The sequence below is a fragment of the Nicotiana tomentosiformis genome, chromosome 8, assembly GCF_000390325.3.
Source record: "Nicotiana tomentosiformis chromosome 8, ASM39032v3, whole genome shotgun sequence".
In the NCBI taxonomy this organism is placed as follows: domain Eukaryota; kingdom Viridiplantae; phylum Streptophyta; class Magnoliopsida; order Solanales; family Solanaceae; genus Nicotiana; species Nicotiana tomentosiformis.
In genome coordinates, this window is record NC_090819.1 from 121,876,508 (window position 1) to 121,948,596 (window position 72,089).

At 35.3% G+C, this 72,089-nt stretch overlaps 5 protein-coding genes across 7 annotated transcripts; 1 reads left to right on the top strand and 4 right to left on the bottom strand.

The window, feature by feature from the left end:
- Positions 1-11,083: 11,083 nt before the first annotated feature.
- On the top strand, positions 11,084-18,568 carry LOC104100089 (peroxisome biogenesis protein 19-1-like). Its single transcript, XM_009607258.4, has 5 exons — positions 11,084-11,294; positions 11,712-11,760; positions 11,865-12,156; positions 17,366-17,682; positions 18,389-18,568. The coding sequence occupies exons 1-5, from the start codon at positions 11,252-11,254 to the stop codon at positions 18,432-18,434; spliced, it is 747 nt and encodes a 248-aa protein (XP_009605553.1). The 5' UTR covers positions 11,084-11,251; the 3' UTR covers positions 18,435-18,568.
- Positions 18,569-18,755: 187 nt separating this feature from the next.
- LOC104100090 (probable pectinesterase 68) lies at positions 18,756-23,598 on the bottom strand. Its single transcript, XM_009607259.4, has 5 exons — positions 23,190-23,598; positions 22,184-22,373; positions 21,287-21,493; positions 19,281-19,519; positions 18,756-19,120 (listed from the first exon to the last, which is right to left on the bottom strand). The coding sequence occupies exons 1-5, from the start codon at positions 23,471-23,473 to the stop codon at positions 18,964-18,966; spliced, it is 1,077 nt and encodes a 358-aa protein (XP_009605554.1). The 5' UTR covers positions 23,474-23,598; the 3' UTR covers positions 18,756-18,963.
- A 13,350-nt stretch (positions 23,599-36,948) lies between these two features.
- On the bottom strand, positions 36,949-37,332 carry LOC117280375 (uncharacterized). The gene has a single exon (XM_033660092.1). It carries the CDS (start codon positions 37,330-37,332, stop codon positions 36,949-36,951), a length of 384 nt encoding a protein of 127 aa, XP_033515983.1.
- A 2,678-nt stretch (positions 37,333-40,010) lies between these two features.
- LOC104111524 (vesicle-associated protein 1-1-like) lies at positions 40,011-48,215 on the bottom strand. Its single transcript, XM_070184104.1, has 5 exons — positions 48,201-48,215; positions 47,329-47,398; positions 45,633-45,729; positions 42,424-42,544; positions 40,011-40,157 (listed from the first exon to the last, which is right to left on the bottom strand). The coding sequence occupies exons 1-5, from the start codon at positions 48,213-48,215 to the stop codon at positions 40,011-40,013; spliced, it is 450 nt and encodes a 149-aa protein (XP_070040205.1).
- A 70-nt stretch (positions 48,216-48,285) lies between these two features.
- LOC104111523 (phosphatidylinositol/phosphatidylcholine transfer protein SFH11) lies at positions 48,286-54,068 on the bottom strand. Of its 3 annotated transcripts, none has more exons than XM_009621235.4 (12): positions 53,930-54,068; positions 51,993-52,375; positions 51,773-51,872; positions 51,277-51,543; positions 49,854-49,931; positions 49,451-49,552; positions 49,288-49,337; positions 49,077-49,185; positions 48,919-48,999; positions 48,688-48,822; positions 48,581-48,613; positions 48,286-48,504 (listed from the first exon to the last, which is right to left on the bottom strand). In XM_009621235.4, exons 2-12 carry the CDS (start codon positions 52,358-52,360, stop codon positions 48,433-48,435), a joined length of 1,395 nt encoding a protein of 464 aa, XP_009619530.1. In that variant the 5' UTR covers positions 52,361-52,375; positions 53,930-54,068; the 3' UTR covers positions 48,286-48,432. The 3 variants fall into 3 exon arrangements, with proteins under 3 accessions (XP_009619530.1, XP_009619529.1, XP_009619531.1); XM_009621234.4 differs by having other exon boundaries at positions 48,581-48,622; XM_009621236.4 differs by having other exon boundaries at positions 48,581-48,635.
- Positions 54,069-72,089: the final 18,021 nt, after the last annotated feature.

Sequence of the window (72,089 nt, forward strand, 5' to 3'; positions counted from 1 at the left end):
GACATCACCATTCTCTACCATCCCAGGAAGGCCAATGTGGTGGCCGATGCCTTGAGTCGCAAGGCGGAGAGTTTGGCCATTTTAGCATATCTACCAGTAGAAGAGAGGCCTTTAGCCTTGTATGTTCACGCCTTGGCCAACCAGTTTCTTATAGTTATATTTATAGTATGTAATTATTTTGGCAGATTCGAGCCGATTAGAGTTGGAAAGTCGAGGGAAAGGCATTCTTATTGATTGATTGAGCGAGATTTGAGGTAAGTGACTTGTCTAACCTTGTGTGGGGGAAACTCCCATTAGGATTTGGTATTGTTATGGTATTTGCCATACGTGAAGGCCGTGTACGCGAGCTGACGAGTGAGTACTCAGGTTAAATGTTAAAAATCTGGTTCTTGCTAAGTAGTTTCATTTTCAATTCCTTAACTGAGTTACTCTAGCATGTGTAGTCATCATGTTTAGCCTAATATCGCATATCTACGTGTTTTAACTCTTACTTGCAATTTGTGCAACATGCTTAGTTGAATTACCTACTTCCTTGATTTTGTATTCAGTTTTTAACTCTAGGATTCCTTCTTGTAATTTCATTGTTCCATAGGTTATGAGTTGTATATTTACTTTTGGGACTACTAGGTGGTACTTCGGGAGCACCCCTGTTGCATATTTACTTTTGGGACTACGAGGTGGTACCTCGAGAGCGCCCCTGTTGCATATTTACTTTTAGGACTATGAGGCGGTACCTCGGGAGCGCCTCTGTTGTGTATTTACTTTGGGACTATGATGTGGTACCTCGGGAGCGCCCCTGTTGTTTACCTCTATTTGTTGTGTTGTTGTTGTTTCTTAACCTGTAAGAATCTTGTTTTTCCTCACGTGTTGTAGTTGTCTTCTTGAATCCCGTGTTGTTATCTTTTCTGGGAATTCTCATTATTCACTTCTCAGTCATTTCATTATATTATTATATCATCTGCCTTATTTTTTATTATTTCCAGTAGGGCCCTGACCTGACCTCGTCACTACTTGTAATGACCCGACTAGTCGTTTTGAGATCTAGCTCGTTGTTCGGCAGTTTGAGACCTTGAGTAGCTTCACTTCAGGTATTATGACTTGTACGTGTAGTCCGAATTAAATTTTGGAAAGTTCGGAGTTGATTTGGAAAGAAAATTATAATTTCAGAAGCTTTAAGTTGAAAGAATTGGCTAAGGTTTGACTTTTGAGTAAAAGATCTTGGAATCGGGATTTTAATATTCCGATGGGTTTTTATGATGATTTCAAACTTGGGCGTATATTCGGGTTGAGTATCGGATCACCCGGGAGAATTTCGGCGCATATTATGAAAGGTTGGCAATTTAAAGATTTAAGAATTTCCTAAGTTTGGTTTGAAGTGGGCTTTGGTGTTATCGATGTTCGCTTGGGATTTTGAGCCTTGGAATGGGTTCGTATTTTGATTTATGACTTGTATGCAAAGTTTGGCATCATTCCGGAATGTTTTGGTATGGTTCGGGCGGGTTCGTCAAAGTTTGAAATTTGAAAGCTTAAAAAAGGATTTCGATTGTCGATTCATAGTTTTGATGTTGTTTGGCATGATTTGAGGCCTCGACTAAGTTCGTAATATGTTTTGGGACGCGTTGGTATGTTTGGTCAAGGTCATAGAGGTCTCGGGTGGATTCCGGATGGTTAACGGATCGAATTTTGGACTTAAGGTAAAGCTGGAGATTTCTGGTTGCTGGTGCAACTGCTTCCGCAGAAGCAAGGCAGTGAACCGTAGAAGCAACTGGAGACGATCTGGGTAGAGGTCGTAGGTGCAAAGAAATTCCTGCACCTGCGTGATCAGAGATGCGACCGATGGAGCACAGAAGCGGAGGTTGGCCAAGAAGGCCTGGGTCACAGAAGCGGACATGCTCGCGCAGGTGCGTGAGCACAGAAGTGCTGGAGGCCCGCAGAACCGGAGGCACACATGCACAACAGGCACCATAGATACGGCCGAAGACCTGGCCTAGGTTCTCGCAGGTACGAGATTGAAGCCGTAGAAGCGACCAGGGGACCGTAGATACGAAAATGTCACTCGGCAGAGTTGTTTTAAGAACGGGATTTGCCTCTTCTTCTTTCATTTTTCACTTGGGTTGGCCGAATTTGGGGAGCCATTTTGAGGGGATTTTCATCAAGCAACACAAGGTAAGTGATTCCCATCTATTACAAGTTAAATACATGGTTTATATATGGATTTAAACATGAAAATTAGTAGAAATTTGAGATTTTGGTAGAAACCTAGAATTTGGTAATTTTGGATTTTGACCACGAAATTGGACGTGGAATTGGGAATAAATCATATATTTGAGTTCGTAGTGTTAAGGGTAAATTTATCTTCGAACATTTTTGGAATCCGGGCACGTGGGCCCGAGGGTAGATTTTATTGACTTTTCCAGCGAAGTTGGAAATTGTTATGAATTGATTTATTATAAGTATTAGAGTACATTTTTATTGGTTTGCATTTTGTTTGACTAGTTTTGGAGAGACGGACATCGGTTTGAGGTGTATGAGTGGCGTTGGAGTCGGTTATGGAACTTTGGAGCGAGGTAAGTCTCCTGTCTAACTCTGTGAGGGGGAAACTACCCCTAGGTGATGTATTTGATATGTGCTACTTGTTGCGGGGGCTACGCACGCATGAGGTGATGAGAGTCCGTACATAGCTAAATTTATGTTATTGTCTGGGTAGAACTATACTATTTGAGTTGTCCCTCGTCTATTAAATTCCTTTATTTGACATTACGACTTGAGGCTAGACTTGCGTAGAGTGATAGGCTTTCTATTGTAGAGGTTTGACAGGCGCGGAATAATTTTACTCCTCTTACGAATTTCTCCCCCGCTATGCGTTTTCATCAAAATATTTTCCTTAAAGTTCATAACTCGCACGTTTATTCGTGAATGGGGTCAAGGACCCGTTAAATCTTCTTATTCTAATGGGATCGGGCCATTTGCCTTAGCAGTATAACATATACATCTATGGTTCGTGTCGTTCGATCCTCGGCAGTGTGCACATTATGATGGGATCATGCCGTTCGCCTCGGCAGGATTGAGGAGGTAACTGCTTAGTGAGAGCTTGAGTTTACCGTTCAGAGGAGGATTGTACCTCGGATTTATATACCGTTTATCTTCTCTGCCCCATATTTATTTACTTCTTACTATACTTGTCTTATTGGACCACTAGTAAGTGTCGATGTCGACCCCTCGTACTACTTCTCTGGGGTTAGGATAGATACTTACTGGGTACACGTTAATTTACGTACTCATGCTAGAGTTGCTACACTTATTGTGCAGGTATATATATGTTTCTGGTGGTGTTCTAGGCACAGAAGCACGGCATTTGCGGGGACTTTACGGTGAGTTGCATTCCATGTTACGATTCACAACATATAGAGTCTCCATCAGAGTTATTTATATTCTCCTGTCTAACTTGTATTCCAGACATACGTTGTATTTTATTATATTTCCTAGTTAATGCTCATGCACTTGTGACACTAGATTTTGGGGGTTCCTACTGCTTGTTTGTTACTATGGTTCACGTAATATTATCAGTTTACCCTATAAATCCTATTTTATACTATTTAATTAATGGAGATTATGATTTAGAAAGTAATAAAATGAGTAATTAAGTTGATCAATCACTGTTGGCTTGCCTGACGGCGGCGCTAGGTGCCATCACAACCTTTAGTGGGTTTTGGGTCGTGACAGCTTGGCATCAGAGTGTTAGGTTCACTTAGGTCTCACGAGTCATGAGCAAGTCTAGTAGAGTCTTGCGGATCGGTACAGAGACGGCTGTACTTATCTTCGAGAGGCTACATAGTTGTTAGGAGCACTTCCCTTCTTGATTTCTCATCGTGCGATTTGATTCCTTTGAGGCTTATGCCTTTATTTCCTTCCTACTCAATCTTATGCGACATGAAGCGCTTGGTATCAGTTGGGCATTGAGGAGTTGTAATAGTACTGCAGATGTGGTGCAAGATGTTTTTCTCTGCGTATTCGAGCAAGTTATTATCGTCGTCTTGTGGAAGGGGGTTATGTCGTTCCATGCCCTGTATCCGTATTGCCTGTGGTTTCGAGGCTATGCACAGATTGCTATGATGTTCATGCGTTGTTATCGCATGATGTCAGTATAATGGTATGGTGCTTGTTTATGTGTCGAGGCGGTGGATGACTTGAAAGGAGGATTTCTCAGTGCATGATTTAGAGGTTCAACATTTAACTCCAGCAGAGTAAAGGCAATCGGACTATGGATATTCAGGCTTTGATTGATGGAGTAACGAGACTTGAGATTTTCGAGCGTGGTGTGATTTTTATTGTGATGCGGTGTCGTCGTCATTGTTTGGACGTATTAAGGTTCGCCAATGTTATGGTCTTCTTTGATTTGCCCTCAGGGCAGGGTGTGGTGAAATAATGTCTAAGAAGCGATTATCAGAAATGGTGGTGTGTATCGGTTTCAGAATCGAATCAGTGTTTCAAATGCTGATGACTCGAGAGAGACGATCTTCGAAGAGGCTTAGAGTTGGTAGCAATTTATTAGTCCAGGTGTTGTAGAGATGAATTTTGATTTGATGCAATCTTTGGGTAGCAAAGGATGAGGAAGGACATGGTGGGAGGTGTCTCGCGGAGGTTGAATTACTAGCAGGCCAAGTATGAAAAATGGAGGTCGAGAAGTTGCTTAAAGGAGATGGTTTGACCGAAGTGGGAATGGCAGAGTAGCATATGGATATGTGGTAGGATAGCCATGTACCTTGAGGAAAATTAGAGCGATTTGGGAGGTATGGTAGAAAGTGACTAGGTCCACGGATTATATTTGGAATGATGGTTACTGTACGGAGAATGATTGAATATGGCAGAAAGGAGTTTGCTTGAAATGAAGAGGGGCGTGAAGATATGATTATCGTTTCAGATGCAACATGACTTTGAGTTTGGAAGGTATTATTGGACTTTTAGTTGATGTCAATGGGGAAGGAACGGACTTGTACAGCTGGTGGACGAGCATGGGCTCAGGAGGGTTTATTGAACTCGTGGTAGTTGTACCCGGTGCAGCGTCGTTAGAAGATATTGGCATGGAATACCATAGGTGGGTTATCTTATGTGAACAGGTTAGCGGTTGCGTGATTTTGATGAGGTTTCTACGAATAGTTCTAATTACTACCCAACAGAAGGTCGAGTATGCGATCATGGCCGATAATTCGGAATGTTTCATGAAAAGCTTAACAAAAGACTTCGAGAAATTTGGCGGGTTAACAGTGCGAGATCATGGTAATTGAGAAGGAGGAATCATGGTGGGCTCTACATTAAGTGATGGTAGCATAAAGCTACATGGGGGAGCCTACCGTCTACGATTGGATCGCGTGGTTGTCTGCTTGTGCGATTTCTGGTTATCGATGCATTGGTGGATTATTTATGACTAAGAAAAGAAAATATTAGGGGTAATTCGATCAAGGAACTTGATGAATGTGTGCTATATGCCTTATCGATTCAGGTGCAGGTTTTTGGAAGACTCAGAGTTTATGTTTCTTGTGGATGTAATGTACAAGGAAAGGAATTCAGTCGGTTGCTTGTTTGATAGAGTGTTTATGTGCTAGTAGAGTGATGGAGTTTGTTTATATTCGGGACCGAGTCAGAGTAGGTGACTCTCAACAACGGTCCTAGTGGGTTCAAGAATTAAAGTGCAGTGCTTAAGGATTTCGGGTCTGTTATGTGGTTAAGGATCGAGTTTTCGCAGAGGATTACGAACGGGACTTGGAATGTTCTATGTTATCATCGGGTATGCGATGTAGTATTGGAGGAAAGGAAGAAGTAGCTTCGGATTCGCGGAAGGTCTTACAGAATGGGTGTACTAGTTGGAGATTCTATTGTGTGCATAAAGAGAGTATGGGATGTTTTATGAGTATTGAGACGATGTGGTTTTGTGATGCGGGTCACTCAGGATGAGTGCAGATTTGGTTCGTTACATTTTTGAATGGAGCTATTATTATTTCTATGGCAAGTCGAGAGAAAATTGGAAGAAGTTGGGTCGGTTAGTAATAGTTGAATCGGCATGATTGTGGCAATGATTATTTCCTTCGGCGTGTGAAGTTATACATATGGTTTGTGGTTGCACGTGCGGGCTTGACAACCACCATACCTTGATTGATTTGGGAGGTATTTGATTCAAATAGCCTTGTTGTGTAAATGGATTCCGGAAGAGTCATGACGGTTTATACCACGACTTGAGGTTTGTATTTTCTGCGGTTTAGGAATTTAGTTGTGTGTTGCAATGGTCCTTCCAAAGTAAATTAAGTGAAATGAATCTAACTAATGAAGTGTTTGTTCTACTAGTAGTTCAGGGGTTATGATGAATTCTTGCACTCTCGTGTAGCGGCATGATAGGTGCAGTAAGTGGTATGGGAATTTGAAGTTGAGGATCAAGGTTGCGGTTCGGTGTTGATAAGAATGTCGCGAGCTCGGATGAGCATGAAGGAGTTCAGATGTTCAGAGTAAGCTGGCATTTTCTTTAGTGTCACCTGAGAATAGTGTCCTGTGTAGGAGGCTTTGTGCATTGATTTGCGGACTCTTGGTTGGCTTTACAGAATTAGTATGGTTGGTGGTGTGGAGGTGCACACTTTGCTACATGGTGAGGAAGGTCGTGGGAGCGTATCTCACGGGAACATTGTATAAGTGTGACATATTATTCACTTTATTGTTAAAGATTGAAAACAAGCATGGAGAATATGGTACTATCGTTAATGTGATAGTTATGCCTGAAAGGCGCTCTATCCTTAGGTTGTGAAATGTGGGAGTTGTTCTGGGTTGAGACGGTTTGGCTATTCGCACATGTGTTGAGGTCTCGTGTAGCTTGTGGCGTTATATGAGCAGGATGGCTCTCGAGATGCAGGTCATTTATCACACCTTAGTTGTGCTTGGGTTTTGTGGCGTATTGTGCTATCCGTCTCCCCAGAGTTGTATTTTTTCACTTGGCGTGCTTGTGGACGATATTCGGTATTTCGTAGGCATAAGCATTTTGGCTTGATGGGTATGTCCTTATTTATTGTTATTTGTTGATCGGCTGGTATGCCGCCACGGGTACGTTGTTTGGATCAGGTTACACGCCGTAACGGTACCATGTTTGGACCGGGTTGCACGCCACAACGGTATCATATGTGGATCGGGTTGCACGCCACAACAATGAGATGATGAGTACGGTTCCCTATATCTATTCTTGTGTATTTTGTTTCTAATTATTTGAGAAGGGTTCATAGCGTCTATTCGACCGTCTTATTCGTTACGCGACGTTCGAGTTTGTAGCTTGCTGGCGCATTGTTGGCGTCATATGAGATTCTTGGCAGTATTTGAGATGACTTATTGCCTGAGAAGCTTGTACTGGGTGAGACGAGGTTATTGGACTTGGGATTAGTGCGATCAGAGTTATGTAAGGTATATTAAAGAGCAAATATCGTTATTCAGTTCAAAATGAGGTAACGGTCCTTGTCAGGAGGACAGACTCCATGACTTGTTGATTTGGTAGGTGGTTATTAGTTTCTACACATATCCTCTGTCGTGTTAGTATTACGATAGTTGGAACAGGTCTTATATGTGTTATGAGGTGTATCGTGGGCACCAAGTTCGTGGAATTGCAGTTATTATTGTCGGAGGATGTTATTATGGGCAACCGACTTATGTGGTGCACGATGTGATTTCATCATAGGTGCATGATCATGTTTGGGCACAGTGTGTAGTGATTGATACAGTGTTCGTATGTTTGGATCAGGTTTTGTAGAGAAATTCAGAGGTTGGAATTTGGTTCTAAGGCTTTCTGACCAAAATAAAAGGGGGGATCTTCAGTCTGGCTCGAGCTAATGTGCTCAACTGGGTTGTATTGGCACGGGTAGGTGCACGAGGTTTTAAACAGTGATTTTGGACAACTCCGAAACAGTTCTTGGCACGTTCGAGGACAAACATATGTTTAAGTGGGGGAGAATGTAACGACCCGGTCGGTCATTTTGAGCTCTAGCGCATCGTTCGGCGTTTTGAGACCATGAGTAGCTTCACTTCAGGTATTATGACTTGTACGTGTGGTCGGAATTGAATTTCGGGAAGTTCAGAGTTGATTTGGAAAGAAATTTCTAATTTCGGAAGCTTTAAGTTGAAAGAATTAACTAAGGTTTGACTTTTGAGTAAAATACCTCAGAATCAGTATTTGAAGGTTCCGATAGGTTCGTATGATGATTTCGGATTTGGGCTTATGTTCGGATTGAGTATCGGATCATCCGGGAGCATTTCGGCGGCTTATTATGGAAGGTTGACAACTTGAAGATTTAAGAATTTTCTAAGTTTGGTTTGAAGTGGGTTTTGGTGTTATCGATGTCCGCTTGGAATTTCGAGCCTTGGAATAGGTTCGTATTGTGATTTATGACTTGTACGCAAAGTTTGGCGTAATTCCGGAATGTTTTGATATGGTTCGGGCGTGTTCGTCGAATTTTGAAATTTGAAAGCTTAAAGAAGGATTTCGATCGTCGATTCATAGTTTCGATGTTGTTTGGCGTGATTTGAGGCCTCGACTAAGTTCGTAATGTATTTTGGGATGCGTTAGTATGTTTGGTCAAATCCCAGGGGCCTCGGGTAGATTCCGGATGGTTAACAGATCGGATTTTGGACTTAAGATAAAGCTGGAGATTTTTGGTTGCTGGTGCAACCGCTTCTGCGGAAGCTTCATCATAGAAGCGACCTTGCAGAAGCGAGGCAGTGAACCGCATAAGCGGCTGGAGACGATCTGGGCAGAGGCTGTGGGTGCAAAGAAATTCCCGCACCTGCATGATCGCAGATGCGACCGATGGAGCGCAGAAGCAGAGGTTGGCCAAGAAAGCATGGGCCGCAGAAACGGACATGGTCGCGCAGGTGCGCTAGCGCAGAAGCGCTGGAGGCCCGCAGAACCGGAGGCGCAGGTGCACAACAGGCACCGTAGATGCGGCCGGCGACCTGGCCTTGGTTCTCGCAGGTGCGAGATTGAAGCCGCAGAAGCGACTAGGGGACCGCAAATGCGAAAATATCACTGGGCAGAGTTGTTTTAAGAACGGGATTTGGCTCTTCTTCTTTCATTTTTCACTTGGGTTGGCCGAATTTGGAGAGCCATTTTGAGGGGATTTTCATCAAGCAACACAAGGTAAGTGATTTCCACCTTTTACAAGTTAAATACATGGTTTATATATGGATTTAAATATGAAAATTAGTAAAAATTTGGAGTTTTGGTAGAAAACCTAGAATTTGGTATTTTTGAATTTTCACCACGAAATTGGACGTGGAATTGGGAATAAATCATATATTTGAGTTCGTAGTATTATGGGTAAAGTTTATCTTCGAAATTTTTTGAAATCCGGGCACGTAGGCCCGAGGGTGGATTTTATTGACTTTTCGAGCGAAGTTGGGAATTGTAATGAATTGATTTATTATGAGTATTAGAGTATATTTTTATTGGTTTGCACATTGTTTGACTAGTTTTGGAGAGACGGGCATCGGTTTGAGGTGTTTGAGTGGCGTTGGAGCCGGTTATGGAACTTCGGAGTGAGGTAAGTCTCCTGTCTAACTCTGTGAGGGGAAACTACCCCTAGGTGATGTATTTCATATGTGCTACTTGTTGCGGGGGCTACGTATGCACAAGGTGACGAGAGTCCGTACGTAGCTAAACTCATGTTATTGTCCGGATAGACGTAAGTTCACACCATGCTATAACTGTACTATTTGAGTTGTCCCCCGCCTATTAAATTCCTTTATTTTACATTACGACTTGAGGCTAGACTTACGTAGAGTGATAGACTTGCTATTGTAGAGATTTGACATACTTCATGATTAGCCGCGGAATAATTGTACTCCTCTTACGAATTTCTCCCGCGCTATGCGTTTTCATCTAAAAGTTTTCCTTAAATTTCATAACTCGCACGTTTATTCGTGAATGGGGTCAAGGACCCATTAAAGCTTCTTATTCAAATGGGATTGGGCCGTTCGCCTCGGTAGTATAATAGATACATCTATGGTTCATGTCGTTTGACCCTAAAATTGCCAAGTGACTTCTTTTTAGTTTGACACTTGGCTTAATCACAATGCATACTACCCTCCTTTTAATATAATATAGATATATACTATATAATTTATATAAATAATTAGTATAAAGAAAAATGTTACAATATATTTTTTTGTTACTTGATTGAGGTTATTTTATACCAATAAATTTATAAATTATGATAATTTTCTTCTCTCATTAATTAGTATATTTGCTTCACTCTTTAATTTTAATTTATTCTTTTTTATATATAAATTAAGTTATATATATCGACAACATAATGAATTTCTTTTATAATGTTCTCTGAAATTGCACGAACACAAAAACATCCATGCAATGTTTTCTTTTGGTGTAATTCGACATATTATATTAGGTCATTTATAATTTATTTTAGATATTCATCAATAAGTGTTACTTAATAGAATGAACTACAATTATCATTTAAATTGATTAGAATGAGTAAATATTTTTGTCACCGTCAATACTAAAAAATTAAGCTACTACGTTATGTACGTTTATTTCTTTTTCTTGTTTGTGATGATAGCCAATTCAAAATTTTCGCTTTGAGTTTTGGACCTCAACATGTGATAGTCCATAACTTTATTTTTTGTGCTCTTCTTCCTATTTTTTTTTAAAAAAATTTGCTTTTTTGTCTTAAATGATTAATTTGTTATTTAAAAAGCAAATTTTGTTGTTTGTGTAAATATTTTATAAAATAAATTTAAGAGTCCCTTAATATGATTTTGCCTTAGACCACGAGATCCGTTGAGCCGCTCCTCAGTATAGGTCCAGTAATTTCTTTGCTTGAAAAATAATCGTATAAAATCACTGGTATGATTGAATCTGGAAAGGTACAAAACATCAGCAATATTTTGGGATACAATATAAATTGTGTTAAAAATGAAAAAAAAAAAACAAAAACAAAAAGAGTGAAAAAATTTGCCTTTACGTACTTTCTTGTAAAACCCGATAAAAAGGTTTGTTTACCTTTACCAAACAAACTTTGTCTCGGGAAGTAAAACTCAAGGTCGGCTGTTAAGACCAAACGGCGCCGTACAATTTTCTTTGAACCCAAACCTGCTATATTCTTCCTATCCCTTTCCCATCTTCTATGTCAAAAGGATTCACAAAGATAGGATTTTTATTGATATTTTCGTGGAATAGACTAAAACCAACAACATATACTATACTTCATCCATGGCTACTGACCACTCTGACGATTTAGACCAACTCCTTGACAGTAAGAATCTTCACCCTTTTCCTCATTTATCTATATATATATATATATATATATATATATATATATATATATATATATATATATATATATATATTACATGCCTTAGAACTGCATTTAACTGAATTGAATTAGGTTATTCAAAGTTACCCTTTTCCCCATTTGTAAATAGGTATCTGTCTTCGACTGTTTTTTTGGTTATATATTGAGTTAGATTAATCAAAGTTACCCTTTTTCTTAATTATATACTTTAGAACTACATATAACTGAATTGAATTGGGTTGTTTAAATTTACCCTTTTCCCCATTTGTAAATAGGTATCTTTCTTTAACTGTTGTTTTGGTCATATACATCAGATATATATGTAATTGAATTGGATTATTCAAAGTCGCCCTTTTCTTAATTTTCATTTTTTTTCAGGTGCTTTGGATGATTTTCAGAGCCTCAATCTAGCTTCTGGTTCTCAAAGGTTTCTACTTTCTCTTGTGGCATTATTTATCTTTACTTGTGTTTTAAGCTAATGGGGTTGAATTTTGAGCTGTGAATTTAAAAGGGTTGCTTTTTTTATTGTAGAAGTGGGGATGGGGAGGACAAGAAAGATAGTTCTTTTATGCCTGGTAAGGTTCAAGGCTTAGGGATGACGTTGCCCGATAGGAATGCTAAGACAAAGGGGAAGCAAAATTCTTCCGGTGAGTCGAAAGACTCGCACGTAGCTGAAGCTCTTGATAAGCTTAGGGAGCAGACGAGAGAGGCTGTTAAAGGATTGGAATCAGTGGCCGGGCCGAGACCTGGTGTAGATAACTTGGGGAATGATGCAATGATGGAGGAGTGGGTGAAGCAGTTTGAGGAGCTTTCTGGGTCTCAGGTATATTATCTTTATGTTTTTTCAGTTCTAATGGTGTTCGGTTCTTCGCTTTTAGTTCTTTTTGTGAATTGCTGAACATGGGAGCTGCAAAAATATACATCTCTTTATGAAGATCCATAATTGAATGCAACATAGTTAGACTGTTAGAGAAATAATTTTGCCTTATTTTCATTGTCCTTCTTGTTGGGGATAATCAGCTTCTTTTTCCTACCAAATTGATTGCTTTGGTGCATCAAAGTCTCGTGCAGTGGGTTAATATGACTTATCATTTTTATCATGTGGTGTTAAACAACAGTCACTCTTTGACGACTCATCGGGTGAATTCTTAAAAGCCTTTATAACCGAATTCCTTTTGCTCTAAGATCTCTGTGCTTTGGTGGATTGACATTGATCTGTTATCTTGTTTTAAATTAATTGCAATTTTGTCTGTTGAGCTTTAGTTTTGGACGGATGGTTTATGTCATCTAGTTGCTTCCTGCTATTAAAAGTGCCAACGGAGACGCTTATGAATTGAGGTTAAGGAGTATCTGGATGCTTCACACAGCATTCTGACACATTCTTCTCATAGTTCAAGTTCTGAGAATATTGGAATGTTAATAACAGTAATCTCTTAGTAATAAATTGTGTGGATACATTTGGACATATTCGAATAGACTGAATGGGAGAGATAAAGGCGGAGAAGACATTATCTACTACAATGTGGAGTAGCATGCTTCTATGAGTAAAGTGTTTGAAGGTTTCTTTAGGTTTTAATACGGCGACATTGGTGTTTGAAAAGTGACGTGTTGCCGAAGAGACTGAATTGACAGCTGGGAACTCTTGGGAGATCAATTTTCCTTGCAACAAGTACTAAGACAAGGCTAATCTGGATTACACCGGAACCTTTTAAGTCATAGAAAATATTTCTTAATATTCGAGTGTAGTAATCCTTTAGTTTATGACTGCAATAGCTAACCGACGGTCAAAATTTAGGTCTCTCCTTACATTCCTTGAAAAATGATTCTCAGTGTGGGGCCAAAGATAATTTCTAGTAACTTTTTTACTCATGGTGTATGTTTCATGTGTGCAAGTTTATGTTTCTAAAGCATGCCTGTAATGGCGGATTTTCATCTCGTTCTGATGTTTTCATCCCTGCTCTAGTCTATTCTCTGCACTCTTTTTGCTTCACAGGGATCCTAGAGACTTTGATTACTTGTTACATAAAATTAAGCAGATAGATTAATTCCATCATTGGAATTTGTGATGAAAATTAAATGTATATGAAAGGAATTATCTTAAGCTTGATTTTTCTGGAGTTACTATAATATGTTGGGGATCGTAAACCATTTCTTGATCCATATGTTGCAAAAGGGTGAATGGGAGACAAACAAATTGTAGAGCCTGAAAAATGTAAACAGGTCCTCTTTCCAACAAAATAAAGAGTTTGCTCCTTACTGTAGAGCATCTCTTCGTGTTTTGAAGACATCCAGTGATGTTTCCCATACCCTAATCACGTTAAGAGTTAAAGCTAACTTGGGAAAATACATGGAAACATGAGAAGTTTTTTATTTTTATTATTATTTATTTATTTATTTTTGTATGCAATTCTGGATTAAGTAGTACGATCAAGAAGCTGCATAGTAGGGTCGATGTATTTTTCTCTAGCAGCAATGAATGGTGTTCACAGCTTTGGATTTGGATTTGAATGATGTAATGAACCCAATTTCTCAACACAAACACAAACTTGTATATTATACTTACTGAATGGAATTACATTAGAAGCAAGAAATACTAACGGAATTAAAGGGGAATGGAAGCATAACCAGAAGGGGATGAGAAGCCAGAGATACAGAGATAGAAAGGGGGCTAGAAGACAGACTCGGAGAAAGGGGAAAGGAACTTCAAAATATAATCGTCTCCTTTATTTTACTAATCTACTGCTATTTAAACATTCTTTAACCCGGGTCCCACACATAACTTGCTAAATTTCCCAATACGTCCTCCAAGATGTTATTTCCATTCATAACAATACCCTCATCCTCAATAAGAACCTTGTCCTCAAGGTTCAAGTAGAGCAACATTGATATCATAGCGGTGATTATGCCAAGACTTGAACGTGGATCAGGTGTTACATCAACGAGAAATGGGTCTGAAAAACGGCTATCAAACAGATCCCATGAGAGTAATGTTGCAAAGAACAATGTTGGAATATGCAACACCTTTGAGTCAACTATTAGATATAGAGCAGCAGTTGGGATCTCACAGACTGACTCATGAAAAACCATATTGAACTTAGCCCCATCTAGTCTGGCAACACACTGTGCCATCACCCATCCATTGACAACATGACATAATCTCTTCAAAGCCTCCTGGAAAGCATGGTCTCTTAGGATAATGGAAACTAAAACAAGGCCAGAAACAATATTTTTAGCAACTGTAGCTCTTTTGTCTAGACACCAATATTTACAAGCATGAAGGTAGAGTCTAGAAAGGTGCCTGGCAGGCGTATGCAGTTGGTAGACAGAACTTTCATGCTCAGATACCACTAAGTAAAGAACAATTTCAAGGGCAACAGCTTTTCTCAACTCCGTCTTAAGTTTGTCAAGCCTTGAATCCATTTCTCCAATCTTTTGCTCTAAACCTGCTTTATCTTCACACTCGCAGGTTTTCACGGTGTTGATTATTTCATCATCGCTACCAACAAAATAGCGACTTCCACCAAGTGCATCCCCATTCCTTCTGTTGTAATTCAAGTAAAATTGATCGTTTGATGCCTTGTACCACCATTCATCTTTAGCACATATACCATCCCGACTGTTGTTTATAAACAATTCAGAACAAAAACTACCAACCTCGAGTATTTGCCATGTGTCGACCCAATTGTAGACACGTATTCCAAAATCACAGTAAAGCCACATAATACTGTTATCTGTACCATCACTTCTCTTAGTTGCTCTAAAAACTCTAGTAAGTTGTGGCATATTCGTGCCAAATGTAAGTTGCAAGAGAACACTAAAGGGAGCAATAACAACAACATCAAATAGATCCCCTGCTTTTGTCTTGTGTTCACCTAAGAAAAGGTTAGCAACCTTGTGAGGACAGTCTGATATAACTACGTGGAAGTCATTGAGCTCAACTATTGTCTGTTTGTTAATTGTCAGTATAGGTTCATTGCTCATATTCCATGTACCAATTCTTGCAAACCTTGTGTCGGCCTTTTGAAATTTCTGATCGAACAACTTCAGCACCTCATCTACTAAAACTTCGGCGCCTTTTTCTGTTATAACATTAAGCACACACTTCGCTAAAGTATCTTTGTCATAGTATCGCAACATAATTTCAGCAAGCAATGCAAATAACAAAACAAGAAGGTTTTGTCTCCCGGGTAATATCGTCGCTCCTGGTTCCAACTCCGTCAAGTCGGATGAAGGATCTTTTTCAGAATTATAATAAGGATGAAAAGCTGGAGATGTAACTGCCAGTATCAAATTAAATTGCAAAATGTAGGAATGTAAATACCATTTCTGTCTGGGATCCCATACTTTAGTCGTAGAGTTAGAAAATGCAAATGAGCAAAACTTGCCAGCAAATCCCAACAGTAGTAGTGCATGCATGTACTCGGTATGACCGGTTAGACTCAAGGTCTTAAAATTTACGCCAAGAATAGTAGAAGGTCCACCAAGGTTCACAATGAGTAGATCCGCTCCGGGGTCGAATGGGAATCGAGTCACGTAATCCTTAACTAGTAACAATTGATTGAAAGTTGAAACCAGTTTACCACCAGGATCCAATACGTACTTAAATGTTGTCCTGGTGCCAGCAAGTTGAAGGCTAATCACTGAGCCTGTTTCATTCCATCGAGAGATTTTGTCGAACACTTGGCCATTGCTGAGTTTTGGACCTAGCATCTCTGGATGAGTAACACCATTGGGTACGGGAATTGTGTTGCTGTCCGTCTCGATTAAGTGTTCTAGCTCGAACAAAATAGAAACACTCTGTCCATGAGCCACTGCCAAGGGAATAGCAGAAAAGGCATTTGCACATTCCTGCCTTGATTTAGCTTCACAATCGAGAGCCTCTGTTGCATCTACAAAGTCTGTATGCTTATTCGAGGATTCAAAATCTGGTTCTTCATCAACCATAGGGGAAATATAGATTTCTGAAATATCATCATGTGCTACTGCAGTCGTGGTCGACTGGGGACTTTCATCAAACACCTTGTCTTCGTCGATGGCGGACTTGTCTCCATGAGACAGTCGAGCATCAGAAGCATGGAGTTCAAGGGCTTGTAGATAAGGAATTGAACTCATTGTGGAAGGAAAATGAATGTTGGGACTTGCTGTTGTAAGTGTTTCGTCGAACACTTGTTGTGTGTCTGATTTTACAGATGCAAAATTATGCAAGTTGGAATTATGGCTCGGAGCAGCAAAGGAAGATACATGTGCTTCTGTCGGAATCGAGATAGGATAACCAACACAGTCCCCACGAGCCGGTGCAATAACGGCTGGACGCCAAACCGGATCTACAATGTCTCGCTTCCGAAAATGCATGGTTAACTTCTCTGTGAAATGCTTCCAATCCCAAAATTGATTGTTCCGATATAGCCAATCGAACCAAGCCCATGCATCGCCATCAAGGTAGAGGTAAGCGAGAAATAACCGGTCCTTCTCAGAGAAGCCACGAAGATGAAGTAGCGTTCAGCCCGAAAAATCCAATCCTCTGGGTTACCCCCGCTGAATCGATCTAAAATCACCATTGGCACTGGAGTACGAACGATGAAAGCACCAATGTAATGAAACCCAATTTCTCAACACAAACACAAACTTGTATATTATACTTACCGAATGGAATTACATTGGAAGCAAGAAATACTAACGGAATTAAAGGGGAATGGAAGCATAACCATAAGGGGATGAGAAGCCAGAGATACAGAGATAGAAAGGGGGCGAGAAGACAGACTCAGAGAAAGGGAAAAGGAACTTCACAATATAATCGTCTCCTTTATTTTACTAACCTACTGCTATTTAAACATTCTCTAACCCGGGTCCCACACATAACTTGCTAAATTTCCCAATACGTCCTCCAAGATGTTATTTCCATTCATAACAAATGATAAAGAAGTTACTGATGCTTTATTCTCCTTTGTGTGTTTTAATTATGCATCATGTTTATCCTGTAGCTTTTTACTTGCTTGAAATGGATATATGATTATTTTGTTCCTCTGATTCAGGACATGGAGTCGATAGTAGAGACCATGATGCAGCAGCTTTTGTCAAAGGAAATTCTTCATGAACCAATGAAAGAAATTGAAGAAAGATATCCTAAATGGTTGGAGGACAACAAAGCTAAGTTGAGCACTGAAGATTATGAACGTTACAGACACCAGTATGAACTTATAAGAGATCTGAACAAAGTTTACGAGACTGAACCTAGCAACTTCAACAAAATTGTAGAGCTTATGCAGAAAATGCAAGAATGTGGCCAACCGCCAAATGATATTGTTCATGAGCTTGCTCCAGACTTTGATATATCATCTCTTGGACAGCTGTAAGTACTCTAATATTTTCTTGTTCATATTGAGTTAACTGCATACTGATAACTAAGTGGTTGTTATAGTTTGTAGTTATCGTATCCTTTTTCCTAATTTCCTCTGTGGAGAGCTAGTTTGCCAAGGTTTTTGACCTATACATGGTTTGCACTAAAAAGTTTGGGTTGTGGTTTAAATTCAACTCAACTACGCTCAACATCAAACTAGTTAGAGTCGGCTTATGAACCCTTAGTAGACATTCTGTTCTATTACAGCTCAGAGGAGTTCATAGTTTGACTAAGTTTACGCTGGTCATCGACGTATCACAACCCTCTCTTCCTTTATTCGGGTGCGATTTAGAAGTGCGAAAGTATCTTTCCTAGACTATTTTGGGGTTTGCTTATTGTTTACATAATTAAAGTTTTAGCTTTTGATAGTGATCTCACTAAGTTGAAGTTTCATACCTTCGATTATTTTTTACAAGTGGACACAGATCAAGGTTAGCATTATAGTTGTAAAATTTGAAGCGCGGCTTACATGTATTAAGATCTTTTCAGTACGGAAAAAAAAAAAGGAAATACAAAACCCATCATACGCATGATCTCTACCATCAGTGTTTGAAGATAGATTGCGAGAAGTGTTTGATGTTTCGTAATACCTCATTAGACAATGCTATTATTCTGTATCCTTTTGGTATATTTAGCTATCTTTCCTGTTGTTTTGCAGATCCCCAGAGATGTTGGAGGGCCAACAGAACTGCTGTGTTATGTGAAAACTGAAATGTACCAGTCCGAATGTCCTGCTTGTTTTGTTTGTCATAGTTTGCATAAAACATCATTTATTTTGCCCCGGATTCTATTTGTAATCTTATTGCTCTTAATATTTCCTTTTCTTTTTTGGTGTTCACATAGGAGTCCTGTTAGGCCACAAAATGGTTGCAATTCTTATTCTTAAAACGGTGGAATAAGAACAACACAGATACGGCCAGCCAGTGCTTTAAGTTTAAAACAGTAATAGATGATGATAAAAGCTAAGTGTTGCCACCGGAGTCACAAAAGACTATCTAAATTGATTCACTCGACAGTTGCATCGATGATTTTCACTTGTTAATATATAGAGTTCAATAATCATATTTTGTGTTGATACAAAAAATGGGATTCCCACATTCATACGAGAAAACATAAGTAAACAAAGGTACAAAGAGATCACTATCGTTTCCTTTATAACTTATTTCTAATATAAACAAAATGAATGGAATGGAATTAAAGAATTGATTAAATGGCAACAGATGCAAAAAATGTTTAAGCGTCAGAGGGAGCAATCCAGTGGCGTCCGTTGACAAAGCTCTTGGCTAGAAATGGGTGGGCAGTGTCGTAATCCAGCTCACGGGCCCATGATACTCCCATCACTGCTGCTGCTCCTGGCCCCCAGCATTTGTACACTCCAAAAAATGCAGTCCTGGAATTTGTCATACCAGTTTAGGATTTAACTGAATATTCGAAGCCTAAAAAAGAGCAAAAATACAATAACAACTGATTTAACTAAAAATACCAGCGGATATATAATATTTATGTATAATCGTGTTCTATCAATGTATAATCTATGTCTCTCGTCTTACTTGTTCTTGTTGCTGACGTGGTCCCAGTCATCCCAGCCACCATGGGCTACAACGTCATCGAAGTAGGTGTAAGAATAGACAATTCTGGAGTATTGGCCCATAGCACGGCCCACGTAAAGTGGGCCGGACCCTGTAACCCTGCACCCTATGAATGCAAATCCAGACTTCTCGTCGGAGGATCTTCTATCTTGGGCTGCTATGGACCCAAATCTTGTGGCTATTGAATGTAGCTCGCAGTCCTGCCCCAACAAAAGCAATATATTACAACGACAACGACGACGACAGTAAAATCTCATTAGTGGCGTCTGGGTAGTATAGCATGTACGCAGACCTAACCCCTACCCAAGGGAATAGAGAAGTTATTTCCAAAAGACCCTCGCCTTAAGAAGACAAATAAGCAATATATTACACTTTTCCTAATTTTATTTGGACAGTTATTAATAATTACAACACCAATAACTACGTCTAGATCCTAAAGAACTTGGGAACGAATAAAATATTAGAAGTATTAGTATGATATACTCTCTCTATCTTAAAAGTTTTACTATCATTATTTGAGGATCCAAATAATTTTTTTCTTTTAACTATATTTTCATACATATTTACTCTAGGAACCCTACTAGTAATTATTTTGGACGTAAATAGTTGTAGCATAGTTTACTACAGCACCCATATCGTTGTTTAAATAATGAAAAAGTCGTGAACGTTTAAATAATGAAAAAGCAATCCTCCTTTTATGCTACAGACATCAAGAACAGACAAGGATTCCAGCTTTAGCAAATCGGCGCAATTATATCTCACTTTTTCAATAATTTCTTGTAGTATACTATTAGGTACTACTATTATCTTCTTTTTCCTCATCTTTCCAATGCAACCAAATATTTTAAAACAAATTGTATTACTTTGTGCTCATACTTGTAAGATTCATTTTGATATATAGCAACTTTAAAAGTTAGCTCATTAAATAAAGATTGTCCTTGATCACAGTGGCGGATCTACCTTATCATGTAGGGGTATCACGGCACCCGCTCGCTTCGCTAAAATTTTTATTATGTATATAATATCTTTGTGAAAAAACGTATAAATGGATAGAGTGACACCCAAAAATCACAAAGTGAAAGCGGGTGTCATTGGTTCAGCCTTTCCTTTAAAGGCTTTCCGTGGGCTCATGACTGCAAGTTCAATTCCTTATTGGAGCAACTCCTTTGATTTTTTTTTTTTTCTACGTATTAAGATTTTCTTTATTTTCGGCTTGAGCCCTAGGGCCTCACCTCTTTTCCTTCTTTTTCGGTTATTTCTCTCTTTTTATTACTTGTTAAGCCTCTCTTCATTTTTTTTAACTTTCAGTACTCATTTTGTTTCTATCATTTTACCTTACTTTATGAATAATTATTTTCTATAGGTAATTTGAATTGATGTTAATTAGCATATAATTTTTTTATTTTTAATGAAACGATATTAATTTATATATTTGAATATAATTTGAGCAATATCTTCTATTGAGTTTTGAAAAAAAATTAAATGGCTTGATTGATAGTCGTTTTGAGTCTAATATCATAGGTTGAATGTTGAAAGTTTTTCTTTGAAAATAATTGTCATATAACTCAACAATTAAGATGGAAAAATAAACAAAGAACAATACAAGTAAATTAATCTAGTCAAACAAAGAATATATAGTGTAGTTAAGGTACTCTTTAAGCAAATATTTATATTGGAGGCGCTCTTTTTTCATGAAATGTTATTTTTCTTTTGCAGTTTTATTTAGAATATTTTTAAATTAAGCGTTAAAAATTTAAATTAAAATCGAACTTATTTGCTTTGTGAATAAAAGGCCTATTCAAATTAACCAAAAACTAACCGAACCGACCCATTATTCCTAATATTTCTTTGTAGCTACTGACATGTATACTGTATGCATAACATGGTGTCACCCGCAACCTTCGAATCCTGGATCCGCCTCTGCTTGATCATATATATAAGAGTAAATTAAAGTTTTAGGTATATACCTTATACATGGAGCGACCATTGCCAAAAATGAAGTCGATAGAGCCCTCAATGTAACATTCTTTGAAGTAATGGCGACCGGCGTCGTCGCAGAGAGTGTCCTGTGCGCCGTAGAATCCACAGCCGGAGAAGAAAGCCTTGTCGCCTGATATCCGAAATGCCACTGCTTGCCATCCCTGCATTCCTGGCAATGGTGCTGGTGCTGTGTTCTACAACAGCCAATTACCATTACATTCAACAAAAATCAGAGATTTTCTTGTGACAATTTTAATATTGTGGTAAAGATATGACAATACACTAGTAACAACAGCCAATTACCATTACATTCAACAAAAATGAGAGATTTCTTGTGACAATTTTAATATTGTGGTAAAGATATGACAATACACTAGTAAGAACCCATGAGTTTAACTTATATATATATATATATATATATATAGAGAGAGAGAGAGGGGTACTTGTCCAAAAAAATGGATAAGTAACCTGTAGCATAAAGTAGATTAGCTGTTACGGACTAGAATATATTAATTAATTGTGTAAAAATTCTTTTAAATTGTTAGTTAAATTCATATATAGATGTTGGATAAGGTTTTATAGGTTGGGATTTTCCATATATTCTCCAAATTTTCTATAGAAAACCACTACAGATAATTATCAATATTTAACGTAAAGTGTAACCTAGAAAGAGAGTAAATTAAAAAACATACTATAATCGGTTAAACTTTGCAAAATGTACAAATTGTATAAAAACTTAAATCTATTCTCCGATTGGTGCAAACTGAAAAAAGTTTTCTGACATCCTTATCTAGTGTTGTATTTTTCCAGTTTTCTGACTCTCTCTCTCTCTCGTTTAAAAGTTTACCAGAAAGAAAGAAACAAAAAGGAGAAAATGACCATACTTTGAAGCTAATATTTCGAGCAGAGAAAAAAGGAGCATAAACAGTGACAGAAGCAGTTTGATAGGTACGAAGCTGTTGTCCATCTGCGCCTTTGTCCTTTGCTCTATCATGCCATTCTATTATCGTCACTTCCCTTCCTGCTCCTTGAAATGTTATGTATGGCTTTGTTTCTGGCACCACCACTTTCTCTCTACAACAACACATATTTCCATTAAAATAAGAGAGACAGACACTCGTGAATTGGTCAATAATTGAAAATGTACGAAACATGTTCACGTACTTGGACTAATAAAAATAAATGTCATTATATGTAGATGCTACTTGCATGGTATATAAGAAAGATAAAGAGAATTAACCTAAATAGTCGCCAACCCAAATGCTAAAACTAGTAGCTGACGAATGTAAAATATATGTATAATTTATGTGTAATATATGTATAACTATATATAATCGGTTTATAATATATTTATACTTGCTATTAAAAAAAATTAAACAATAAATTAGTCCAGCTATTTGTGTAAAGATACCTGTAAGATATTGAATTATACCATTTGAATTTCACGAAGGATTTTTGTTTTGAGTGTCTCGCACAGGTGATGACACTTGCATTGTTCAAGAAAGGTGTGAATCATTAAATACACGTCTTATATTCTATCTTTCAACTCTCTTTAAAGAAGAAGAATTAACTTCTACACGTGACAATATAAAACAATTTTATATTATCGAATTACCTAAATAAAAATTACATATAATTATCCATAAATAGTGGAATTAGTAACCTTGAAAATAAATCAGGTTACCTATTAAGATAAGTTTAAAAAGGAGTATATTTTACCTACGGCCAACTTATATAAAGTGAATCCAAAGAGTAATTTACCCAGTAATTATCTTATAGTAATTAGTAAAGGACTTGATTGCGTAGAACTTAAACACTCAAGAAAACTCTGTTAACATATGAAAGTAGTAAAACAAGATCAGAGGATGGGTAGGAGGAAAAAATAATTACATGTAATAACCAGGGCAAATGTCAATAATGACATTCATTCGGTTGTTGTGTGGAATAGAGTCCACAGCAGCCTGAACTGACTGGTAATCTCCAAAACCATTAACGTTAACTGAGATATGGCGAGTGCCTGAAGGTCCGATCCATTTATGGTGGCGGTGCTTGATAAAACTGGAAGCTGCTGATACACTGCTACAATCTGCAAAAAAGAAGAAGAAGAAGAAGAATAAAAAGTAATGTACGAAGAAAATTGTGAATATGGTAAAATAAGAACTGAAAACAGCCATTATAATAGAATTTAATATCCTGAAAGAATTTGAGAGAGAATGTAATCTTGGGAAACTGGGGAAGAATGTTATTAAGTGAAGGAAGTATATATATGTGTGGGAATTTGGAACGTGCAACGGTCATATTTTCTGTGTTCCCTCGCCTTTAGGATATGTGTGTTAATAATATAATGTGCAAGTAATTAATTTGTTATATATGCGTGACCATTTTGTTCAAAAGTCAAGAACTTGGACTCTTATATTTGTTTCCATCATTTGTAACTTAGATTTCTGTGCTGATTGGCAGCAAAAAGCATAATCATACACTATTTAAAAAGAAAAGGAGTAAAGGGAACACTATATTGCTATTAAGTTTTGGGGAGATTAGTTTTATGACCATTACAAATGTTAATTAGTTATATGACTCTTTTTTATAAAAGATTGTTATAACATAAATAATAGTAGGTAAATAAACACAAGAAGATATTAATATGGTCATTTTACTCAATTCAGGTTGTAATTGTATTTGTGAATTCGATTATTCTGTATCATTTATTAGAATAGTGAGTTTGAACAAATTTAGACTATTTAAACTGAGAGTAGTAAGTTTTGAATTTTTAATTTTTTCACACTTGAAGATTTAGCATATTGAATTACTATGCTATAAATTTAGCGTCAAAAATGATGGTAAAGGATTTTTGTGATAATAATTTAAACTTGTGAAACTTGCCAACGTAGGTGCACTGGTATTATTACATCCTGAATGATGAATAAATGACATTTTTCCGGTATGGCAATACTGATTATATTCTAGTCTTTTCTGTTATAAAGTCTTAACTAGAAATGGCTGTTACCTACCAGTCAGAGACTCAGAATCTTCTAACCAAATATCATGTCTTCAACATAAGTCCTGCAACTCTGAGTATATAAATGTTTCTTTCAAGTGAAATCATAAAATTAAGTAATAAGTAGCTCGATCACTGTAAGAAAGGTAAGCATAAACTGAAGATAGTTAAGGTAAAAAACCATAACTGATTAAATTATCGAATAAGCTGCATTCAGGAAAAAATAGGAACTGAGATAAGTTTAAATAAGCAACATGGTTAGTGAAGATTCATCTAGGCAAATTTTACTTATTTGGAATTGAAGCATATTTGTTGTTGTATAGAAAAATAATATTATTCCCGTTGTTTCAATTAAGCGAGTGCTAGGACCCGTAGTCTTCATTAAAAAGTAAGTATTATAAATCAAACTCTTTTCCAGTTAAAGATAAATGAAAACTACTTGAATAAAACTGTAGTTAAAGAAACAAAAGCTATAGACTTTTAATCTTTTTTTTAAATTAACTACATATAATGAAGTGTCATTCTTTTTGAGACGGAACAAATAATAAGAAGTAGTAACACTAAAAAGAAGGGAGAAACAACACCTATAGAAAAGAAACATGATATTAAATGAAGTCTACACCGTAACCAGAGGGGTTTCATGTTCGAGTAGGTTCGATCTCTAAGTATGAAGTCATTATATTTGTTAGGAAGTGTTTTTTACCTTCCAAAGTGATATTTTTCTATACTTATTCGAACTTAATTAGTCGGACCCAACGTGAATACCAGGCCGGAAACAAATAAAAAAATGAAGACTACAAAGTGTCTCGAATGTTTAGCTGTAAATGTCTGTGAGTTTATAGATAAAAGGTTGAAACGGTCATGTTTATTAATTTGCATGTGGGAATACATAGGAGTTATAGAGATAGTGGTGTGCAACTGTGCATGTAGGGAAAAAATGGTCCTAGCATGGTCTCTACATTTTTGACTACTAAAATACACTATAGTTGCTTTCCCTCTTCTCCCCTTGGTCCCTAGCTATGTGGAGACCCACTATGAGTAATTTATGTTTTTTTGTTTTGTTTTTAATGTTCATGGAAATGGGCCCTTCGAATTTAAAAGTGAGTTTTTTCGAACGTTGGAAAGGGGGGAAAGAGATTTTTTTTCCACACAAAGGGGCGTTGAGACAAAAATTCCAAACTTGTATAAAGATTGATCTTTTTAAAAGAAACAAGAAAGTTTTTATGATGGGATGTTGATTTTGCTTGATTTTTGGATGTAGGCCCTCAAATCATTGAACAAACAGTTAAAAAGAATGAAATCCTGTTTAACCTTGAGCAGTTAATAGTAATTCGTGTGTAGAATGAAAAAAGAATTTCTCTCAATGAAGTTAGTAGTTACTAATCTAGCAAGAATTTATGTCTGAAGTTTGAACTTAAATATTTTTTGTCTGAAGTGTGACCTTATTAAAGTAAAACTTCATATATTTTCGTCCGAAGTTTGACCTAACTTGCAAAAGCAATCAAAAAAACTTCAGTTCGTAGTGTAAATTTCAGACAAATTAGTCTGAAGTTCGTTAGTTTGTAGTGCACACTTCAAACAAAACCAGTTTGTTATATTTGAACTTTAGATAATTTTTCCTGGCATGATAGTTGCAAACTTTAGACAAAATTAACTTGGTATTGTCTGAAGTTTGGCCCTGCAATCCCAAACTTTAATTGATGCTTCGTCGAGTTTTGACAATAAACTCTTGTTTTATTATTTACGTACTAAGTGTTGGGGTGAAAACTTCAGACAAATTAGTCTGAAGTTCTTTAGTTTGTAGTACAAACTTCAGACATATTAGTCTGAAGTTCTTCAGTTTGTAGTGCAAATTCAGACAAAATCACCTTATTATATTTGAACTTTAGATAATTTTTTCTGGCATGATAGTTGCAAACTTCAGACAAAATTTAACTTAGTATGTCTGAAGTTTGTCCATGCAGTCCCAAACTTCAGTTGATGCTTCTTCAAGTTTTGACAATAAACTTTTGTTTTATTATTTACGTACTTTGTATTGGGATGTATTAATAATTGAGAGGCAGTGGCGAGTCTTTCTTTCTTCTTGATTTGTCGCTTTGTCCAATTTCTAGAAACGATAACATGTGTAACTTACAGAATAACATATTTGAGAGAGAAAAGAAGAAGAAGAGGAGGAAAATAAGAGGAGGATGAAATGAGCGCATAGGTCGCATGATACGAAGTTCTTAAAATTAGGGTATAGGTTAAATAATTTTAAAAATATGGGTATAGGTTAAATGGGGCGCGGCCAAATAGGGCGCTCCATGCAATTTTTACGGTAATTGTTTCATTTTCCCCTTTTGGAAAAGTTTCAGTATTTAGTTTGTTTGTGTTCGTTGGAAAATCCTTTTTGACAAAATTATCTCGGAATGAATCTGGGTCCAAATTAGAAATAGGCCATTTCTTAGCAATATTTAATGAGTAATTTCTTCTCCGTTCCTTTAAGAAGAAGAGAATATTTCATATTCTTCATCATAAACTTTTTTGACAGTGTCACTAAATAGTGTCATTTACTAGGAGGTAAACTTGCTTGTGGTTCAAGGTAAATTTTCTAACCTTCAAGATATTCTTAAAGTTATGCAATAATAGACGGTGATGTATTCTTCACACATAATTGCAAATTAAAAGGCTATCAGTTGTGATTTTTTGTTAACAATGTCTCTCGTACGATTATCAAATTAAAATTTAAATATTTATAATTTTTGCATTGGTCATTTGGGTTATGTATTTCGTAATAGAAAATTGATTAGGCATTATAATTGATCATACCAACAAAAAATCTTATTAATTCAAGATAATGTTTATACTATGTTTTATATTTAGATTACTAATTATTATGTCAGCTCAATTTGCTCATATTTTGTAGGAAAATAATAAATCCGACTTTTAATTAAATGTATTATATATATTACATGATTTTTAAATTGTGTTATTTAAGAATTAAATATTATATATTGTCGTCCTTGCATCAGGTCAGAATTTTATTAGTTTCATTAATTCGGGTAAATAATTCTCCTTGTCTTATAAAAAAATAATCATTGTAGAATTTCTTTGGTACTATTTCACATTCTTCATCATAAAATTTTTAAGGAAGTTTAGTTTTAAAGGATGGTACTTGATTTTTCTATTTCACCTTATCTTTTCCTTCTATTAATTTTAGTTCTTAAGAAATTACCAAGTTCATCAAATTAGGAATTTTAGTTTAAAGGTGTGCATTGAGTTTTTCCTATTGAGTTAGATAAATAAGATCACCAATTATTATTATTGTTATTAGAAATTTATACTTTCAAACAAATTATTAAATATAATATTTATGTTAATTTTTAAAGTTTAATACTCATTAATATGGGGTACGCGCGTACCCTGAGACTAGTATTATATTAAAAGTGAGAAGCCCATAACTAAAAAGTTGAATTACTAAATTACCTCTCTTATTAATCTAAATTCTTTACTTATTTAAATAAATAAATAAAAATATTAAATATATTTGAAAGGGTGTAACCCTTCAGATTTTATATATTACTAATGTGAGTAACCATTCCTATTTTCTATAGTATTCAACCATTGCTACTGTTGGCTTAGACATGCATGTTATGTAGCACAAGACTCGGCCTTGGTCCTACCCACCTCCCTCGACTCTGCTTCTCTTCCCATGTGACACCGCTTAAGTCCTGCATCTTATTTAATATTGGGTCTCCGTCAATTGTCATCAAACTCGGTAATTACTTTAATTGAAATTTTGGTTCATTTTTCTTTTCAAAAATTTGAATAGAAAAATTACATTTGGAATCTTATCTTTCCTTCCGATCCTATTTTAACTAAGATTTTTGTACTATGTATTGACAACGTACATAAAAAAAAATAGTACATTTTTAATTATAACTTATCACCTATGTTGCGTGGATTCTTCAAAATGATATCGCACCTGTGTCGGATCCTCCAAAAAACACACTATTTTTGGAGGATCCGACACACACCCGATAATATTTTCGGAGAGTTCGATCAACATAATTTACCACTGTTACACTTTATGTACATGATTATCTTTAGTTACCTCTTAATGCATTCCATTTTACACTTTTTCCTCCTTTATCCATACTTTTCTACAATGTTCTTCCTTTTCGTTTTGAGAACTAAACAGGTATGATTTTGACCATAAATACCTTACTTATAAAAATCCTTAAATATAAATATATATAATTCTATATTTGTTAACAATAGTATTTGTTAAGAAGAATAAAACTAATTTGATTTGAAGTGTCATTTTAAAAATGTTATGTCTTTTTAATAAGTATTTAATTAAATGTTTTTTTTTGTGTGAAAGTTTAGTCAACCGATATATGATGTGTAGAAGTTTTTTTGTGTGGAAAAGTTAATGTTATTTGTAGGAACCCCAAAAACCAAAACGTTAAATTACCAAAATATTCTTTTAAATAACTTAAATACCCTACTTTTAATTATATAAATATTATCTAATAATTAATGTTTATTAAATAGATCGGGACGAGAAGAAAACTATGTGATGTGTCTTTTCCTAAAAGTTGTGTTCATTCAAAATCGTAACTAACTTCTCCTTCTAACACAAATGCCACAAGTATAAATGCATAATAATATGTATAATCCTTGATATACAAATGCCCTGCAATCCGTTCTTATATCTCCAAAGTTAAACCAGGGGCGGCCCAAGAATATTGGTGGCCTAAAGCCTTTCGATGTTCCTACACATAGAACAACACAATTTAGGCAATTGTCACACAATAACTAACTTAAACCAACAAAATATAGGGCGAGTAATGTGCTAAAAGTATAGAATTTTGGCCTAACATCAGTTGTTAATAGTTTCTTTTATAAATAATTTAGTCTAACCTAAGATATTGTTGATCTTAGATAATAGAATTAAATTCATATACATACCTCACTAATGATGTCACTCGTAAAATTTAAATAATAAAAAGTTTTATATTCGCGACAAGGGTTTAGGGGGAGTGATTCTCTTTCTGCTTTTTTTGCTCAAACGGTTACATCACTACTAAATTAAAAGTTATCTTGATTTTTTATAAAATATTTTATTTTTTATTTTAACATACCCAATATATTTAGACCCTACTTCTAAAGATTGTTGTGAGATGTATTTGATACAACTTACCTTAATTAAATATATTGGGTTCGAGTCTTGTGGTTAAAAAAAATCTTGTTAAAGCGTGTTCTCTGTTTTACTAGGCCTTACGCGGTACGAATCTAGATTAGTCAGGGTCTCAATACAAATACGAATAGAAAAATAAAAAAAAATATTGGGGCCCTCAAAATTTGGGGCCTAAAGCCTTTGTTTTAGTAGCTTGACCTTTGGGCCGCCCCTGAGTTAAACATGCATATTAACTCTATGTTAACGGTAGTGATCACTTTCTCAACCTTTTTATCTTTAAAGTTCATGAATAAAAACGTAGATAAAATGTTACTGCCATTAGCATTTATACAATTATTGTTACTTTTCTAAGATATATATTAGCTTTGTTATTTTTTTAATAATTATACTATTTGCATTAAAAATACAAACTATGGAATACCATTGTTATGTTATGGTAACTGACTGATATATCTAGGTTCGATATTTGTCATTTTTTACTTTTGGTAACTAACGGGTTAGAATGCTAAGTCAATAGGTTAATACCTATTGCACAAGGAAAGTTTCCAATCAGAAGATATTTTCTCTTTTTATGTATCAAGTTTTTATTTTACTCTCTTATAGGTGGGAGATTGAGGAGATTTTTGTTGCTTTGCTGAGTCAAGTTTCTATTGTAGAAGGTGGCAAACAATGACCAATTTTCTCAGTTGAGGTTTAAATAATTTTAAATTCTTGTGGAGAGAAACTACAATAACATGATTTCTAATTCGAAATTTTTTGTAGAAAAAGCAAAAGTAATTAATCATATACAAGATGTTCAGTGTTCGCACATGATTGGTGATAATGAACTTATATTGGAGAAGCCACAAGGTAAGTTTTAATATTTTATCAATATTTTGGTATTATATCAAGTGATCTTACGTTTGTTTGTTTATTTGTAGAATAACCTGTATTAAACGAATTTCGCGTAAAAGGTTGACACAAACAAAAGATCCTAAAAAGGAAGTCAAAGAAGGGCGAAGAAAATGCTAAATTGTATTTTGGTTCATTTATTTTATAATGTGAAGTGTTCTTAGACCGATATGGTAACTATAGGGCTGGCAAGTGGGCCGGTCCAAACGGTCCCGGGTCCGGTCCCGGGCCGGTCCCAAATTAAACGGGCCAAACGATCCCGTGCCTAAACGGGCTTTTTGTAGGGACCGGCCCGAGACCGTTTGGTCCCGGGCTAAACGATCCCGGCCCGCGGGCTAAGTGGACCCAATATATTTAAAAAATAAATAAAAATTAAATAGATATTAGACACAAAAGGATGTTAAAAAAAAAATATCTAAGACGATGCTTTGTAAATTTTATTATAGAATTGTGACCTAAATTTTAATATTCAATATTTAATATTGAATATATATAGTATATAAGATGTATATATAGTATATCGATATAAGATGTATATATAGTATATATATATAAAAGCTATATTCGATAAGCTATATATACATCTTATATACTATATATAAGATGTATATATAGTATAGTATAGTATATATATATATATATATATATATATATATATATATATATATATATATATATATATATATATATATATATATATAAACTATATTCGATAAGCTATATATACATCTTATATATAGTATATAAGATGTATATATAGTATAGTATAGTATAGTATATATATTAAATGTATAATATATATATATATATAAGTTATATTCGATAAGCTATATATACATCTTATATATATATATATATATATATATATATATATATATATATATATATAAGTAATAAGCTATATTCGATAAGCTATATATAAATCTTATATCTATATATAAGATGTATATATAGTATAGTATATATATTATATACTATATAGTTACCAAACTCTCCCTCATAGACGCTCTATAATCACCGAGTTGAAGTCTTGCTTGACTGAAAGCGCTCTCTGATACCACTGTTGAAACTTGAATAGTTAAAATGTCTCGGGCCATCCTTGAAAGAACCGGAAAGTATTTTTTTTTGTTCTTCCATCATTCCAAAAGATTAAAGGAACCGTCGGGATTCACTTCCTCAATTCCCTGCGATAAATAAACTTCAAGCTCATTTAGTTATAAAAAATCACTACTACTAGAACCTTGAGAACCCCTAAACTCCGCCCAAGTACTAAGTGCTCTTACTCCCGCAGTTCTTTTAGATGATTGAGAATCAGAAGAAGAATGAGTTGGAACATTTGGTCTAGCATGATTTAATGTAACTTGATAAGTATTAAAAATAATTTGAGCATTTATTCTAAAAAGTGTTCTCTAAAAAGAAAAATCTCCGTATTAAAATTTTTAAAAGGAGTAAATAAATTGTAGTTACACTTGTGAGCTTTCCTAACGGCGGCGTTAGGTGCAGTCACGACTTATTATGGATTTGGAGCGTGACACTCAAATGGGTAGAAAACGTCTTATCTTTTTGATTATGTATAAAAGCAGGGAGATGTTGTAAGAATTGTTACCAACTTCACACCCTATTTATCTGGATTAATCCTATACGTTTCAGACTTCTAATATTTCTTTCTTAAATGCATCATTCAATATATAATGAAGAATGACCATTCAGATGGAACATGAATCTGGTCTACATGAACTTTTTTTTGTAACTCCTCAAAATCTTCTTACTTACAACATAATGAATTGGTTAATCCAGTGGTTGATTTCCCATATAATTGATTCATTGATAATAATTAATTGGAAGATAAATTCAATATTTGGTACAAATAATAGAAATAGTGTTTAGATGAAGGGTAAAAATGTCATTCAATTTTTAATGGGCATTATGTAATTTGTTGATTACACACGCTCTGACCTCGCACAAGCTTGAGACGAGCAACAATGGAGGTCAGAAAGACAGAGAGAGTGCATGACAAAGAGAGAGAAAGAAAATATTTGGAATGAACCGACCAACCTTTATTAATATATGTATTAACTATATATACAAATTTGCCTAACTAAATGAATATCTAAAGTAACCTCTTTACAAATTAACTAACTAACCACTTTACAAGTATCTAGCCACTTTACATAATTAAGCCACAACACCCCTTCCCCCCCCTCCCCCCCCCAAAGTTGGTGGTGTGGAAAACACTACCAACTTGGGCAAAACTGCTGAATGTTTGACTCCTATTAGTGCTTTAGTTAGAACATTTGCAAGCTAGTCTGTAGTTCCTACATGATGCAGTGAAATCAACCCCTCTTGTAGCTTGCTTATCACAAAGTGACAATCGACCTCTATATACTTGGTTCTTTCATGGAACACTGGGTTCCTTGCTATGTGCATGGCAGACTGGCTATCACAGAACACTGCAATGGGCTTGGGGAAAGGAAAAGAAACTGTAAGTTCTTCAAACAGTTTGTTAAGCCACACCAATTCCCCCACTACCTTCCTTAGATCTCTATACTCTGCTTCTGCAGAAGACAATGAAATGGTGTCCTGCTTCTTGGATTTTCAGGTAACAGGACTGTTGCCCAATAATACAAGGTAGCCACTTACAGATTTTCGGGAATTTGGGCATGCTGTCTAGTTAGAATCACATTAGGCCTTGATAGTATAATCTGTATCTCTGGACATGAATATCCCCAGGGATGGATTTCCTTTCAAATATCTAAGTAGATGAAAGCCTACTTTCAAGTGAGGTTCTCTGGGGTCATCCATGAATTGGCTCAAATTTTGTACACTGTAGGTTATGTCCAGTCTGGTATTGGCGATAAAGTTGAGCTTCCCCACTAGTTTCCTATATTAAGTAGGGTTTGTCAAGGCCTCTCCCTCTTTGGCCTTGAGCTTGACTGTTGGGTCTAGTGGTGAAGTAAAACTGTTGTAATTCATGCACTCATACTCTTTGAGCAAGTCAAGGGTGAACTTCCTCTGAGATATTATCACATCATCATCCTTATAAAGGACCTCTAATCCCATATAGTGTAGCATTCCCAGATCTTTTATCTTGAAGCTATTATTCAGAAACACCTTCAACTCTTCAATTTTCATTGTGTCAGTTCCTATAACCACAATGTCATCTACATACACTACTATATAGACAGTTGAGTTTTTAATTTTCTTGTAAAACAAAGAGTAGTCATATATAGAGTGTGCATAATCCCTTGAACATAAGGCTTTAGTGAGCTTAGCATACCACTGCCAACTGGCTTGTTTCAGCCCATAAAGGGATTTGTTGAGCTTGCAGACCAACTCTGAGCTATCTACAGCCATGCCCTGTGGAATCTCCTTGTAGACTTCCTCATTTAGGTCTCCATGGAGGAATTCATTGTTTACATCCAATTGGGATATATGCCACCCCTTTTTTACAGCAACAGCTATTAGAAATCTCACAATGGTCATCTTGACTATAGGGTAGAATGTCTCTGTATAGTCAATGCATTCTTGTTGGGTATATCCCTTCACAACCAACCTAATTTTAAGTCTTTCTACACTTCCATCTGCTTTATGTTTTATCTTATATACCTATTTGCACCCTATAGTTTTCTTCCCAACATGTAAAGGCACTAGGTCCTAGGTATGGTTGGCATGTAATGCTTCAAACTCTTGGTTCATAGTTGTTTACCAAGCATGATTCATAGTTGCCTCCTCATATGATGAGGGCTCATTGTCACTACAAATGTCTCTCACAAAACTTTGGCTCTCATGATTTAGAGCATCAGGGGAGACATGATGATTTTTAGAAAATAAAGCATTAAGAGAAAATGGTATAGTTGAATTACTGTGAGCAGCAGGTGATGGTGATTTTAATTTTGGAAGTGAGTGTAGATAGTCTTGTAAATATAGTGGTGTTCTGTGAGGTCTTTGTGATTTTCTTAAGGCAATAGATGTGGGTCCTGGTTGATAACCAACTGGTGATGTGCTTTGACTTGAAGACTGTGGTGTTTTAGATTATGGTGAGGAGGTGGGAGATTTAGTTAACCTGGAGGATCTCACAGGTGATAAAGCGGTATCATGATCAAAATATTGATTATGTATAACACTTGTTCCATCATCACTATCACAAAGATGTTTAGTACCCTTAGGAGTATGATCAATTAAGGGGGCAGAATTAAAAAAAGAAGGAAAAGATGTGTTTTCAGATGATAGAGTAAAGGGAATCACACTTTCAATGAAGACAACATCCCTGGAGACATGTATCTTTTTAGTGACAAGACTTAAGACTTTGTACCCCTGACTTCATAGGGATAACCAATGAATATGTGTGGTGATGTTCTGGGTTCAAATTTGTCTCTATGTATCTTTGGTACAGAAGGGTAACACAGGCATCCAAAGCTTTTCATGTGAGAGTATGTTGGTTTTCTTTTGTAAAGTAATTCAAATAGGGATTTAGGGTGACTATGGGAAGAAGGTAGTCTATTTATGATGTAGGTTTCACACAGAATGCATTCACCCCAGTACTTCACAGGCAATTTAGATTGAAACAAAAGTGCCATGGCAGTTTCTAGGAGATATTTATGTTTTCTTTTAACTATGCCATTTTGTTGTGGTATGTAAGGGCAGGTCCTTTGATGAACAATGCCTTTGGACTGAAAAAATAGGTTTGTTTCTGTACTGGTGAATTCTGAACCATTGTCAGATCTAATAGCTTTGATTTTGGTGTTGAATTGGGTTTCAACCATGGAAACAAAGGTTTTTAAACCTGTGGGGCATTGCTTTTACAGGTTAGAAGATTGGTCCAGGTGCACCTACTGTAGTCATCTACCATTGTAAGAAAATATTTGTAATTATCATGTGTTACCACATGATAAAGTCCCCATATGTCTATGTGGAGTAATTGGAAAATTTCAGTGGTGAAATTGATTTTCTGGGGAAATGGTAGTCTCCCTTGTCTGGCCATTGGACATATGGAATAAAGAAAAGATTGTTTGGATGGAAAAGGGACAGGAATAGAGGATATCCCTCTCATTTTTACAAAGGGTACATGCCCTAGCCTATTATGCCATAAAATATTCACATCATAACCAATGGATGCACAAGAATTCAGAATAGGACTCTGATTTTTATTGCTTGAACTTGAACTATTTACAAAGAGGAGAGATATACACTTATATGTGGAGATTGAGCTATATAAATACGAATGACTATGACAGGGTGAGTTGTGTGTGCGGTGAGTCTCATTATCAAGACAAGAAACTGAATTTTGTTGACTGCAGAACCTGAGTACATGTTCCTCAAATACTTGGGGCAAAGAAAGTACAGACCATCACAAGCCTTACCAATCTCCAGAGGCCTTTTCATTGAAGGGGCCTGCAGAATGCAAAGATTATCAGTGAAAGATATTATGCTCTTGGGGTTGGAACTAGCTAGACAGTGAATGGAAATTAGGTTGTATTTGAAAGAGGGTATAAATATTACTTTATGTAAGGTGATGGCAGGCACAAGTGTTGCACTACTAATTTCTGTTACTTTTACCTTATAGCCATTTGGGAGGAAAACTAGGAGTGGATAAGGTAATATCTAGTAAGTAGTGATTTGTTAAAGGTCATGTGATTTGAAGCCCCTGAGTCTAGTATCCAGGAATCGGTCTTGTTTTTAAAAACACTTATAGGACAATTTACCAAAATCTATAGAAGAAGTGCAGACTAATATACCTGCAAAGTTCACAACTCCATTGATAAAATTGGCAGCATTTGCATGTTCTCCTCCATTCCCAGCTTGAAAGTGTTGCAGCAGATTCATGATCTGTCCATATTGCTCCTTTGACAAACTGATATTTTGATCTTCATTCAGGTTGTTAGCTTCCTCTACCTTGTTGTAGGATATGTCAAGGATGAACACTAGCCACCACCCTTGTTCCCTTGTTAAAGCTCTGATTTCGGTTGAAACCTTTATTTTGATTAAAGCCTTGATTGGAATTTTGATTTTGATTGCGTGAATATCCAGAATTATCAGGATTACCATGTAGTTTATAGCACATGTCCTTAGTGTGCCCTGGCTTCTTGCAGTAGTCACACATGGGCCTTCCCCATCCATATCCATTGTAGCTGTCATTGTGGTTTCCATTGTTGGGTAAGTAATTGGTCATATAGGTGTTCGACCTAGAGCTGGGGGGGCATTCAATGATATGGACTCGATAAACAGTTGAGTGTTTGATTTGATTTCCCTCTATTTCTTATCTTGTATCAGCAAGGAAAAAGCTTGAGCCAGCATTGGTAATGGGTTCATCATGAGAATGCTTCCTCGAATTATAGTGTATGTTTCATTCAAACCCATGAGAAATTATATTAGCCGCCTATCTTGTTCAGCTTTGTAGAAGTTTTTCTTGGTACCACAAGTACAATTACAACTGCATTGGGACCTTTTACTCAAAGTGCTCAATCTTCCCAAAGCTTTTTCAATTTAGTGTAGTAACTGGTAATATCAAGGGTTCCCTGAGATGTATCATTTATTTCCTTTTGGATTTGATACAATCAAGCTCCATTTGCTTGCTCATATCAATCTTCTAACTCAATCCATAACTCCACAGCATCATTCACATATTCAACACTATCCGCAATGTTCTTCGAGAGAGAATTGAGGATCCAAGAGGTTACCATATCATCACATCGATCCCACTGACGGAATGTGGGCGAGTGGAGGTCTGGACGCTTGCATTCACCATTTATAAACCCTAGTTTGTTTTTAACCGATAATCCTTGCAGTAAACTGCACCTCCATGATCGATAACCAACTCCACTGAAAGGAGTTGACACAAGTATAGCGTCGGGATTATCCGGCGGGTGTAGATACAAAGGATCGCTTGGATCAATTCCGAAATTTCTTTGAACTCTAACATTCACTGTTGTACTAGCTACATCACTCAGATCGTCCATAGCCATGAGTAATTGAAACTAGTTATGCTAGTATTATGCTATTAGAAGGAGAAGCCCCTGTTTAGGCATTCGAATTAGGGTAAAATAAGACTGACCGTAGGAATCGATCATATTAGGGCAAATTAAATCAAAGAGATAACGAACAGAAAAGAGAAGTAGTTGATTGGGAGATGATCGTAATGGAATGGCCAAGCTTTGATACCATATTGATTACACATGCCCTGACCTCGCTCAAGCTTGAGACGAGCAACAATGGAGGTCAGAGAGACAGAGAGAGTGCATGACGAAGAGAGAGAAAGAAAATATCTGGAATGAACCGACCAGCCTTTATTGATATATGTATTAACTATATATATACAAACTTTCCTAACTAAATGAATAGCTAAAATAGACTCTTTAAAAATTAACTAACTAACCACTTTATAAGTATCTAGCCACTTTACATAATTAAGCCATCTCAACATAATTCAGCTTTACACTTAAGGTCTTCCCACTTATAATATTGTATATGAATGATATGATAATATGATGATTAAGGAACTGTCAAAGCAAAAACAAGTGGACTTGAAAAGGTCCTATGCTGAAGGTAGTCCATTTTCAGAAGCGGAAAGATCAGAAAACAAGAAAAAGCCTACGTTGAAGATGGGGAAACAGAACTGAAGCAGGTAACCTAACAGGAAAGCAATCAAGATTCTAATCCTTCTGCTTTTTTCCCTCATTTCTGCTTAGCTGACAGAACTTAAGAAGTGCTTCATTCCACTGATGCTTAAGTAACAAATACATTGAGTTCACTTACTTTTGACAAATAAGAAAAGGTGAAAAATAGCCTAGCCAGCACTATTTCAACTAGACAACAGTACCACAACCTCATACACTAAGACATCTATCGAAGTACATCTTGTAGTTAAGCTAAGACTTTCACTTTTTTTTGGATAATGGAGCTAATTAACATTACAATGTGAGATGGCTTCAAATAACGAGTAGTGGTTACCAAAAAACATTACAAGGTGAGATGGAAGTTAAAAATCTAGCACCCAACTTATTTGAAATAGGTTCACAAAGACAAGTGCGCTTATGTTTGGTTAGGATAAAAGAGGGGAAGTAAACAAGGATGGGCACGGGTTATTGTACTCATCCCACAAGGAAATGAGGAGGTTAGCTACCCTCCACATCACCTTTTCAGTGCATCCTAAGTTGGATATTATGATATATTTCAACAACCTTCCGATTGTGACTGCCTAAGAATGACCGATGCTCCACCTAGGTGTAGTTAACCAATGAACTTCTATCTCGCTTACCTTTACCTATCCATCGTGGAACCATACAAAGCATAAGATAATAAGGGAAGGAGCATAGAATTAAACATGAAACGAGTGATATTCACTTAATTGCATCATCATCATAAAAATTTTTTAAAAAAGAACTAGATTTCAAGATAAAGCATGTGAGAAGAATCAACATTAAAGCAGAATGCTACAACAACAACAACAACAACAAGAACCCAGTAGAATCCTACTAATGGGATCTGGGGAAGGTAGAGTGTACACAGACCTTACCCCTACCCAAGAGGGGTAAAGAGAAAATCTTTAGGCATTTAAGAGAATCAACATTAAAGCAAAATCCTAAACATTTAATACTCCATTTAACCCAATTTGTTTGGCATTGATTGACCAGTCATGATGTTTTAGAAAGAAAAGAGAACTTTTGAAATATAAACTATATATGCATAACATATCAAAGTAACCTTAAGCCAACAAGTGATGTCAATGGTAAAATAGGAATGTTAAAAATCATAGAAAGCTGCAAATCTTTTCGGGGATGAATAGAAAGAAAAGAGTCTCAAATAAATTAGGACGGGTAGAATAATAAATTATAGGTTCTTGCACAAAGTAGAATGTAGGGCTCAAATGATATGCCATGTTAAAGGGCATAAGCAAGTTATCTACATAAACAGGTAACTATGACAGAAATACAAAATATCTCTACCATCTATCTCAAGTTATCAGCTGCTCCAAGCAAAATAATCCCATGGATAAATTAGAAAAAGTAAGCAACCATGGCAAATTAAACCAGCTAGTCTGTAGCTAGATGACATAATAATTAAGAGTGCGGTTGGTTTTTCAAAAGAGAACTTCTTGTTCTAAAACAGCTTTGGGACATTGCTGAGCAGACACAAATCACTGATATAGTTCCAACATTATCAAAAGAGATATTGAGCTTAATACAATAAACACTTCTGACATCTTGGGAGAGCTAAATAGTGAAACAGATATTTCAGCATGGTAGACTATTATTCTTGAGTTGAAGGATAAAAGCTTGAAACTTACTATATAGAGGTCAAGGATAAGACTAGTTCTTTTTGAACCATAGTTGTGTTAAAGAATTTCATATTCCCTGATCAACAATCATACGCTTAAGTTGATAAGAGCATTGTACCAAAAAAGCAACTTTATCTACAATCATGAGTTGCTAAGAGCGTTCTACCAAAAGAAAAACCAAATAATAGTTAGCAGGAGACTGACAAGACCAAAATAACAGACCATTATTTAAATTTTCTTAAAAATCTCTTGTAACATAATATACATGTAGGAAAATTTAATGAGAAGATCTTAACTTTAAGAAAGCAATAACAATTGCAAAGCCCATTTCCCACTCGCTCCCACCCCTGTCCACCACGATTCTCTTTAACTATCTGGCTTATCGTTCATGGATTCCGTTGGTGAAGAACCTTCTTCTGATCCTTCTGCAATCGGGGATGGTGGCCGAGGTGGGGGAATATAAATCACTCTTAACTTGCACTCATCAACAACACGTCCTACCTCCTTATTGAACTACAAAGAAATAATTACAATTCAACAAACTAAAATGCTAGTAATTTAATGCGGCATTTGAAGTTGATCCAATTTTTTATCATAATCTAATTGTCAACACAATGTTTAGAATCAAACATCAGCGGACAGTAGAATACTGTGGGACCCATTTGAATAAAAAAAAATTTAAAAAAAGAAAGAAAAATTAAATTGGTTTGATTTGCTGATTGAGCGGTGGAGCAAGACCAACTTGTAATAAATTTTTGATTTTGCAAATCTGCAAAGTAGGCACCGAACCAATTTTAATTGATTTTGGTGAGCAAACAAACTCTATAAATAGAGACGTTTCCTCCTCATTGTAAGCACACCAAAAATAAGAGAGAAGCACTATAGCTGTGAGATTATTTTATAGTCAGTGAGAAAATAGAGTGGGAGTAATATTGTGGTGAGATATTTAAAATAAAGAGTATTATTTCTTTTGAGTCGTAGTGGTCTTTTGACATGACAAAATTATAATATTATAGTTGTATTACATTGCTCCTCTCGGGTATTTTATTTTACCTCGTTAAGAGAATTGGTGTCATTGTAACTCTCTTGTGTTATTATTATTTATCGTGGATATTATTCCTGAGCGGGATATTATTTTTTCCAACAACGTGGTATCAGAGCCACGGCGAATAATGGTCCGTTATCTTTTCAGTACCCCCGTCTCACAAAAGATAATTATAAAAAATGGTGTCTACGTATGAAAGCCATTCTTGGCTCTCACAATGTATGAGAAATTATGGACAGAGGGTATGCAAAACCCGATAATGAGGAAGCTCTGCCTCAAAATGAAAAAGTGATCTTGGCAAAGATGAGAAAGAAGGATCAATAAGCTCTCACACTCATCCACCAATGTTTGGATGATGTCATGTTTGAGAAGGTGGCAAATACTACTACCTCAAAGGAAGCTTGGGAGATTTTACAAAATTCTCTCCAAGGAGTTGACAAGGTGAGGAAGGTAAAACATCAAACTCTAAGGGCTGATTTTGAAGTTGTAAAACTGAAAGAATCCGAATGCATTTCGGATTATTGTTCAAAAGTGAAGGTTGTTGTAAATCAACTAAGAAGATACGGGGAGGACATAGAAGATGTCCGTATGGTAGAAAAGATCCTTCGCACTTTAACACCTAAATTTGATTTTGTGGTGTGTGTTATTAAGGAGTCTAAATATTTAGTATCTATGATGGTAAAGAAATTGAAGGGTTATTTATAGGCCCACGAAGAGAAGATCAAAAGGAGACAAGAAGTTCCACTGGAGCAACTTCTTAAAACTCAGACATCCTTTAAGGACCATGAAGGTGAAAAGAGTTATCGAGGGAATGGATGGAGACGAGGTCGTGGCGGTCATGAAAAAGGAAGAAGTAACGGTAACAACTTCAACAATGAAATTAAAATCCACCAAACATTCAGAGGTCGTGACCGTGGACAATGAGGAGGAAGAGGACGTGGCTACTACCAAGAAAATAATGAACAAAGGTATGACAAATCAAACATTGAGTATTATAATTGTCATAAATTTGGCCATTACTCTTGGACATGTCGTAGCAATGTTGAAGAAAAAGCTAACCTTGTTGACGACAAGAAAGAAGAAGATGAGTTAACGTCGTTCCTGGCACTCAAGGAAGAAGACAGGGATGATTATAGCTCGTGATATTTGGACAATGGAGCAAGTAATTATATGTGTGGATGCAAAGACAAGTTTGTGGAGATCAATAAAACGGTGAGAGGTAATGTGTCCTTTGGAGATACCTCAAAGATTCAAATCGAAGGGATATGTACGATTCTAATCTCCTGTAAAAATGGTGACCACAAGTTAATTCAAGATGTTTATTATGTCCCAAAATTAAAAAGTAATATTTTGAGTTTGGGCCAACTTCTTAAAAAAGAATATGACATCCACATGAAAAATATACAGCTTTGGCTTAGAGATTTAGGTGGAATTCTAATTATTAAAAGTGTATATGGCAAAGAATAGATTATTTTCTCTGAATCTTAAAACAATTGATGCAAAGTGTTTGAAGGCTAATGTGAAAAATGAATCATGGTATTGGCACATGCAATTTGGGCACTTGAATTTTGAAGCACTCAAATCAATAGGAGAAAAGAACATGGAGCATGGGATACCATCAATCAACCATCCCAATTAATTGTGTTAAGCTTGTCTTCTTGGAAAACATGCAAGGAGGATTTTTCCAAATTAGGCCATGTCAAGATCAACCAAACCGCTTCAGCTTGTTCACACTGATGTGTATGGACCAATCAATCCACCTTCCTTTGGTGTAAATACTTTCTGCTTTTCATTGATGACTTTAGTATAAAGACTTGAATTTATTTCTTGAACCAAAAATCTGAAGCTTTTGTTGCTTTTAAAATTTTCAAAGTACTTATAGAGAAAGAAAGTGACTATGAAATAAAAGATTTAAGGTCTGATAGAGGAGGCAAATTCACTTCAAATGAATTTAATGACTTATGTCAGTCTCATGAAATTCGTCGCCCTCTAACGGTACCTTATTCACCCCAACAAAATAGAATTGTTGAGAGAAAGAATCGAATGATTCTTAATATGGCTAGATGTATGTTAAAAGCTAAAAGTATGCCCAAGGAATTTTGGGCCGAAGCTGTTTCTTGTGCAGTTTATTTGAACAACAGATCTCCAACAAGGAATGTTAGAGATCAAACCCCCCAAGAAGCATGGAGTGTAAGAAAGCCAAGTGTCAAGCACTTGAGAATCTTTGGGAGCATAGCCTATGCTCATGTGTCACATCAAGGGAGAGCGAAGTATGATGATCGAAGTATTAAGCATGTGTTTGTTGGCTATGATACGATATCAAAAAGCTACAAGCTATACAACCCAAGTAGCGGCAAGGTGGTGGTAAGTCATGATGTTGAATTTGATGAATAATTGGCATGGAATTGGGAAGCTCAAGAAGAAACTTCATATGATATTCTCCCATACTTTGGTGATGAAGAAGAACCAGAGACCGTGAAACTTGTGCAGGATACAACTCCACCACCTTCTCCAACCAATGTTGCATCTCCTTCTACTCAACAAAGTTCAAATGAGCAACCACAAAGGACAAGGAGCATTCAAGAGCTCTATGATGGCACAGAAGAAGTTATTAATTTTGATTTTTTATATTATCTCTTTTCTGATAGTGAACCAATGAACTTTGATGAAATTTTTACAGACAAAAGGTGGAGACAAGCTATAGAGGAGGAGATCGGGTCAATAGAGAAGAACAACACTTGGGAGTTAACAACTCTTTCCAATGGTCATCGCGCAATTGGAGTAAAATGGGTATACAAGACATATAAGAATGATGATGGAGATGTGGAAAGATACAAGGCACGACTTGTGGCTAAAGGCTACAAGCAAAGGCAAGGCATTGACTATGAAGAATTCTAAGTACCTATTGCCCGCATGGAGATGATTCGTTTGATGTTCTCTTTGATAGCGCAAATGAAGTGGAATATCCATCAACTAGACGTCAAGTCAGCCTTCTTGAATGGCTATCTTGAAGAAGAAGTCTATGTTGAACAACCATTGGGCTCCGTGGTCAAAAACCATAAAAATAAAGTGTTGAAGTTGAACAAAGCTTTATATGGATTGAAGCAATCCCCGCGAGCATGGAATAGTTGCATCGACAAGTATTTTCAAGAAAATGGGTTTACTCGTTGTCTCCATGAATATGCTTTTTACCTTAAAATTCATACTAATGGAGATATCTTGCTTTCTTGTCTTTATGTTGATGATCTTATTTTCACGGGTAATAACCTAAGTATGTTTGAAACTTTTAAGAAAGATATATCCCATGAGTTCGAGATGCAGACGTAGGGCTCATGTCATACTACTTGGGCCTAGAAGTGAAGTAGATGGAGGATGAAATTTTTATCTCTCAAGAAAACTATACAAAAGAGATATTGAAGAAGTTCAACATTCTCGATTGCAACCCCGTGAACACGCCGATAGAAAATGGGATAAAATTGTCCAAGTTTGATGAAGGAGAAAAAGTGGATCCCGTATTTTTCAATAGTCTTGTGGGAAGTTTGAGGTACTTGACTTGTATCAGGCCAGATATACTCTTTGCAGTTGAAGTAGTAAGCCGCTTCATGGAAGTTCCTACCTCCACTCATTTGAAAGTCACTAGAAGAATTCTTCGTTACCTAAAAGGTACAATTGACTTTGGGTTATTTTATTCTTTTTCTAGTGATTTCAACCTTATGGGATTTTGTGATAGTGATTATGTAGGAGATATTGATGATAGAAAAAGCAAAATTGGCTTTGTATTTTTTTTTTTTGGGTGATTCTGTTATTTCTTGAAGTTCAAAGAAACAATCCATTGTTACTCTCTCGACTTATGAAGCTGAATATATAGCAGCAACATCTAATACATGTCATGCTATTTGGCTGAGAAGATTGTTGAATGAGCTTAATTTACCACAAATTGAAGCTACAGATATTTGTATTGACAACAAATTCGCACAGGCACTCGCAAAGAATCCGGTATATCATGATCGAAGCAAGCATATTGACACAAAATATCACTTCAACAGAGAATGCATTGCCAAAAAAGAGGTTGAGCTCAAATATGTGAAATCTCATGACCAAGTAACATATATCTTTACAAAACCTCTCAAGTTTGAAGATTTTCCGAGACTGAGATCAACATTTGGAATGGATAAAAATCAAAATTAATGGAAAAATTTGTAGGACTCATTTGAATAAAAAAAAAATTTTAAAAAAAATCAAAATGGTTTGATTTGCTGCTTGGGTAGTGGAGCAAGACCAACTTGTAATAAATTTTTAATTTTGCAAATCTGCAAAGTAGGCACCGAACCAATTTTAATTAGTTTTGGTGAGCAACAAAACTCTATAAATAGAGACGCTTCCTCCTCATTGTAAGCACACCAAAAATAAGAGAGAAGCATTATAGATGTGAGAGTAATCTATAGTGTGTGGGAAAATAGAGTGGGAGTAATATTGCGGTGAGATATTTAAAATAAAGAGTATTATTTTTTTGAGTCGTAGTAGTCTTTTGACACTACAAAGTTGTAATATTATAGTGGTATTATATTGCTCCTCTCAGGTATTGTATTTTACCCCGTTAAAAGATTTGGTTTCATTGTTACTCTCTTGTGTCATTATTATTATCGTAGATAATATTCCTTAGCGGAATATTATTTTTTCCAACAAATACGATAGAGTTTACGTTATAAATATTGTAGGTGTAAGAAATTTCTACACCATCAGGTCATTTTTACTTGTTGTAGCAAGTCATTTGTCTTAAGGAGGCTTAACTGCAAATATTCTTCTGATAATGTGATAGTTGTATATAGTACTTTTTAACTGGCGACGTATATAACTTAAACTCGATACGATAATGGTTCCACATTGTCATAGTCTTGACAAATTAAAAAAAAAAAGAAGATAAAAACGAATTATACTATTACCATTTCTTGGGTAATAGAGTTGCAACTGTACTCTGAAGTAAAAACTTTTCCTTGCATTGCATGTCAGAAGGGGCCTCCTTCTGAGCTTGCATTGTTACTGCACAACATGCATAATGACTAATCACTACTTTAATTAATTGCATAAAACAAAAGGCTTATATCAAAATTCAATCCAGGAGTTTATTCCAATTTTCATTCTAAAGATTCAATCTTTATTTGATAGAAACTAATAGCATGTTTGGCCAAGCTTTTTGGGGGGTCAAAAGTGCTTTTGGCCAAAAATTAAGGTGTTTGGCCAAGCTTTTAGAAGGAAAAAAGTACTTTTGAGGAGAAGCCGAAGCAGATTTTGAGAAGCAGAAAATGTAACTTCTCTTCAAAAGCACTTTTCTAAGAAGCACTTTTGAGAAAAATACACTTAGAAGCAGTTTTCAAAAGTTTGACCAAACACTAATTACTACTTAAAAGTGCTTTTCAAATTAATTAGCCAAACACAAACCGATTCTCACCAAAAGTACTTTTTTGAAAAGCACTTCTCAAAATAAGCAGATTTTAGAAGTTTGGCCAAATAGGCTATAAGATTCCACCGAACTGTATAGAGAACTAGGTTCTCTATCAGTTCCCACAGTAAGCAACAGGCTGTAAAACCAAACAGTATAGGGAACCAGGTTCCCTATATGTTCTCATAGTAAATCGGCAGTAAATAAAGAACACGCGATATTTATGTGGAAAACTCTTTACTCAAGCGATTAAAAAACACGACTTACCCTAGTAGGATTTCAACATCACTAAACAGAGCAAACTTCAGATTACAACCTAATATATGCAATCTAGGAATTAAATTCTTAATCCCTCACCCCTTACAATAACTCTATTGTAAGCCTTTTGCAATAACTCTATTACAAAGCAACAAACCTTGATTAACTCTAGTCAAGAAACTAAACCAAACAGTTGTTTAAATCTATCCTACAAAGACACTTCTTGAAAGTAGTGCAGCAGCTTTGTTTTTGAGAGAGGTGGTGGCTAACACTTGAGAGAATATAATTTTTGGATTTGCAAGTATTAGAGAAATGAAATCTCTTGCCTCATATTGATAATATGTATGTGAGAGGTCATAAAAGATGATGCAATAAAGTGTCCTTTAGTTTGGCCTTAGCAAACTACAGTTGTGCTATTGTAATGCTACTGAGACGTTATTGTTCCTTTATCTGATTTTATTGAGAATTGAATCAGACATCTGGCTAGTTACTCTGAACGCAAGGGCACTAATTGTATCAGGTTCATTATCTGGTTCTCTCATAAAGTTTGTCAAATCATCAAAACAAAAGACGCATAACTTATCAATTTTTCCTTTTTTTTTTAATTCAGAAACAAATGTTCTGTAGGAACCGGGTAGACCTTGTAAAGTTTGAGCGACAAGATCCTCATCTGAGGTTGATTTGTGTGTGGCAGACAGACGTAACTGTCGAAAAGATATCCATTGAAAGAGAGCCTTTTTTGGTATTCTGAAATTTGTTTTTAAGATGAATGATAGAGGAGGAACTGGTGGGTAGTCATTGTATTTATAGTACGGCTTACAAGAGTGGACATAATAATACAAATATGGAAATACAATCAAATACAACCACAGAAGATATGAGCACAATTATACACTGAGATGGAAATATATGTTTACCAAATATATCCTAACAGCGCGTACCTATAACATCACAGGTGGATCGAGGCAACACAATCCCTGTGTTGGGACGAACACAATAAAACCCAAACAGCTATCAACATAAAATATAGTAGTACGTATTAGTACATTTTTAAAGCATCCTATTTTTGTTGTCTGCATAAATTATACACACATAAGTTATGCGAGAATTTATATTTATTTTACGTAGAGTAAAATATAGAATAAGAATATAAATATTAATAATACATAAATTAAAGGAATTATCTAATAAAAAGTAATCATTGCATTATAATCATTGAACAATAGAAAAAGGAAAAACAAAAAGGAAATAAGAGTCGAAAAGAAAGTTTTCTTAGTCATGGTGTAAGTTACTCGGAGAATTTGATGAAATGAATTGTGATACTATAATGAATGGAATTTATAGTTTTAGAGAGGAGTCAATTTGATTAGGTAAGCGATCTATAATGGTATAATTGTATATAGGGAATTTGAAAATGCTATGAGAAAGATTAGAGAGTTAGATAAGAGATTGAGTTTGATAAGGTGAATTAAATTTCTTTAGGCAATATCAGATATTCTCTATTTGGAAAAGATGATATTGTTCTTAATTAGGTGAAATATTGCTGAAATTGAATATCTCGTATACAAGTCAAATAGATCAAGGTTATGATATTTCCTGATTTTGTGATTTTGATTTGTTGGCTGCAGAATAAAATGCTCAATCCAACTGTTCCAAATACCTTATTTAGGCAACCCCATAGAAATACATTCAACACACTTAACAAAAATCTTCCTTTTTTTTTTTTTTAAACGGTGATGTTCAAGTTATTTTTTCTGCATTTGACTATATTATTTTGCAATGAAGCCCTCTACCAGTACAAATACCAAATAACCCTTTTATCTACCATGTCTTCAATTGACATGTGACAACACTATCACTTGATTTTTATTGAAAAGGCAGGATGTAACACAATACCAAAATTTAAAGATAGCTGATACCTTTACTTGAATATTGTTGTAAAATAGGCTGCCTTATTTAACATTTCCTCCATTTATTTGAACTCAGTTGACAACATTAAGAAACTTCAAAAATAAGGAAAATATTGAAACTCTTCATTTGGCAACTCAGCCTCTTATATTTGATACTATAATTTGATTTTTCAGCTCTTCAATTGGTTGCCCAAGTCCTTCTATAACCTGAAAGAAAAACCAATGATCATCTAATTCCTGTTTCCAGCAACAATTAGAAGTTTTGCAGTTCTTTTATACTAACCGATTTCGTGTCCTTAAGAGCAGCTTCCAATGCCTGGATTTTCTGTACCATAAACCTAGTAAAGATTTACTATAGTAAAGAGAAAAAACCAGGAAAAAATAACTTACTGTTTTTGTGTCATTTACAACACTTTGAAGTGTTAGGATCTTCTGTAGAAATGGCTGATTAGTAAGTCTTGCTATCTCAAATGTATCATTTCTTGATGGAGTCACATCAAAGACATCCTTAATATGTACATTATGCTGCGGCATTTACAAAGCTCGAGATCAGACCCTCGAATCCTATATTTTATGTGATTTTTGTCACACTTGTTATCAGGAAACTACAAATTTGCTTACATGAGTAACACCACCAAAGGCATCTTTTGCAGCAGAATTCTTTTCTTCGTCGCCATTCTCCTCTTCAGCTTCAACCATTGCCTACAAAAAATGTGACTTCTTAACTGGCAACTATGTACTTTGTTTAATTCGAATCTTATATAGCAACAGGTTAAAACCTGAAGTAGTGTTGTAACGGCAGGGTCATTCCAGGGTCCTTTATCGCTAAAGAGGCAACCTCCATAGTCAGAACATGTGCAGTCGCCACCAAAGAAAGTTGGAAGGTTACTGCAGAAGCAACTTTCATGCATCAGAATAATATAACTCCAACAGCAACCTCAGATACGCGTAATTGTATCCTTTCGTGCTAAACATAAATTGGAATTTTACCTTGGATCAATAACTTCAAGTAAGGTTTTCGTGTAGTTGCTACCAAGAACCTGTAATCGTGGTATACGTCTTAAAGTCTTATTTCCTTCCCTGGTTGGCCTAGATTAATCTATAAACATGGGGGTTTTGCGGGGGGCGGGGGGAGGAAAGGAAAGGAAAGTACTTGAATCTTTGCTAGGGTGCGTTGATCAAGAAATGTCTTGATTGCTTTCCACAGGACCTTAAATCCAGATCCAGCATTAATGATAAAAAGGCGATGTAATGTCTGCAAAAAGTGCAAATGGAATTAAAGATAAACGATTAGGGAAAAGATTACTTAACAAACGATCCACTTTAGTAAGAGAAACTATGAAGGAAGAAAGCTTTGAAAGTTCATTAAAAGTTGATCAACAATAGAATATGAAACTGTGTTTAGTGGAGATTAAGGTCAGTATTAAGACTAACCAATAATCCAAGATGACTCAAGGGAAGGAAAAGGATATTACACTGAAATGATCAGAAAATGATACAGTCTATTTGACTTGATCGTCAAGAATGTCTATTTGACTTGAACCATGTTAGCATACCTCTGGATAATAGTGACTGTCAATCTTCTGAATTTCCAGAAAGAGATACCTTGCTGGCTTTGAAAAATTCGAAATTCCCTGCCAAAGAAGATAGCTTTCTTAATATTAGAGGAAAGAATCTAAGCATCCATTTGAATTCTAGGGAGTGCTTAGCATCTATTTATGGAACTTGTTCGTTGCAAGTTGTCATCAAAGAAGTTCTAATTTTTTTGAAGTTCATTGAATGACACTCTTACCAGGGCAGAGGGAAAGTATTGCTGACGGGTTCTAATGAACCCAGTAGCTTTTACTTGTACCTTGTTTTTGTATTAGAAAATTCATTAAATATGTATAAATATTTAACTACGAACCCAGTAACAAAACGAGCTATGAGTTTGATAACAAGTACAGAACCCATAAACTTCAAATTTTGGCTCCGCTTACGACTCACATAGTGAAACAACAAAGTACATTCAATTATATTCACAAGCTGATCTCCAACAAGTCAACCATTTAATATGTGAAATTCATAACAGGAGGATGAATGTAGAATTGAGTAAAAATCGTTGCCAATTCACATGAAAAATCCAGCTTTAAGGAACTATCGCATGGATATATATATATTGATACCTATAAATGAAGACTTGATAGGCCATGCTAGAGATTTGTCCCAATTATCAGACACGGTGAGAGATCTAAACTTGCTATATGTGTGCCCAAATTTGGTGTCTTTATTTGCCACCAAAAAAATAGTATAGAAAAGGAAAAAAGTAATCTTCCCATAGTCCTACTCAGGCATCTTATGGTTATGCTGAGAAAATTTGTTTTGACGCGTGGACAAAGATCAAATTATTTTATCAAGATAGCTTAGCCAAACAAAACATTCAATAAATTATGAAATGGATAATGGGTTGTCAATATATTATGCTTCTTACTTCATATAGCTTAAAAAGAAGGACAAGATATAATATGAGGCTAACTGAACTGTTGATACCATTTGACAGCAAGGTAGAGAAAATTCAAGGCAAAGTAAAATGCATTGGTACAGAGATAGGAAAGATACATTCATATAATCATATCTCATGATCCCAAAGGGTGAAGGTTTTGTTTGAGATTCAGCAAATAGTATTGTTATTCAACACCTATAACTCAAGTTAGCTGAGCTGCAAGCCTCAAACTGAAGAATATAGTACAGACATGGACTAGCACTTGATCTCACACAAAAGGGTGCAAATAAAAGGCAGTCCGGGGTACTAAGCTCCCGCTATGCGCGGGGAAGAGCCGGACCACAAGGGTCTACTTTACACAGCCTTACCCTGAATTTCTACAAAAGGTTGTTTCCACGGCTCGAACACCTCCTGGTCACATGGTAGCAACTTTAAAAGGGTGCAAATATTCTTATCAAATAAGTGAAAGATAAAATGGTAGATAAGCAGATTTTTACCACATCCTTCACATCCAAGATGCTGACGGTGGAAGCGATATGCTTCTTTGCAGCAAGTGAGCAAGCAGAGTATCTCCAGTTCAATGTTTTCTCTTGTTCAGTCACATGATATTTCACAAATCTCTCAATACTAGTTACTTCAAGGAGCCTATTGAGATTTACCATTCCAATTCTTTCAATGTAAATTGGTCGACCATATCTATCGACTCCATGAAATCCATGAGGATAACACTTTTTAACCTCATTAAATTCCTCAAACTTGAGTTCCTGCAGCATTATTCGACCCCAAAAATTCACAAAGAATCGAAGGACTATCGAACATAAAAGAACTTGTCGATAAAGTTTATATAAAAGTAGGAAATTCCCCAAACCATAAATTCTTCAGTATTAGTGTTTGAACAAGTAGAATCTGAGTATTCACTAACTTTATCAGCAAAACGCGATATAAGTCTACTAACAAAACTGGCTTTGAAATACAAGCATGAATGGAGCTCACCTCAGAAAGTGCATCGACATGAAACTCCTCTCGCCACTTCAGATAGTTCAAATACATATTCTTTGCTTTTGTAAGATCGTAGTCCCTCATTCTAAGAAATCTGTATATCACAAACAGGAACAGCAAACTCAATTTCTGTACTCTTTTCTAACTGAAAATATTCGCCTTACAAATTTTACTGGATTGACAACATGATAAAATTTAACAGCACAAAACATACCTTAAAAGTGTATGATAGTCACTATGTTTTCCTGGAAGCTGACCCTCAAGAAAAAGCAACTGACGAAACGAGTCAACAATTTGTTCATCTTTAGGCTCATGTGATCCTTCAAGAATTGTTCGTAGACTTCTGCTCTTTTGAACTCCCTTCTTTAACGACAACGACATTATGGTTTTTAAGGTTCTTGATCCGGTAGACTTCTTGTGCTCTTTTGTTGGAGGTAACTGCCAAAATGTTTCAATAGGGGGATGGAGAATTTTGACCTTCTGTTTAGTAGATTGGCTTTCCTTAGAACTCGAAGATCGTTTGCTCCCTCTAATACCAGCGGAAATTAATATTTCCTTAAATGTTTCTTTTGATGTTTGCATGTGTGGCTACTTAAGCTGTAAACAAACAACAATAGAATAACTTTGCAATTCTTGAAATCAACTAAACAGGGCTCTACTAAATTTATTGACAAGCAAAAGAAACACTTCATTGTACGTGTATTCAACAAAAGCAACATTGCTGGACATGTTCCGCAACAACTATACCTCAGTTCCAAGCTAGTTGGGGTCGGCTATATAATTCTCAATATCATGAATGTTCTGTTTATGTCCGTAATATTTTAATTCTCTATACGTAAAGATTATCTAATACTAGGGGATTCTCTAATACACTTGTGGTTTTATCTCTAATACACTAAGGTGTCGTTTGGTAGCCGGTTAGAGAGGAGTTATCCATGTATTAAAATTAGGATAACTTTATACATTGTTTGGTTAAAAGAAGGGGAAAAAATAATCTCCACATAGAAACTAGCATAAGTTATACAATGTTTGGTTGTTTTTTCCTCTTTTCCACATAAAATGTAGCATTGCTAATACAATGTTTGGTTCATATTTTTCTTTTCCGCATAACTATTACATGTATAAGTTATGAGGGAATCTATGTATTATTTATGCAGGGTAGAAGGTGGAATAACTTATACATGTATTAGTAATACTTATATTAAAACACAAAATGACAAGAATACCCTTTATTCAAACTTGTATTTTTTTGTTTAAATATATATATTTAAACTATACTAACAATTTTAATAAAATAAAGGAAGCTAATAATAAATAACACTCACATTACATTTATATTACTTATCCTTATATAACTACCGCATAACTAATCCATGTATAACTAATCCCAACATAACTCAACCTTGTATAACTTATCCCTGCATAACTAATACATGCATAACTAATCACTGCATTACTTATTCCTGCATAACTAATACATACATAACTAATACCTGCATAACTCTAACGGGCAACCAAACGACCCAGTGTTCTAATAAGCACTAGTCTTCTAGTTGATATCACCTATATTAACTTTCAAATTCCATTTTTTTCCTATATTTTGCTAGATGTTTGATATCTTTTGAGATAGCTTGTTTCAACGTAACTTTTGGTCTACCTCTTTCTCTTTTCACACCTTTATTCACTATGTTTTCACATTTAAGAACCAATGCATCTGAAAGCCTATGTAACACGTGACCAGACTATCTCAAGCGACATTCTCTCATTTTATCCTTTGCATTGTGCTACTTGCACTTGCACAATCTGACGGATATGAGATCAAATCTTGTATCACCCTGCACATCCAACTTAACATTCGCATCTCTGCACAACACTCATCTTATAATATGTCAGGCTTTAAAGGCCCAGCATTCACTCACATACAACATTGGAGGCCAAAATCAAAAGAACCCTCAGAACACTGATATCAAATCCTAACATAACAAGAAAATCTACCACATGCAAAGTAAATATCAATTATAAAACAGATTATTTTTCTTCTCTGTGTGGACTGAATTAAACAAAACAGTATATATAGGGTCAAAACAAGGAAAGTACAATCAAATTTCAAGAATATTGAAGTGAGAATAGAAATCAAAAGAGAGAACTTGCCTCTAAAATTTGGAGAAGAATGAAGAATCTCAAAGAAGGGAAGAGAATGAAGGGATTGAGGAATGAAGAGAAAGAGATAAATTGGGTGCATTTGAGCTAATTGAAGGGGTGAAATTGTGAACAACAAATATGCCATGCTTTTTGTGAATATTGGAATGAAACTATTTTCGAATGTTTGATTGTCAAGAAACCCCGCGAAACCTCATGACAGCTAGCTATAGCTTAACTGTTTTTAGTAATATTTAGTATTAGTACAACAAACAAGGTATAATATTTAGTATTAGTCCAACAAAAAGGTAGAAGTTGGGTTAGTAATGATAATAAACAATGAATAAAATCATTGACGTTAACAAAAAGCAGAAAATACCTTTTCTCAATCGGAGAGAAATGCATATTCTGATTCTGAGACGTGTTACACTAAAAGAAAAGTAGCAAACTGTTTGTGTTTCTTTAGCTATACATGCAATTTGCAAAAAAGTTTAACAGCGCGTCCCTATTTTAGACCGCCATTTAAATTTTGTCTCTTTTTAGAAATCTTTGCAAATTATAATCTCGTTTCAGTGAAAAACTATAACAAAAAATTTAATTGAGTGTCCTTTTTAAAATCGTCATTTATATTTTGTCTCTTTTGAAAAACAAATTGCAAATTTTAGTCCCGTTTCACAAGCGGAAGTAAAATTAGCCTCCTTTTTACTTCACCCAAGTTCACTGGAAACTTTAAATCCAATAAAGTTGTAGAAGAACTATAAAAAAAAACATTAAGACTAAACTTTAATCTAAAGTTGTCCGTAAAGTTCAATGAGAACTTTAGAACTTGGTAATTCCAAAATTTGGAGAAACTATAAAATTTCTATGACCAGATTTGGTTTAAAGTTGTCCGGAAGAGGTAGTGTAATTTTTCTTTCTTCGCAATGTGTAACACGTATATAGAGATACATTTGCAAAACTTTGTAAAACATGACAAAATATAAACAATAGCCTCAAAAGGGACTATTTGTATACTTCAATGCTTGGCCCAATTTTGAGTTTTAAAGTGGACCGTGCTCATTGGATCACCTGAAAACCCCAAAATTCAATCAGAGCTACGTCAGCCCACCGAAATAGTTGGGGAAGTACACAGTTAGCCACTAATTAATGATGTCGTTACTCTTTATCCACTGTTTAAATTATATTTACTCTTTAGCCAGTGTTTAATAATTTTTTACCCGCCCAGACGAAAATACCCTTGTGCTAGACATGGGTGTTGTGTAAATATTAAGGACATGGTGTCCTTAATTTCATGAATACTTAGTAAATATTAAGGACAAAGTGTCATGTATTTGCATCTTCCGTTATTAAACTTTAGGACATCATGTCCTTAACTTCATATGTGCAGTGTAAAAGTTAAGGACATGGCGTCCTTAACTTCATGTGTAAAGTGTAAATGTTAAGGACATAATGTCTTTAACTTGTATTTGCACCTTTTGTTGTTAAACTTTAGGACCTCATGTCCTTAACTTCATATGTGCTGTGTAAATATTAAGGACATGGTGTCCTTAACTTCATATGTGCAGTGTAAATATTAAGGACATAGCGTCCTTAACTTTATGAGTGTTTTGTAAATATTAAGGACATGGTGTCCTTAACTTCATGAATGTTGTGTAAATATTAAGGATAAAGTGTCTTGTATTTGCACTTTCCGTTGTTAAACTTTAGTACATCATGTCCTTAACTTCATATGTGCAGTGTAAATATTAAGGACATGGCGTTCTTAACTTCATGTGTGCAGTGTAAATGTTAAGGACACCATATCCTTAATATTTACACAGCACTCATGAAAAAAAGGGTAAAAATATCTTTTCGTATAAATTTTAATAGAGTAGTGGCTATTTTTGCTCAACATTAAAAATACTGGGTAAAAACTAAATAACACGTTATAAAGCGGCTATCCCACGCCATTTCTATGAAATAGTTATATTTTTTTGGAATTTTTATATTCCTATACACTATTTCAAACTTTATTACCCTCCTACTCAAGTTTTAATCTAATTACATAATATATACAGAATTACCAATTATGTATATTTTTAGGCATTTAATGATAATAATTAAATTCTAAAATCACTCTAACGTCTATATCCCACTCCCCCCACGTTTCTCTCTCCACACACACCCTCCCCCCACCTATCTTCAGTATCTCTCTCCATTAACGCATGTTTTCACTCTTATTCAAAAATTCCTCTACATTTTTTCACTCTTTTTCAAAAATCTCTCTCCATTTTTATAGATTCAAACTCTAAATACTCTACCACACACCTCTATTAACGTCTGTTGCTTACTTAACTTTCATTGAAGAAGAAAACACTTTCGAAGATCAACCCTAATTCCAATAAAAGAGCAGCAATTTCACCATTGACAACCATTAAAAAGTTTTGAAGCTTTGAATTCGAATTTGGATTTTCAAAAACCATTATTTGTTTGGATTGGATGTTGTTGCAAACAATTGGGAATATTGTTTGGAGTTTATATCTCAATTTTGAGGGTATTTTGGTGAAGATTAGACTTGATTTTGGCTGAATTTCATATTGAAACTCGAAGAAGAAGAAGAAGAAGAAGAGGAAGAAGAAGGAGAAGAAGAAGAAGAAGAAGAAGAAGAAGAAGAAGAAGAAGAAGAAGAAGAAGATGACATGACATACATTATACTTACGAAATTGTAGTAAAGTTGTAGTAAAATTGTAGAAAAATTGTATTCTGTTATTTATATATATATTTTTATTTAAATATTGCATGAAAGTTGAACAATATTGTATAAAAATTATATTTAAGTTGTATAATATTGTAGTTGTATATAACTTGGTAGAAATAATGTATGAAAGTTATAGATAAGTTGTATAATATATAATTAGTTGTATGAAATTTATTTTTACTATGTATAAATCAGATACAAAATATACAAAAGACATATTGTATAAAATTTGTATAAAAATTATATTTAAGTGGTATGATATTGTAGTTGTATATAATTTGGTAGAAATAATGTATGAAAGTGTAGATAAGTTGTATATTATATAACCCGGTAGTGAGGCAGGAAGACAGAAATAGAGAAGAGAAAGAGAAAGAATGGAATCATTAGGGCAATGGCTGGAAAGAGCAATACTGGAGCTATGTAACAAGATAGAGACGTGTCTTGATTTAGATGCTGAGATTATATCTGGGCTAGTCTCCTATTGCGAGCTTGCTCCTCCTCTCGATGCTAAAGAATATCTTGATGTAACCCCTTTCCCTCCATCCATATTTCTGGTTTATGATTTTCTTGCTTCCAGTTTTGATGAGCATATTGTTATGGTAATTTGGGTTCTGTATTAAGTATAAAGTCCATAATTGAGGGTAGGGGTATATGACTAATATTGGACTAGTTCATTTCTGTATAGTGCGTTGTGCGGAGGTCATCACCAATGGCTTCTGTATTGTCTGCTTCTTTGTATCAAGGTACAGTTTTACTCGTGAAACTTTTGCAGCTTTAATTGTTCGATTTTCCTATACCTAAATCCCTAAATATAAGTTCAATCTGGAGAGAAGAGGGGAGAGAGGAGAGAAAAAGGGAAATGGGTGTAATTAAATCCCTTGATTGAAGGCACAAATAATGGATTGGGAGCTTTTTAAGGTGGATTGTATATATTTTGTAACTAAAATGTGTTTAGGTCGGGTAAATACCAAAACATGGACATTTTTCGTAATAAGATTTCAAATAGTGTATGGGAATAAAAAAATCCTTATTTTTTTCTTTACTGGATAAATAAGTAGATTGTTATAAATATATTATATTATAGATGTTCATTTAGTACTCCGTTGTAAATAAACTTTCTGAAGAAACTTATCTATATGGGACTCCGCCGTAAATATGTTTATCTATTTAGTGCTATATTGAAAATAAGCCTCCTGAAGAAGCTTATCCTTTAGGTACCCCGTTATGGATAAATATCACCACCGGTAGAAGATTATTTATATCTGGTACAATGAGCTTATTCTTTCGGTACCCCGTTATGGATAAACATCATCCCCGGTAGAAGATTATCTATATTTGGTACAATGATCTTATCATTTCGGTACCCCATTATGGATAAACATCACCCCCAGTAGAAGATTATCTATATCCGGTACAATGAGCTTATTCTTTCGGTACCCCGTTATGATTAAACATCACCCCCGGTAGAAGAATATTTATATATATGGTATAGTAGCAGCTTACAAGCAGCCTACACAGCAGCTTGCACATGCAACTTACACAGCAGCTTCCTTTCTTTTATAAATAGAGAGATTTCAGTTCATTATGTACATAAGTTTGAAATTTGAATAATATATCAGTTTCTCTCTATACTTGTTTTTACTTTACATTCTTTATTTTATAACACGTTATCAGTACGAGACTCTATCATTTTGAGCACTTATTTCGAATTTAATTTCTATTTTAGTGTTCGTCTCCGATGTAAGGCGACGCTCTTACGTCCGTGGTTAGATCTTAATCATTCCGAGTATCATAAGGCAGATTATATCCTTGAGGTGGTGAGCTTTTCTTCTTGCCAGTAGTAATGTGGATATCACTTACGCCTGGAGTGGCCAAATTTGTGTAAAGTAATTTGAGCCTTTTGTTTATATTTGATTTAATATCTTTATCATCGCTTGCTTGGTTATATGCTACGCATACAGTACCTATTTTGGTATTTGTTTTCATCCTTATTATCTTAGTAAAGGATTACAAAGTGGATAACATTGTTAGATCCACTTAAACTCCAGCAGAGTTTCTAAAAAAATATACAACCACCAGAAGTGGTTATGTTTCGTATATCTCATTGTAACTAAATTTTGTTAACCACCAGAAGTGGTATATATCTATAACCACCAGAAGTGATAATTTAGGCTTACTATGGTTACAACTAAAGATAAGCTAGAGAAATATTCTCTATATTACATGCACGCCTCGATTTGCTCCTGAAGTAGTAAATATTTTAAAAGAGGTTGAAGCATCACAATTTGATGTGATTAATGCGTGTTCAGATAATTATGTTCGATTTCCTGAAGGATGAGAATTTTTTATAAATATTAATCTATTCCCTGAAGTGAATGTGATAATATTAATACAGCCGTAAATATGAACGCATTTTTAATGTAAATATATTACAATTCACCTCCAGAAGAGGTACTATGATTGAGAGAATATATACTCAACATTTTGTATTTTAAATTTGCTCCTGAAGTAGTAAAACAATTGAAATTTTCTCCTGAAGTAAGAAAATATTTTGAAACAGTGTCTTTATGTGCTTAAACAAAATAATGAGCTATTCAAAATTATTTTTGAAGCACATTTTTATTCCCTGGAGTGAATGAAGAAATATCACAACTCAACTCTTGAAGAGGTAGAATAATAAAGGATATAAATATTATTTTTGTGATATAAAAATCATTGTCGCACGTACCTGTTGTACGTTAAACATCTTTGAAATTTTTTTATTTTCATTCTAAGGCAAAAGGATTCTTGTAGAATACTTTCTATTATAATCATATTGATATCTTATGGTTAGTTGTTATTAACTACCCCCAAAAAAAATAACAACTCGTGTATATTTCCCTGAAGGATGTAATGACTATGTGGTTGTCGCTTTGATATAAAATATTCAGATGTTAATGGCGTTTCTCCCTGAAGGAGACATTTGTCATAAAGTTGGTAAAAATACTGAAATTCTTAATTTCTGATATTTATAAATTTAGAATTGTCTTTATATTGTTCATTTGATTATAATTTTCTCTCATGATACCAGAAGCATCTGAGCAATATTTGATAGTACAAAATGTATCAAAAACTCTTGAAGCGCTAATTGTTTGTCTAGAAGACACGTGACACAAGTAGTGTCCGAATAATATTAGATTGTGGATAATAAATGAAGACTCTCGAAGAGCTTATATACAAATATGTCATTCATATTATATGATTATGGTCAAAACATATGTTATGATAAACCCGAAGTTTACTAATACAAATTGCTATCATATTGAGACTACAAATGATTGGAAGATTGAAAATCTTCATGTTTCCACAATCATAGGGGGTAAAATAATATGTATGTGACCCGCCTTATTCTTCAATTTGTACTATATCATGTGTCACAGTAAATCAGAAGTTTTACTGAGGCAAAAGTAGCTACAGTAAATCAGAAATTCGCTGATACAAAAGTAGCCACAGTATATCAGAAGTTTACTGATATAAAAGTTTGTGCCATAGTAAACCAGAAGTTTACTAAAAGATAGCACATGCCATAATAAACTGAAAGTTTTTATTTGCCATGTGGTTTAAATATGATGAGCTAATTGAGAATTCTGATAAGCATATATTGAAGAACTAGAAGATTCTTCAAGAATTATGTTGTGTTGCTGGTTCTTATAATAATATGATTATACTAGCCAAAGTTGGGACTAAGACACCTAATTCTGAAATATATAAAAGGTGAATATGGACCCATTCACCTAACATGTGAACCACTTATAGATGCATATATGAGATGGTTACATATTTATTTATTCTCAACCTGCAGTTTGGCATTTGAAATTTTCCTTTCTCAATTAAGAGCATAATTTTCAGATTATAAAATTAAAATAGTTCTTCTTGATGATGATGATTTATATCCAAGCTAGTTTAGCATTGAATACCTCTTATTAATGGCTAAACTATTTCTTATGAGAACAAAGTCTTATGTGTTGGTCTAAGATTTTCTAAATTGCATACAACAACACTTGCATGCATCAGACTAACAAAATATGATAAGTCCTCCCCTCATAATTGGTTTAGGATCAGAAACTAAATATTTTTACTATCTAATAACTTTTGATGTGTGGTATATGATTAATTTCTCTATCACAATGCACAAAGATAGGTTTCCCAAAGAAGATTGGGGATATGAGTTAGTTTTTCTAATATTTGGGGGATAGAATAAACAGTTAAAAAATATGCTATATTAATCGAATTATTATCAGTAATATGATCCTCACTTAGAAGATAATTCAAATAAAATGCCAGAAGCATTTGTTGATCCAAAATTAAATATCATATTTCAGCTGCAAAATGCTCCTATTAAAATTAAAATCCCTGAAGGATAAAGTTTACTGCACGCATGAAGCGTAGTAAACCGATCGATTCCAAAGGTAACAATCCTTGAAAAGGGATAGGAGCAAATGATCAAAATGATCATAATGAGGAGGAAATGAGCTCTAGAAAAGCCCACGACATAACATTTCATGAAACTCCAGAAGAAGTTCAGGTACTTGAAAATAAAGAAAGTGATGAGATCTCAACAAGTTATGTCACTTGCGAACTGATACAAAATGATCGTCGACGATATATTTGATACAATATAGTGCACAATATTATAAAAGATTGTGAGGATCAGACCTGTAGTCTAGACACCTGAAGATGTCATGCCATTTAGATGCAAGTCATAACCTATATGACTCATTTGATCAAATTTATATAGAGATCCCTGAAGGATTTAAAATGCTTGAAGCATATAATTCAATGTCTCGAGAAATGTAATGAATCAGATTACAAAAAATTTTGTATGATTTAAAATAATCAGGGTGCATGTGGTATAATCGCCTCACTAAATTGATGGTTATATAAATGATGGCATTTGTCCATGCATTTTTACAAAGAAAATAGCATCAAAGTTTGTTATACTTGTTGTTTAGGTTAATGACATAAATCTCATAGGAACTCCAGAAGAGCTCCAAAGGGAAAAATTTTGTCTTAGTCTGCAAATTGAATATTTAGCAGACGAGATCTTTATCCTTCAATTTGTCTATACATAAAAGGTCTTAAACGCTTTTACATGTACAAAGTGCACCCATTAAGTACACCAAATGGGTGTTCGATCACTTGAAGTGAATAAGGATCCGTTTTGGCCTCCAGAAGAGGATGAAGAACTCCTTGGTTCTGAAATACTCTATCTCAGTGCAATTGGTGTGCTTATGTATCTTGTTAATGCTAACAAAGATGGTGCAGATCATATTGGTTATGCAGATGCAGGTTATTTATCCGATTCCCATAAATTTTGATCTCAAATCGGGTATGTGTTTACATGTGGAGGTACTGTCATATCATGGTTCTTCACAAAACAATCTATTGCTGCTACTTCTACAAATCATGCTGAGATAATAGTTATTCATGAAGCAAGTAGGGAATGCGTATGGTTGAGATCAATGATTCATTTTATTTGAAAAATTGTGGGTTGGGATGTGATAAAAAAAATCACAATATTATACGAAGGCAATGCTGCATGCATAGCCCAATTAAAGGGAGGATTTATAAGAGGGGGAGAATGTAACGACCCGACCGGTCGTTTTGAGTATTATAACCTTATTTCCCCATTTACTGCTCAATTTATGCTTTACATTTGTTATGTGACTTTCCGGGGGTAATTGGTTCGGGTCCGATGAGGTTTTTGATTGATTTGGAACACCTAGTTCCAAGGTTTCAAAATTTAGTTGAAAAGGTTGACCAGATATTGACGTATGTGTAGTGATCCGGAAAATTTTTATTAAGGAAATTAAGGTTGTGCGGTGTCGAGGTAGATCAATTACACTACTAAAAATTCGGCAAAAACCGACTAAGGTCGACCGACCAAAGTTGGTCGATTTTTCAAAATATTTTATTTTTAATTTGTTTTTACGAAACCGACCAACTTTGGTCGATTTTCTTTGGCGCAAAAATGCGGAAAACTATTTTTGAGTCCCGCAAAATTTATTTTTCAAGAAACCGACCAAAATTGGTCAGTTAATTCGGCCAGTCATTTAAAAAAACCGACCAACTTTGGTCGGTTATTTTCGTGCGAAAATACAATTAAAGAGTATAAATCAAATAAAAGACAGTCTTAAAACAAAATGCACTAATGGTCTAGCGGTAGAATAGTATCCCGCCATAGTACAGACCCCGGTTCGATTCCCAAATGGTAAATCTTTTGATTACATAATTAAAATACCGACCAACTTTGGTCGGAAAAAACCAACCAACTTTGGTCGGTTTTTTTTTTTGCAACATTATTTTTTTGAATTTAATTGACCGACCAAAGTTGGTCGGTAATTTCCGACCCCTAAAATATCGTCCACACGTAAATGGTCACGTTTTGGTCAGTTATTGGCCATTACCGACCAACTTTGGTCGATTTTTACCGAATTTCTAGTAGTGTTAGTACAAAAGTTGTAGAAATTTCTCGCGGCGAGCTTGCAAGCCGCGGCTCGGACTTTTTTGGGTTGAACAATGCACCGGAAAGTAAAGAAATTTTTTTGCCAGAAAAACAAGTTCTGCAGTTCATTATGTGACCGCATAATAGTCGCAGAGGTGAGGCAGAAGAGGGCCAGTTTGGATGAAATCTGCGGTCAACTATGCCACCGTATAACTGTTATGCGGTCACTATGCGACCGCAGAACAGGTATGCGGGCCGCATAGTGACCGCATACACAGACAGATGTTTGCCAGTATTGGACACCGATTATGCGACCGATATGCGGTCGCATATACGACCGCAGAACCTGTTCCAGAGCTTCATTTTTCTGGTTTTATAAACCCGACCCCATTCTTATAAAACACTATTGGGGGTCATTTTGAAAGGTTTCATCTGATATTTTAGAGAGAGGTGAGAGCATTTTAGAGAGAGAAAGTGAAGATTTAGTCATTTATCCATCAATTCTTGTTCAAGGTTTGAAGATTTCACAAGGATTCTTGCTAGGGCTTCAAAGAGGTAAGAATTTCTTTCCTCAATTCTTCAATTTCGGGTTTGGAGTAAAAATGGGTGATTAATAGCATGATTCTTGGGTGTAAGAGTATTATGTATACATACCAATAAGGTTGTGAAAAGATTGTTAAGTTCAAATGGGTAAGGATTGGGTTGAAAATGGTAGAAATCTTCATAGACTTTAATTGAAGATTTGAGGGTCGAGTTGGTGTCGGATTTTGGTAAAATTTATATGGTTGGACTCGTGGTTGGATGGGCGTTCATATTCTGAAACTTTTATCAGGTTCCGATACGTGGACCCTATGGGCGATTTTTGAGTTAATTTCGAATTTTATTGAAAATTAGTATTTTCTTATGAAATTAATTACAATAATTTGTATTGACTGAATCGAATTAATTGTGGCTAGATACGAGGCTTTCAGAGACCAATTCTCGTGGCAAGGGCATAGCGAAATAAAGAATTACACAGGTTGAGGTAAGTAACAATTTTAAATCTGGTCCTGAGGGTATGAAACCCCGGATTTTTGTATCATGTGATTACTTTGGAGGTGACGCACGTGCTAGGTGACGGGCGTGTGGGCGTGCACCGAGGGGATTGTGACTTGGTCTGTCCCGTGAGACTGTAAAGTTGAATAACTTGTTGTTAGCTATATGCTCTCTATGTGTTGTGGAAATTTGGTTGTAAGGCATGTTAGAAACCATGTTTAGGCTATATGTTGGTACTGTTGGGACCCACAGAGATCGTATACATATTGAATTATCTGCTAAATTGTTGTTTGGTACTCAGCCACAATTTACTTGTTTATTTTATCTCAGTCTCTATTGTTCATTATTGATGCATCATATCATTGTTGTTTGGGCTGATTTCATGATTATTGAGAGCCCGAGAGACTGGAGAGATTTATGACTAAGTGAGGCCGAGGGCCTGATTGTGAGATATTGATACTATAGCACGTGAGTTGGCCGTGCGGATCCAGATATTGATACTATAGCACGTGAGTTGTCCATGCAGCACGTGAGTTGGCCGTGCGGATCCAGATAATGATATTATGGCACGTGAGTTGTCGGTGCAGCATGTGAGTTGTCGGTGCAGCACGTGAGTTGTCCATGCAGCACGTGAGTTGGCCGTGCGGATCTAAATATTGATATTATGGCACGTGAATTATCGGTGCAGCACGTGAGTTGGCTGTGCAGATTATAGCGCTTGGGCTGTAGGAGCTCCTCCGGAGTCTGTACACCCCCAGTGAGCGCGGGTACCCATTGAGTGTGAGTGCTGAGGGCTGGGAGCCCAGTGAGTGATTGTTGTCCTGAGAGGCTGTACTTGCTTTTCATTTGTTGTTGCACTTAGTTGCTATCTGTCATTGGTGTAAAATTTTCTGAAAAATTTTATATCCGGATTACTTGAACTTGAACTATACAAAATTGATTTTGCTTAAACTTTTGGAATTGAAAGCCTACTCTCTGTTGGAATTACTGAAAATAAACTGTAATTGTGAAGCTCGTCATTATCTCCAGTTCCTTATTTATTATCGTTACTTGCTGGGTTGGTTGTACTCATACTACACCCTGCACTTCATGTGCATATCCAGATATTTTCGGGCATAGCGGGTGTTGATTCTCTCGCACGGTTGATTTTCCGGAGATTCAGAGGTAGCTGCCGTGTTTTGCAGACCTTGCCTCTCTTTCCCTAACTCCTTATTTATTGTATTTGGTCGTAGACTATTATAGACAGTATTTTCAGACTTGTATTCATATTAGATGCTCATGTACTCAGTGACACCAGGTTTTGGGAGTATTTGTATTGGGAATTGTGAGGCCTTTTATTAAACTCAAATTATTATGTTTTCAAGCTTTAAGAAATTGTGGTTTATTGAGATTGTCGGCTTGCCTAGTATCGAGATAGGCGCCATCACGACATGTTAGGATTCTAGGTCGTGACAAGATAGAACGAAGCACATTTCACCAAAATTATTCTACACACATGATCTTCAGAAAAATGGTGACATTGATGTGCAACAAATCCGTTCAAGTGACAATCCGGCAGATTTATTCACTAAATCTTTGCCAACTTCAACTTTTAAGAAAATGATATACAAGATTGGAATGCAGAGACTCAAATATTTGAAACAAGATTTTTATCAACAGGAGTAAAATACGCGCTATACTCTTTTTTCCTTACTAAGGTTTTTCCCACAGGATTTTCCTTATAAGGTTTTTAATGAGACAACTAGTTATGCGTATTACTAAATATGTGTACTTTTTTTCCTTCACTAGGCTTTTTCCCCACGGAATTTTTTCTAGTAAAGTTTTAATGAGGTACATTATCTTTTAATGGTCATCCAAGGGGGAGTGTTATAAATATATTATATTATGGATGTTCATTTAGTACTCCGTTGTAAATAAGCTTCCTAAAGAAGCTTATCTATATGGGACTCCGCCGTAAATATATTTATCTATTTAGTGCTATATTGGAAATAAGCCTCCTGAAGAAACTTATCCTTTCGGTACCTTATGGATAAACATCACTCCCCCTATAGAATATTATCTATATCTGGTACAATGAGCTTATCCTTGCGGTACCCTATTATGGATAAACATCACCCCCCGGTAGAAGATTATCTATATCTTGTACAATGAGCTTATCCTTTCGGTACCCCGTTATGGATAAACATCACCTCGGTAGAAGATTATCTATATGTGGTACAATGAGCTTATCCTTTCGGTACCCTGTTATGGATAAACATCACCCCCGGTAGAAGATTATCTATATCTGGTATAGTAGCAGGTTACAAGCAGCTTGCACAAGCAGCTTACACAGCAGTTTTCTTTCTTCTATAAATAGAGGAGATTTCAGTTCATTATATATATAAGTTTGAAATTTGAATAATATATCAGTTTCTCTCTATACTTGTCTTTACTTTATATTTTTTATTTCATAACATAGATTTCTTTCTATCATTTGTTTCCTTTTTTGTTTTTTCACAAAGCTCTTTTGCACAATAATTGATGATAACTTACAATTATTTTCTAAATACATATTATTTTTAGAATATTAAGGAATCAATTTTTGATTTTCACCCAAACTTCGATGCTTTAAAATTTAGGAAAGATTAATTAAGTCCCAAGTATGAGGTGCTAACCAATACAATGACTAAGTTTTTTTTATTGGTCATAATACAATGACTAAGTTGGTACATTGATTTACTTCTTACAATAATTTCCCTTTAAATGATTTAATTCTTACAAAAACAACCCCCCGGGTGAACGTCTCTAATATTTGTTCTAAGTTTTTATTTGCTTTAACATTCTGCGTAACAAGCTTTATTGTGATCTTTTTAATTTTAACAGAATATAAACACGCTTGGCCGCCAATTTTCTGCTACTGTTGCGAATACAAATTTCGTAATAACTTTTTAAAGTCCCTACGATCCACTGAAGAACTTCGACAAACTTTAACTAGTCGAAGCCCACAAGTTGGTCGATAAGACTGGCATTGAGTATGATCCATTATTAAATTTAGAACCATAAAAACCTTCAATTATTTCTTGTTGAGAATTCAAGATTCAACTTTTGCATCTAAGGACATAAATAGTGTGTTTGTTAGCTAAATATAAGAAAGTTTCATAATTGTTGAAAGTTCCTTATAAAATAACTTGAATTGGTACGACAAAAAGGGTCTCTAAAACTTAACAAGATCCATTGCTATTGAATTCGTTGTGGGCAAGATTTGACACGGGAATCGGTGTCCGAAGCTCCGGTAAAAAGCGGCCGTAACTATAATAGTCCTTAGATCTTATGTAATTCGAGTCGAGATAAATAAATACATCAAAATTCAACTACGTACTTCTGTATCCACAAAAGCTACATGATGTGAGACATTTTTCTTTAATTCAGGGGATTCACTCAAGCTTCCTCCTTTTTGACTTATTTTAACAAAAATAAAAGTGGCTTTAAGAGTTGAAAAAATAAAGTGGCCTTAAGAATGGGAAGAAAATGATTGAACCACTTGGTTATATTTTAGCCATATATTATATGGTTTTCAAGTGGCATATAGGACTAGGGTTTTACTTAAGTTTGTTGTGACAACTATTTTGTTGCTATTACAGAAAAAGATTGCTCCCTACCAAAAAGCACAAGCAACAAATAAATTTTAAAAAGACAACTGGAACTTGGCTCTAAATATCATATATGCGGCATTCTTTCAAAATCATCGATACTTGTAGTGGTTGGCCATGGACTATTAACTAATTTATTTTTCTTTCTTTTTTCTTGTGAATCTATTTTCGTTTGTCGAGATGAGAACAAATAAATTAAAGGAGCAAACTGGCAATCCGATCTTTTTCTATAATTAATGGTGGTTTTTGGTCAAGCTAAGCGCACTTACTAATCTATTCAAATTCTGTTTTTTTTAATCTTCATATGTATTGAATAGTTCTGTCTATCATAATCTTAGGGGGAAAAAAGTACTTTACTTCTTTTTGTCTTTGATTAGATTTTAATTTTGGTCTTTTAGAATTTTTTATTACTTCATTAACCACTAAACTGTATTTTCGAATGTCAATCTGGAAGTCCAATTTAAGTTCCTCTACATGTTATCCCTATTCCTTATCAATTACGTAAAGTGTTAGCGATATCATTCAAATATAGTAGATAATCGTATCAGAGAAGTATCCATATTCTAATTAGTTTTGTACTAAATATATTATTAGCCATGCCTCTCACCAAATCTCGAACTAATAATTAAGTTCTCTAAAAGTGGAATAAGAGCCTGTTTGGTTTAGCTAACCATATTGAAAGTTTTATCGAATTGATAATCATATGGGAAGTTTTATCAATAAGAAGTTACGTGCTTGTTATTTTTTTTGTTTTATTGTACATATCAATTTTAAATTGAATGCGAAATTTTAAAAAATAAAATAAAAGATGGTTCACATATACTAAAAATGTCCTTAGACTTTGTCGTCTAACATGTCATAATTTTTCATGATTTTAAAAGTAAATATAATGTTTAAAATGAAGTGTTTAAATGTTAAAATATCATTATTCTAAAAGGATCTTATATAAAATGGAAAAAACTATACCTAGGAGTAGGGGTGTACAAATCGAACCGGAAAATCGCACTAAACCGAAAAGTCAAACCAAATCGATTAAAAAATCCGATGAGGTTTGGTTTGGTTTGATTTGGTTTGGCATTGAGTGAAAAAAAACCCGAACCAAACTAACATATAAATATATAATTTTTATATATACTTTTAAGATTTTATATAGAATTTTCTTTAAAAAAATATCTAGAAATATTTGGGATTCTCTTATGGGATGTAATATCTAATAGAATATGAAGTGCTCCATTTTTATTAACTTTAAATAATGTATTGTATGATCACTTTCTTATCAAGTGTTATTGAAATGCGCCAATCTCTTTATCTTTCCATATTCATATATCAAGATCTATTATATTCTTATATCTTTTTCGAATTTGAAGTAATATTTCAATAATTAAAAATTAAATAGAACATATCATTATTTAGTTATCATATTGATTTTTATGTTTAATTATTAAATTCGATTAACTTTGAAAGTGTACATCAACGAAAATTTATTGTCAGACAACTAAAAAAATAACTATCATGTGTTACTAAGAAAATTCTCCCATAATAATACTTTAATAGATCATATGTTTGTCAATTTTTTTTAATTTTTATTTAACATATATTTACTTATAAAAAATTTAACAAAGTAAGATTGACATATTATTTATATAAAAAAATCAAAATACCCAAAAAAAATTGACAAAACCAAATTAATCTAAAGCGATATAAATAATTTAATTTGATTTTAATAAAAAACGAACAAACCAATTGTGTTTACACCCTATTCACGAGTAGTACGTTATGCAAGGAGAATGTTTAATGCAAACAATTTGTAATAAGAAGTGGAGAGAAAGGGACACGTCATATAAAAAACAAAAGAAAAGGATTGAGAAATAATAATGAGTGCACACGTATGTGTAATTAATAGGGAAGTGCCCCAAATACACAGTGGGAGACAGCTAAGCGATGAGCGGACACACACGTTTTAAACTTTTAGGGCCACCTTTTTGGTCTTCGAAAATCGAAACTAGCGACTCTTATTTATATGACGTCAGGTTTCAGCAATACCTGAAATCCCATTGGCGGCGTGCTTTGTCATTTTCTTGCCACGTGTTTCTTTACTTTTGACGTCCAAAGCTTCATTGGCTCTCCTTCCAACTCCATTAAATTGGTTATTGGACAATATATCGGAATTAAAGTGGAAAAATAATATTTGTGAAGTTGAATTAAAAAGTTATGAAAGTTGAATTGTCTATGAATACTAACTTAAAAAGTTTGAAAATATAAAAAATTTCTTAATATTTAACTTGAAATGCACTTTTCGATATTATTTTATTTTTCTTTTATTTAATGTCAAATATTATATTGTTAATATAAAAGTTCAGTATTTAATACTGTAATATTGAAATATCGATTCAAATCCACAGGCTTAGTGCATACTTTACCACTGAGTTTGAGGCCAAATTGTTTTGACAACTATGAAATTTTTTTACATACTAAATGTTTTAGCGAGAGATGTTTGACTAAAAATATAATCTCCGGTTAAACTATTAAATTTATTTGGTACGAGGCTAAATCTAACTAAGGATAATAACTCTAGATATAAGCACAAAAACGTATACCATATGGGACAGATTCTGTGTATGATTGGTGACAATAAATATAAAAATACTCTCAAAGCAAAAACATTAAGGATGATATAACTAATAATAAGTATCAATAAATGACATTTAAGTAAATAAAGAGAATGATTCACCCAGTAATGAATGAGTGGAGCGAATCTTTTGCCTGACAATGATGAATGACAGATAGATCTAAGATTCGCATGAACAATCGTCGGATCTGATGGAAAGGTCGTGAATAATATGAACAAGAATATTTGTGAAAAGGTAATCTTGATGTCTTTTTCAGAGAAAAAGTCTTCTTCTCAAAAGTGTTCTTATCAGAATGAATATTACATACCCTTATCCTTGTCTCTTCTTTCTATATATATGGGGCATTTTTTCTAGAAAACCTAGTAGTACAAATGCAGGGAATACCCTTGTAGTACCCTATCTTGACAAATTAGCTGTTGCGAGTCTCTTCATCAATAGTCGATCTCGACCTCGACCCTTGTTGATATCTTGACTGCGATTTCCATCGATATCTTGACCACGGCTCATGTCGGCACCTCGGCCATTGACCTTGCTACATCTTCGGCGAGCTCAACCGATAACTTTCTTTAATGGCATATCACACTAAATATTCTAAAGACGGATTTTGGCTTATAAAGTTAGTCCCTCCACTTATTAAGGTCGGGCTTGGATGGCCTTGATGAGCGGACTATGTATGTCGTAGTTGACGAAATGGGGAAAGCAAGTTGGGTAGCGGCTCTTTAGGCGAGATGACAACATGACTTTTCGTGGGATGCAAACTTTAGGGATGCATTATTTCAGAATGACGTCATAACATCATGCGTCATTATGACGCATTTTCCCGAAGCCTTGCGTCGTTTCTTGCGCCACTGACGTTTCGATACCTGTGCTGGGTAATGATGGCATGATTTCTTGGTCTCGGTGCTTGAACACTTATAAATAGGGATCTGAGGTCATTCGTGCTTGTTTTGCATCCTCCTAATATCGAATTCCTTGTATTTCTTTCCTTCATACTCCATACCGAACCCTAGTCTCCTTTTTAATTCGTCATTACGTGTCCACTCTCCTGATTCCAGCGATCTTCGTTGCTTCCAACTCCTGTACTTAAAACATCCTCCTTCAAGAACATGGTTAACGCACCCTCTGGCTTCGGTATTGCTGCTAACCTTACCCCCTTGGTGGTACGTATGCCTACTCACGGCGATGATGTTTCTGTTGCCCTTGAAGATGATAGATTTCCTACGGTGGAGGAAATAATTCCTCGCATTGAAAAGACTAGATCTGACTTTTCAAAGTTACCTGAAGACGACTCTGAGGCCTCGGTATCGGTGATGAATGAGGTCGATCTCGCTGAATTTAGCTCAAAGTTCAAAATTCCGACTCACATAGATTTGGTTCCGACGAGATGCGATGTGGTACAAATACACCGCCCTGGATACTGCACGTTCTACGCGTATCCATTCTTTGTAGGCTATTCCTTTCCTATTCTCCCATTGGCGGAGGAATTTTGCCGCTACTACGGCGTCTGCCTGGCCTAACTCTCCCCTTACACCTACAAACGTATTCGCATGTTGACGAAATATGCGGAATTGGCTGGCCGTTGGTTCTCTCTTTGTCACCTGATGCACCTCTTCGCCCCTAGCTTCTATAGAGGGACGATGTTGCATCTTCATCACTG

Bases quoted from the DNA above. Each gene is read 5' to 3' on its own strand.
- LOC104100089 (XM_009607258.4), top strand. From the start codon at position 11,252: ATGGCTACTGACCACTCTGACGATTTAGACCAACTCCTTGACA. The intron at 11,295-11,711 runs GTAAGAATCTTC...ATTTTTTTTCAG, and splicing joins TTTAGACCAACTCCTTGACA to GTGCTTTGGATGATTTTCAG. The intron at 11,761-11,864 runs GTTTCTACTTTC...TTTTTATTGTAG, and splicing joins CTAGCTTCTGGTTCTCAAAG to AAGTGGGGATGGGGAGGACA.
- LOC104100090 (XM_009607259.4), bottom strand. From the start codon at position 23,473: ATGGCTGTTTTCAGTTCTTATTTTACCATATTCACAATTTTCTTCGTA. The intron at 22,374-23,189 runs GTAATTATTTTT...GTGTTGTTGTAG, and splicing joins ATTTGCCCTGGTTATTACAT to AGAGAAAGTGGTGGTGCCAG. The intron at 19,121-19,280 runs GTAAGACGAGAG...GACAAATTCCAG, and splicing joins CACGTCAGCAACAAGAACAA to GACTGCATTTTTTGGAGTGT.
- LOC117280375 (XM_033660092.1), bottom strand. From the start codon at position 37,332: ATGGCTATGGACGATCTGAGTGATGTAGCTAGTACAACAGTGAATGTT.
- LOC104111524 (XM_070184104.1), bottom strand. The intron at 42,545-45,632 runs GTAATAGTATAA...AAATTTTAAAAG, and splicing joins ACTCTATTACCCAAGAAATG to CAACAAAAGCTTCAGATTTT. The intron at 40,158-42,423 runs GTGTGAACAAGC...ATTTCTTTGTAG, and splicing joins TGATTGGTCCATACACATCA to TTCAATAAGGAGGTAGGACG.
- LOC104111523 (XM_009621234.4), bottom strand. From the start codon at position 52,360: ATGCAAACATCAAAAGAAACATTTAAGGAAATATTAATTTCCGCTGGT. The intron at 49,932-51,276 runs GTAAAAATCTGC...CTTCTTTGGCAG, and splicing joins TCTTGGATGTGAAGGATGTG to GGAATTTCGAATTTTTCAAA. The intron at 49,000-49,076 runs GTTTTAACCTGT...CATTTTTTGTAG, and splicing joins CCGTTACAACACTACTTCAG to GCAATGGTTGAAGCTGAAGA.